General features: G+C 35.6%; 2 protein-coding genes and 1 pseudogene across 2 annotated transcripts in view; all 3 read right to left on the bottom strand.

Moving 5' to 3' along the window:
* Positions 1-7,533: 7,533 nt before the first annotated feature.
* LOC118056773 (glutamate receptor 2.9) lies at positions 7,534-26,816 on the bottom strand. Its single transcript, XM_035069118.2, has 6 exons — positions 26,537-26,816; positions 24,242-25,485; positions 23,687-23,993; positions 23,206-23,603; positions 22,820-23,042; positions 7,534-7,667 (listed from the first exon to the last, which is right to left on the bottom strand). Exons 1-6 carry the CDS (start codon positions 26,814-26,816, stop codon positions 7,534-7,536), a joined length of 2,586 nt encoding a protein of 861 aa, XP_034925009.2.
* Positions 26,817-50,050: 23,234 nt separating this feature from the next.
* On the bottom strand, positions 50,051-55,050 carry LOC118056924 (glutamate receptor 2.7-like; annotated as a pseudogene).
* Positions 55,051-69,051: 14,001 nt separating this feature from the next.
* LOC118056914 (glutamate receptor 2.7) overlaps positions 69,052-72,089 on the bottom strand; it is a 3,557-nt gene continuing 519 nt past the window's right edge. The window contains exons 2-5 of the mRNA XM_035069346.2: positions 71,003-72,089; positions 70,556-70,862; positions 70,037-70,434; positions 69,052-69,611 (exon numbers count right to left, since the gene is read on the bottom strand). The exon at positions 71,003-72,089 is cut by the window's right edge and continues 151 nt beyond it. Of these exons, the coding sequence (XP_034925237.1) occupies positions 69,237-69,611; positions 70,037-70,434; positions 70,556-70,862; positions 71,003-72,089 (2,167 nt within the window). The 3' untranslated portion in view covers positions 69,052-69,236. The remainder of the gene's footprint in view (positions 69,612-70,036; positions 70,435-70,555; positions 70,863-71,002) is intronic.

A 72,089-nucleotide genomic window follows, 5' to 3' on the forward strand; every position in this document is an offset into this window, starting at 1 on the left:
TTTGAAGATGGAGGGATTTGAACTTGAGGCAATTGTTTAACTTTACCATTGGCCTAAATTCTTCACCTCTTTTTTTTTTTTTAGAAACTAATTCCTTCATCACTTCATGTGATGAGCTTGTAATTCATTTCAGTACTGGTACCATGACACAAGTGAGAGGAGTCATACGTACTCTTGTATATACGAGAGAAGGAATGAGGTTTTAGATTTCAGTTTCATCTTTTAATTTAGTTTTAAAAGTGACCCGAATGACTGGTAAAAATATAATTTAATTTTTTTTTAAAAAATATTAAAATGTTATTTTTTTAAAATTTTAAAATAACGACATATTAGATTAATCTGGATTTCACTCTATAACTTGTCAAATATGCAACTTGAATCATGAACTCTTACAAAATTCACTTTTTAACCTGCCACTAAGTTTAACAACCTTTTGTTTTGTTTATTTAATGATATGATAATAAAAGTAAATTTTTATAAAATTGAGTATCAACCAAATATTATGATATTTATTTGATTTTGAGATAACTTCATAGAGAACAAACCGAAACAAATTATGAAGATTTATTCAAAATCAACCAAATATTAAAAGAAGAAATAAAAAAGAAAGAAGCAAAAAATAATTCAATCGAGAAAAAGAAAGAACGATTGAGTTTAAAAATAAAAGAACCATTTAACATTATTATTTAACGGGTCAACCTTAAAACCTCTAGACCAACTCTTTGTTTAACTTAAGTTTAAAATTAATATGCATGAGAGTTGACCTTACATGATCCAGTTGATTTTATGAGTCCAAATGCAATAGGACGACCACTAAAAATATAATTTGACTTAAAGAAAGAAAATATTTTTTTAATATCAAGATAATAATATATTGAATAGACATGAACTTCATGACTTAACTCATCAAACTAACAATCGATATCATAAACTCTAATGAGTTAAAGTTTTTTTTTAATTAATGATATAATAACAAAAATAGATGCTTGCAAAATTAAATACTAATAAAATGCAAAAATATTTGTTTGAGACGACAATAATTTCATATAAAGCAAATAGAAGCAAGTTATATTAACGAATTCAAAATCATTAAAATATTTAATAATGATTTTTTTTAAAAAAAAAGCATTCCATCAAAAGAATAAAAAATTTAAAGATAGAATTTAAAAAATAAAATAAAAAAGAAGCTACCTCCTTTACTTTTCTATTATAGCAATTAATGACATCTCTATTAATTCTCCTGAGCATGGGGACTCAGTCTCCTTCCAATGAATTGTTGTTCCTGTATAGGAAGGATAAAATAAAAGGACCAGATGAGATAATTAGCTCGAGTGGCTCAAGTTTTTTGTGGAATAAAAATCTTTTTGAATGTAAAAAAAATATAGACATTGTTATTTGGAAGTAAAATCTTGATTATGAACTTACGATTCAATCATATGAAGTAATTTTTTCAAGTACTAAAAGAATGACATAACATTTTAAATTAATTAATTATTAAAAGATTTAAATTAAAATTAAAAAAGAAAAAAACAAAACCAGGTCAGGTGCACAAACTTAGGTAGCTCAGCACACATGACCATCAGATAAGTTCAAGCACAGGTTCCTAGGTGATCTTTTTCTTTTTTAAAGAACAAAAGACACACCACCATCCACTTTAATTTTTTTCTGAACAACAGGCAATAGATCACTTGCTTCGACACACGGCCTGTTACTACTCAATTTTTTACTTATTTTTTTGATAAATTTTTTGAAAAATTCAAAAATAGCAAAAAACAAAGAAAAAAAAATGTTTTTAATATATTTGTATCATTTATAACATTTTTAGCATTGTCTCAAAATAATTTAATTTTTCAAATGACTTTTAAACGCGTTTGACTTTTCACATGTTATTTTTAAAAGTATTGATTTTTCTTTTAAACGCGTTTGACTTTTCACATGTTATTCTTAAAAGTATTGATTTTTCTCATTGAGTCGACATTGATATTGCTTATTTTTAAAAGGCCTAAGCAACATTTTACCTATAAATATAGGTCCACAACTCACACAAAAAGGGAGGGGGGGGCAATTTTGCATATATATTTTTTAAAAAATCTAACCCTAAAACTCCATCTTTTTTAAGCAGAGTCACTACCCCCCCTCCAAACTCTGCTCCTTCTTCCTTCTCCCTTTAGCCACGACCTCATCCTCCCTACACACAACCTCTTGACTAGCTCTTTCTCCTCTTAGCCATCCCCATCATCCCTCATTAACACTGTTGTGTTGATTTAGTATTAACCGTTACTGCTATTTAAGTTAATAATGTCCGGATCCTTTGGACTTCAGTTTTTAATTCGATTTTCTTGTAACCGTTTGACCACGTCTTTAGTGGTTCCGTTATTTCCATTATTCCTACTGTGTAAAGGCTGATATAAAGCCTTAATCTCTCATCTGAAATAATATAGTTTTCTTGCTTTTAACAATTGTTTGTATAATTAAGAGCTTAAGAAACTGTCATTTGGTATCAGAGCCTCAACACATAGAGAGTTTGGTTGAGTGTTCTGTTTGGAATTGCAATTCCTAAACACAAGAGTGAGTGATACGAGAGCAAGAGTCAATCATTTGGCAACTGGTGAGTGAAACACGAGAGCAAGAGTGAGTGAAACACGAGAGTGAGTGAAACACGAGAGCAAGAGTGGATCACTTTGTGAGAATTATTCTTTTGTGAGAACGAGAAGGCTGAGATGGCTACAGATAAATATGTTCAAGCAGCCATTCCTTAGTTTGATGGTCACTATGACCACTGGGCTATGCGTATGGAGAATCTTCTTCGTTCAAAGGAGTACTGGGATCTAATAGAAACAGGAGTTTCTTCAGCAGTAGAAGATGGAGCTGGAGTTGTGCCAACCGAGGCTCAAAAACAACTTCAAATCAAAGATTTAAAGGTAAAGAACTATCTGTTTCAGTCCATTGATTGCACTATCATGGAGACTATCCTTGATAAAAGAAGTGCTAAGAGCATATGGGATTCTATGAGGCAGAAATATCAGGGATCAACACGAGTCAAAAGGGCTCAACTGCAAGCTTTAAGAAGAGAATTTGAGGTGCTGCAGATGAAGGAAGGGGAGAAAGTGGATGAATATTTTGCTCGAACATTAACGATTGTGAATAAGATGAGGGTTCATGGTGAGACAATGGAGCAGGTGACCATCATTGAGAAAATTCTAAGATCAATGACTTTTCGATTTGACTATGTGGTATGTTCAGTAGAGGAGTCTAATGATTTAAGCCAACTTACTATAGATGAATTGCAAAGCAGTTTACTTGTTCATGAACAAAGATTGAATCGTCATTTTCAAAATGATGAACAAGCACTGAATGTTTCATATGAAGGAGGAAGGAGTCGCGGTGGTCGAAATGCGTTTCGGGGTCGTGGAAGAGGTAGAGGCAGACATGGATTTAACAAAGCACTTGTGGAGTGCTACAAGTGTCACAAGCTAGGACACTTTCAATATGAATGTCCTAGCTGGGAAAAGGGAGCTCATTATGCTGAAATAAATGAAGAAGAAATGTTGCTGATGGCTTACACAGCACATGATGGCTCAAATAGCACCTGGTGTCAAACAACGCCTACCAACTCAAAAGAAACAATGTGGTTTCTTGATTCGGGCTGCAACAATCATATGACAGGAGATAAGAAGTGGTTTAGTCATCTAGATGAAACCTTTTGGCAATTTGTGAAGCTTGGCAATGACACCAAAATGGCTGTGATGGGGAAAGGAAACATCAAGCTTCGGATTAATGGCACAAGTCAGCTGATTGGTGATGTATTTTACTTACCTGAGCTAAGAAATAATCTTCTTAGTATTGGTCAGCTTCAAGAACGCAACTTGGCTATTCTAATGGAACATGGTGAATGCAAAATTTATAATCATAAACGAGGGTTAATTATGAGTACTCAAATGTCTGCTAATCGGATGTTTATCCTTCTGGCTGAACGAGAAACATAGATGCAAACTCAAGTCCTCATTCCTACATGCTTCAAGACTACATCTGAAAGTCCAGCTGATCTATGGCACCGTAGATATGGGCATCTACATTTCAAAGGCTTGAGTATCTTGTCCCGTAAGCAAATGGTGAAAGGCCTGCCTCATCTCCATGAGTCCTCTACTGTCTGCACAGTATGTATGACAGGGAAGCAGCATCGAGAATTCATCCCCAGAAAGAGTATGTGGAGAGCTACACAAAAATTGCAACTCATTCATGCTGACATCTGTGGTCCCATTACACCCGAGTCCAGCAGTCATAAGAGGTATATACTCACATTTACAGATGATTATAGCAGAAAACTGTGGACTTATTTTCTGAATCTTAAATCCGAAGCACTTGCCATGTTCAAAAAGTTCAAGTGTCTAGTAGAAAAAGAATCTGCAAATGTTATATGCTGTCTTCGAACTGATCGGGGGGGGGGGAGTTTACTTCGTCTGATTTCAATGAATACTGCAGCTCTAATGGTATTGTTAGACAACTCACAGCAGCCTATACCCCTCAGCAAAATGGGGTTGCAGAGCGAAAAAACCGAACTATTATGAATATGGTGCGTTGTATATTAGCAGAAAAGCTGGTACCAAAAATATTTTGGCCAGAAGCTGTCAACTGGGCAGTTCATCTGCTCAACCGTTGTCCTACATTTGCAGTTAAAGACATGACACCAGAGGAAGCTTGGTCTGGGTTCAAGCCATCAGTAGAATACTTCAAAGTGTTCGGTTGCATTGGTCATGTTCATATTCATGATAAGCACCGGCAAAAACTTGATGATAAAAGCCATCGGTGTATCTTCTTGGGGTTGAGTCAGGAATCTAAAGCTTATAGAATGTATGATCCAGTGTCTGAAAAAATCATTGTGAGCAGAGATGTGGTGTTTGAAGAAGATAAGCAATGGGATTGGAGTACGGTAGAAACTGAAAATCAAACTCTTACGTGGGGTGACAATGCAGAAACAGAATGGCAGCATGCGGATCATCCAGCACGAGAACATGACAATGTAGAAGCAGAACAAATGGTTGACAACAATGATGAACTTAATGTGCAACCAACATTTGAAGGAGATGATAATGCAGAAGAAGAGCCACAGGGTGACAGCAATACTACTGGTGACAGTTCTGGAGTTGCTGATGCAAATTCTCCTGGAATTATTTCTTCATCCAGCGAAGACATTTCCAGTCTAGCTCAAGGGAGAGTTAGACGGATACCAGCTTACTTGCAAGATTATATAACTGGTGACGGCTCATCTGACTCAGATGAAGAAAGTAACTTCATGTTGCTCACAGCCTCCAATGATCCCATCTCTTTTGAAGAAGCTGCCAAGCACCCGAAGTGGAGAGAAGCAATGGATTTGGAAATTAATTCTATTGAGAAGAATAGAACGTGGGAGCTGACTACACTTCCATATGGAGCCAAACATATTGGAGTAAAATGGGTCTTCAAGACCAAGCTTAATGAGAATGGGAAAGTAGATAAATTCAAAGCAAGGCTTGTCGCAAAGGGTTTCTCACAGAAATTTGGAATTGACTACACTGAAGTCTTTGCACCGGTAGCTCGATGGGATACTATTCGAATGATACTAGCTCTTGCTGCTTGTAGAGGTTGGGATGTGTATCAGCTCGATGTGAAAAGTGCTTTCTTGCATGGAGAGCTCAACGAAGCCGTTTTTATTGAACAACCACAAGGCTATGAAGTAAAAGGAGCAGAATACAAGGTTTACAAACTCAAGAAAGCTCTATATGGACTCAAGCAAGCTCCTCGAGCTTGGTACAACAAACTAGAGTCCTATTTCATTAAAGAAGGTTTTGAAAGGTGTCCGAGTGAACATACCTTGTTTACAAAGAAAATGGAAGGGAAATGTCTTCTTGTAAGTGTTTACGTTGACGATCTTATTTTTACAGGAAATAATGTAGAAATGTTCGAAAGGTTCAAGAACTCTATGAAACAAGAGTTTGACATGTCTGATCTTGGGAGAATGAAATATTTTCTTGGCGTGGAAGTAGTACAACATAGAGGAGGGATCTTCATCAATCAAAGGAAATATGCTAATGAGGTGCTTGAAAGATTTGGCATGAGAAATTGCAATCCTGTCAAAAATCCAATTATACCGGGTTTCAAACTTGCAAAAAACGAAGGTGGGGTAAGTGTTGATGCCACAACATATAAGCAGATGGTGGGTAGCCTCATGTACTTGACTGCCACCAGACCAGACTTAGCATTTGTGGTAAGTTTGGTCAGCAGATTCATGGAACGACCAACTGAGTTACATCAACAAGCTGTAAAGAGAGTTCTTCGTTACATCAAAGGGACAACTGAACTGGGAATCTCTTATCAAAAAGGAGGAGAAGAGAAGTTGGCAGCCTATACGGACAACAACTATGCAGGAGATACTGAAGACCGGAAAAGCACATCAGGATATGCATTCTTACTCAGTTCAGGTGCTGTCGCATGGTCTTCAAAGAAACAACCAGTAGTTACTCTTTCCACTACTGAAGCCGAGTTCATAGCTGCTGCCGCTTGCACATGTCAAAGTATATGGATGCGAAAAATTCATGATGAACTTGGTTTTGAACGAAGCAAGTGCACTGATATATTCTGTGATAACAACTCTACTATCAAATTATCAAAAAATCCTGTTATGCACGGAAGAAGCAAGCACATTGATGTTAGATTCCATTTTCTTCGTGACTTAACAATGGATGGAATTGTTAAGTTAGAGTTTTGTGGTTCCAAAGATCAGTTGGCAAATATTATGACTAAGCCTTTGACGCTTGAAGTATTCACAAGACTGAGAGAACTACTTGGAGTTTGCACAACACCAATTTTAAACTGACAAAATTGCAAGTCAGTTTAAGGGAGAGTTTGTTGTGTTGATTTAGTATTAACCGTTACTGCTATTTAAGTTAATAATGTCCGGATCCTTTGGACTTCAGTTTTTAATTCGATTTTCTTGTAACCGTTTGACCACGTCTTTAGTGGTTCCGTTATTTCCATTATTCCTGCTGTGTAAAGGCTGATATAAAGCCTTAATCTCTCATCTGAAATAATATAGTTTTCTTGCTTTTAACAATTGTTTGTATAATTAAGAGCTTAAGAAACTGTCAAACACTCCCTCTATTCACTCCTCTTTCGACCATTTTCAGTACTTCTCCCTTTCCCCTCTATCAAAATAAACAAACCAAACAACTGCCCCCCCTGGTTTTGATTTTTCTCTCTAGCCGGCTGCAAGACAAGCCTTCTCTTCTCAACACCAGCCTCTCCATTCTCACACACGTTTTCCTTTTCCAAACGAGTTGCCTAATAACGCCATTTCCCCCATTTCTGCCCAACATCGTTTCCTTCTCCCAGCTAACCCAAGATACCCATCATCCCTCTCATCTCTCAGCCCCACAAACTAACCTCCCTTGCATCAAGACAACCACCATCTTCTTCTCCACTGGACCTTCCCTCCTCACTCTCCTCTCACAACCTTCCCATCTCCACCTGACAGACCTAACAACCCATTCTCCTAAACTAGCCACCAGCTCGTGAAGACTCGGCCATCCCCGTTCTCTTCTTCACCTCCCTGCAGATTGGCCTCCACAGAAGCCAGCCACCGCCTCTAATAGCACCACCTTTCTTGTTCATTCCTCTTCCTTGTCGGCGACCTGAAACAGAGAAGAAAGCAAAGGCCAAACAGATATGTGGGAAGCAGATCTAAAAAAAAAAAAAAACTGAGAAAGAAAGGGTCATTACTAGAAACTCGCTAAATACCAACGAAATCCCCGACGGAATAATTCTGTCAGTATTTTACGGTCAAAATTACCGACGGAATATTTCCGTCCGTAAGGCGGTCGGTACTTACCGACGGTTTGATTCCGACATTAGAATTAATGAAAAAAGGGCAGGTACCTAAGATGGAGGTTTTGGCGGGTGATTTTTCCGACAAAATCACCGACGGATTCAAAACCTGGGACCCGTACGGGAGACGTGATTGGTTTATCGTTAAAAATACCGACGAAATCACCGACGGATTTGAATGCCAGTTCCGTACAGGTGACGTGACAGGTACACCGTCTAAAAATACCGACGGAATTGAAAAGCAGGTCTGTGCGGTGATGTGTCGATTCCCCGTCACAATTAGCTACGGATTCACCGACGTATTCACCGACGATGTTTTTTCGTCGGTGAGTCCATTGGAAAAAGTGAATATATGGCCGCTTTGCCGACACTCTCCTCCCCTATTTCTCCTTCTTCTTCCTAATCCTAAGTCTCCCCATCTGCAAATAACCAGCCCCTCCTCGCCCCCATACAAAAATCTTTCTCATCTCAACAGTTGTATTTCTTGAAGTTTTGTGGTCACAACATCCGTGTTATGATTTACCGACGGATTTTATCAATTTTTGTAAGTAATTCTATCTGTTTAAATTTTAACATTTAAATGTCAATTTTATTGTTTTTGTAGTATATGTATTTTTATTAGTAGATGTACATGTTTTATTGTTTTTTCTCAAACAAACTTGTAGTTTATGAATGTATAATTTTATACCTGTTATAGTTTGTTTTAGATTTTGTAAGATTGTATTTGTTTGTAAACTGTTAAAACTTTGTGGAATTACCGAATTATATGTTATGTTTTGAAATAATTAATAGCTTGCTTAAGTTTTATCAATGGTATTGCAGAGTGGTAATTTCTATTAATATAATATATATATATATATATATATATATATTAATTTGTATGGACGTTGATAAATGATAATGAATATTTAATATTTATAAGAAGTTGTGATTGGTTTGTTGGATAATCTCGAGGTAAAGTAATATATTTACAAGTTTATTTACCTAACTTAGTTAATTAATATGTACATGATGTCATCATAATTTTATAGAGGTTAGATAGAAGTCATGGATGTATCTAGATTCACCCCAAGGATTGCGGAGGATGGATTATTGTAACGGGGTTCAGGGTTTTATTAATTTCACAACATCTATTCCCAGAAATTTTACTGGAGGCGGTATTAGGTGTCCATGCAGGAAGTGTCAAAATAAAAAGTATCTGCATCCAGATGTTGTAATGATGCATCTTCTACAGAAAAGGTTTGTGGAGGATTACCAGTGTTGGTATGCACATTGAGAGGTATTTGTTAGTAATAGGAGAATGAGAGAAACGGTGGTTGGGTCAACTTCTAGTGCTAGCAATGTGCATGAAGCAGCAAATGACAACACTAATCCTTATAGAAACATGGTTATGGATGCAATGAGAATGAATCAAGGTAATGTCAGTCAATGTCCAATCGTATAAGAAGAACCTAATGCGTAGGCAGCTAGGTTTTTTGATTTGTTGAAAGATTCTGACGAACCATTATGAGATGACTACACAAACCACAGTAAATTGTCGGCCGTGGCACAAGTGTTCACCATCAAGTCAGATCACGGGCTGAGTGAGGCCGGGTATGACAAAATTATTGATTGGGCAAGAAACATTTTACCTGAAGGGAACAAGCTGAAAGAGAACTTCTATGCTGCGAAGTCCATGATGAAACCCCTCGGTTTAGGATACCAGAAAATTGACATGTGCCCTAACTTCTGCATGTTATACTACCTTGAAAATGCTGAGATGACCGAGGGCATGACATGCGGGCATTCTCGTTACAAACCCAGAACTGGCAGGGGAAAGACTCTAGTGGCGTATAAAAAACTTAGATATTTCCCGATCACACCTAGACTGCAGAGGTTATTCATGTCACGAAGGACTGCTGAGCACATGACATGGCACCAAACACATGATGCGGTTGATGGTGTGATGTTGCATCCTTCTGATGGCGAAGCGTGGAAACGCTTTAACAGTGTGCATCCTGACTTTTCAGCTGAATCAAGGAATGTCCGTCTTGGGTTGTGTACAGACTGATTCAACCCATTTGGGTCATTTGCTGCTTCCTATTCTTGTTGGCCGGTCATACTCACAGTTTATAACTTGCCGCCGGGAATGTGTATGAGGTCGGAGTTCATGTTTTTATCTACTGTCATACCCGGTCCAAGCAGCCCGGGGCGGAATATAGATGTTTGTCTTCGACCGTTGATTGATGAGCTGGCGCAGTTGTGGTCCTCCGGAGCTCTGACTTATGATATAACGAGGAAACAAAATTTCCTTATGAGGGCGGCTTTGATGTGGACTATCAATGATTTTCCAGCTTATGGAATGCTTTCTGGTTGGAGCACACATGGGAAACTCGCATGTCCATACTGCATTGAAAACAACAAGGCATTCACGCTATCAAACGGAGGTAAAGCTTCTTTTTTTTACTGTCACCGTCGCTTTTTGCCACTTAATCACAGGTTCAGAAAGAACAGAAAAGATTTCTTTATTGGCAGAGTTGAAAAAGATGTTACATCCTCGCGTCTTTCTGGTGAAGAATTGTATCATGTTGTATAAGAGTACAGTGACATTGTGTTTGGCCTTCAATCAGGTAAGCAAAAGTTTCATGGTTTTGGTTTGACCCATAATTGGGTAAAGCGAAGTATCTTTTGGGAGCTTTCTTATTGGAAGACCAATCTTCTCCGCCATAACCTTGACGTCATGCACATCGAAAAGAACGTGTTTGAGAATATTTTCAACACCGTCATGGATGTGAAGGGGAAGACAAAGGACAACATCAAGTCTAGATTGGATATAGCTTTATACTGTAACCGTAAAAATATGGAGTTGGTTTATGAGGAGTCAGGGGTCGCAAAACCAAGGGCAAGGTTCGTGTTAGAGAAAAACGCACAACTACTAGTCTACAAATGGCTTAAGAGTCTGTGTTTTCCGGATGGACATGCATCGAACATATCAAGACTTGTTAATATAGAGGACTGCAGATTGTATGGAATGAAGAGTCATGACTGCCACGTGTTTATGTAAACACTCATCCCATTAGCTTTTCGTGATTTATTGCCAAAGGGAATATGGGATGCACTGACGGAGATCAGTCATTTCTTTAGAGATATATGCTCCAGCAAGTTGAATGTTGAGCACATTGAGAGGCTTCAAATAAATATAATCGAGACACTATGCAAACTTGAGATGATATTCCCTCCTTCATTTTTTGACTCAATAGAGCATCTCCCTATACATCTACCGTTCGAGGCAAAAGCTGGAGGACCGGTCCAATATAGATGGATTTACCCATTCGAACGGTGAGATATTACAGTCGCAATGGAATTCATATCTAAAAGTTTTTTCTATGTTTTTCTTAATTGGAAATACTTGAATTGTAATTCAATGCAGGTACTTGTTTAATCTCAAGAAAAAGGTTAAGAACAAGGCATATGTTGAGGCTTCGATATGTGAGGCCTATATTGTTGAAGAGATATCAACATTTATCTCGTACTATTTCGAACCTCATATGAGAACAAGAATCAATTGCGTTCCACGGCATGACGATGGCGGTGAAGTGCCTTCCAGTGAGAACTTGTCAATATTCTCCAAAACTGGACGACCCACACCTAAAAATGTCGTACGAGGAAGATATTTGTCGGAAATAGAATTCAAACAAGCACACAACTATGTTCTATTTAACTGTGATGAGCTGAGACCATTTATTCAGTAAGTTTATATATGTGTAATACTAATTAAACTTTGTCTGTAAAATATTGGTAATTATATATTGTGAAATCATACACTCATTATCACTTGTAGGCAATATCGACAATATTTGCTCTCCAATAACTCGCAGCTGACCGACTTCTAGATCTTTCAGTTACAAGATGAACAATTTGCCACATGGTTCAGAACACATGTAAGCACTATCACAAACTCATTCTAACTTGCAAAATTACTGTATATATGCATGCCATTACAAGATTCTCGTTCATTTACCGTTTATTGATGTACATTACATGTATACAAGGTTTATCAAATGGGAAGAAGTGCGTCTAAGTCATTGTCTTCACTAAGCCTCGGGCCTGAAAGAAAAGTTAAGTGCTACAATGGGTATTTTGTCAATGGATATATTTTCCATACTGAAGAGTACGGGCAAGGAAGAAAGACATACAACTGCGGTGTTTGTGTTAAAGGATCCACAAATAGTGAGTTAGAAGTTGACTACTATGGTAGATTAGAAGAGGTTGTCGAACTACAATATCATAACGAGCAGAATACAATGTTTTTATTTAAATGCTATTGGTATGACACGACGGACAGAGGAATCAGAGTTGATACGTACCATGGTCTGGTCGAAATCAACTCAAAAGCTAGACTCCGCAACATAAACGATGTCTTTGTTTTCGCAAAGCAATGTCAACAAGTTTATTACACATACACCCCTTCATTTAGAAAGGATCGATCAAGAGTTGATTGGTTGTCCGTTTTAAAAACGAAACCACGGGGTCATGTCAAGGTTGTTCAGGATGAGAACGAAGAAACAAGTGTGCGGGATAAAGTCTTTCAAGTTAGTGAGTTGGTTGAACCATATCGAGTTGCTCCTTCGATTGAATTGGAAGAAAATTCAAATTTTCGTGTTTCCGATGATAGTCTTGTTGATGTTGACGTAGAGGAGTCGAACGTTGTTTTGAGCTCTAGTGGACAAGCAAATGTCGATGAAGAAGATGATATCCATATTGAAGATTGCGATGAAGGTGATGGCTATTCAATTGATGACGATGAAGAAGAAGAAGAAGAAGATAATTCTGACTAGTTCTGTGTAAAACCCTTTTCTTAATGTAATTTACATTATGGATGATATATTTTGAAACATGAAATATATATTTATCGTTTAAGCACTATTGCTATTGTTTTATGCGATGGATAGTTTGTCATTGAATTTTTTGCAGGAAGGTAAACAGAAAATACAAACACAACACCTAATGTACATTGAAAATCACCGACGTCCATACCGACGGACCACTGTCTGTCGGCATCTCACATAGAGTTAAAAAATAATTACACCTAAATGCCACCATCACCGACGTCCATACCGATGGACATTAGTCCGTCGGTATCTCACAGAGAGTTCGAAAATAATTACACCAAAATGCCACAATCACCGACGTACATACCAACGAATTTATCGACGTCTTCACCGATGGACAGTCGTTCGTCGGCATCTCACAGAGAGTTCAAAAATAATTACACCGAAATGCCACAATCACTGACGTCCATACTGACGGACTGAAGTCCGTCGACATCTCATAGAGAGTTCAAAAATAATTACACTGAAATGCGACAATCACCGACGCCCATACCGACGGACAGTCGTCCGTCGGCATGTCACAGAGAGTTCGAAAATAATTACACTGAAATGCCACAATCACCAACGTCCATACCGATGAATTTATCGACGTCCATACCGATGGAATTTGTCCGTCGGTAAGTTCTCGATGGAAAATTTTACCGACAAAAATACCAACGGAATGCGCAAATTCCAAAGGGTGTGAATTGAATGCACCTCTGACCGTGTCAGCTTACCGACGGACCGCGAATAATTTGGAGGGCAATTAAAAAATTCAGTGCGAAATTCAAACTTTACCGACGGATTGTTTAACTTTTACCGATGAATTTAAAAAATTAATAATATTTTTTTAATATCTGTCGGTAAATCTGCCATATAACATATAACTTCCGGCGCCCGCCGCTTCCTCTTATTTTTTCTTCTCCTCCGTTTTTCTTCTCCTCCGGACAAGCAAATTTTCAGTTTTTTGCTCTCAATCCTTCAAACCTTTCACCTTGAATCTCTTGCAAGATTTGAATAAAGGTATGTGGTTTTTTCTATTTTATTTTATTTTGTTTTATTTTAGTTGTAGTTGTTTTTATTTTTGTTATTTTGTTGTTTTGGTGTATTTTGTTGTAATGTAGATAAAGTTTTGAATTGGACATATTATTAAGGTATGTATATTTCGTTTCTTCTATTGATGTAGGTTTTTTTTTTTGAATTTTTTTAATATTTTTTTGAATTGTGTTGTTATAATTGGTATTAGTTAATTTATTGGATGTTTGATGTTAAAGTTGAATCTAACTTAGAATTAGTAATTGACTATGTTAGAATAATTAGTAATTTTACTCTATTATTGCATGATTTGTATTTAATTATTTCCATTGATTTTAATTGGTAGTTTATATATATTTTTTAATTTATTGAATATAATTTATTGTTGTATTGCCATATATAATTATTGATTAATTTGTTGAATTAATATTGTTAATGTTGAATTTACCTTAGAATAATTTTATTGTTGTATTGCCATAATGGATATTTAATAATTTGTTGAATTAATATTGTTAATGTTGAATTTATCTTAGATTTAGTAATTGAATATGTTGGAAGAATTATTAATTTTACTCTAACTTGATGATTTGTGTTTAATTGTTTCTATTTATTTTGAATTTATAGTTTTGTTGTATTGACATAATTATTGAATAATTTGTTGAATTGTTAATGTTGAATTTACCTTAGGATTAGTAATTGAATATATTGAAATAATTAGTATAGATTGGGTCAATTGGTTGTGGCTATTGTTAATATTTGCAGGTTTGTGGATTTTGGTAGTATCCAAGTATAGGGAAGCTGCTGCCAATTTTTTTTAACATTTTAATTGAATTATATATTTATTTATATAAAACTGGTTAGATGCACATAATAAAATCCAGAGCTTCACGTCCGGTCGCATCAAGTTTGTCTAGCAGTGACGAAGACATTTCCTTAGGTGCCTCTCAAGAAGAGGCACCTACACCACTTGCGCCGTTAGCTAATGCTGCCACTTCCAGCACTGTTTCACATCGCAGAAGCGGCGTGCCTTCACAGCGGAATCGATGGACCCGCAAGTACGAGGCACAATGGAAAGATAATCTTTCAATGTAAGTTTGTTAAGGTTTTAATTTTTTTTTTAAAAAACAAATTTAAAACAAATTTATGAAGTCACTATTTAATTAATTTCAATTCTTTTCAGGTTCAGAAACATTGAGGCCACCCGAGGAATATCATCGGCGTTTAAAGCGTCGATGGAGATTCCATTGTTTCAATGGAGTCAGATATCCAGGCATCCTGAATGGATGCCTCAAATCAATGCATGGTTTGCTAGATTTGAGGTTCATGTTAATATATAATTTCAGCTTATTTATGATAAATTCTTAATATAATTGTAAATAAATTATTAACATTTTTAAAAATTATTTTTTATACACAGAATCGATTCTGTTGGGACGAGGAACATAACAATGTTGTGAGGAGGGTATGGGAAAATCACGCGGCAACTAGGTAACATCGAAAACAATACAACTTTTTTTTACAAAAAAATTTTATGTTTTGAAATGTAAGTAGGTTGTGTGATTTTTGGTATGAAGACCAAAAAAAGGCAAAAAAAACTGCGAGGGATAGGGGGTTCCAAGGCTAGAACGATGTTGCGGTTTGGAGGGATTTCAAACCGATATACATCCCGGAGGATATATGGGCGCACTATCTTGAGCACGTGACGTCTGAGCGGTTCACACGATGCTTATAGTCCGGTGCTGGCAACCGGAATCGGCCCATTCATGGCTCGGTGACAACGCACACCGGCGGCTCCGTTCCGTTTGCTGCACATGCGAAACGGATGGTAAGATTAATTTAAATGAAATATATCGTTCAATTAATTTGTTGTTAATAAATTTTTTTCATTATAGGCTACGTCTCTTGGACGTGAGCCGAGCCCTATGGAGCTGTTTGTGGAGACGCACGTGCGGAGACAAGACCGCCAAAAGGGGGTGCAATAGTTTGTTGACAGTCGCACTCAACATTTTATGGTATGTTTATTCAACCATTTTATTTTGTAAGTTATTATTATATTTATTGAATTGAATATGATAATTACTTTTTTTATTTTCAAGAGACATATAATAATCGGTTGAGGGAGACATACGGGGACGATCCTTCGACCCATCCGGAATTTGATCCGGATTTATGGATGGAGGCTGGATCGTCAGGTGGACCCGATAAGAATTGGGTTTACGGGCTCTCCAACACTAGGGCTGACAACTTGCGGGCGACCCGTACTGCTTCAACCATCGGGAGCTCTCAATCAGTACCGAGCTTCCAATTTAAGGAGTTTGTGGCCTTACAGCAAAGGTGCGATCACCTATCAGAGGCGTACACACAACTCAAAGAACAATACATAACAGAATCTGCATAACAAAGAGCGGCCTATGAAGAGCTTCGTCAAATGGTCATCAACATGACACAAGGCGGAACATGTGCACCCAATCCAAGTTGGCCGCATAACAGCCAGCCTCCTCCTCCTCCTGATCCTCCTCAACCTCCTTTATATTAATTTTTGATAAACATTATTTACATTTAAAATTTCATTTAATGATTTTTGGAACAATTTCATTTTGTAATGAATATTATTTATCTTTCATTTTTTGTTTTTGATGCTTAATATAAATTTTATTTCCATAATTGGTTTTTATTACCATTAATTTATATCATTTTATATTATGTATTCTAAATAATTATATAAAAAAAACAATTACAAAGGGATTTACCGACAGACTAAATCCGTCGGCATTAGACAGTAGCCGCGACCATCACCGACAAATTTCTAGACAGATAAATTCGGTTAGTGTTTTCATGACTCACCAACGGATATACCGACAGCAATAATCCGTCGGTATTATAATTTACCGACGAACTTACAGACGGAATATTCTGTCGGTATTTCAACAATTTACCGATGGAAATTAACCATCGATGAATCTGATATCACCGACGGAATAACAATCCGTCGGTATTTGTGAAGCGGGAAAGTGTTTTTTTTGCACGCAAATTCCGTCTGTAAAACCGTCGGTAAATGGTTTTTTTGTTTTTCCGACCGATATAGCGACGGAATGTGGAATCACCGACGAAAGGTAAGCCGACGGACGTATTCCGTTGATACTTTAGTCGGTAAAAAATTTACCGACGTACAATCAATTACATACCGATGAAATATGTCCGTCGGTAAAACTATGAATTCTTGTTGTGGGTGTGAAGCTTGTTGTTACGTTTTGTTCTTTTTATAGGTGACAATGGTTGTCAACGTTGGTGCAGAAGGGGAAAGGAAGAGAAAGCGTCCTAGATCCGCCCATCTCTTGGGTTGTGCCAGCGGCGGCGCGTGAACCCACGTGCTGCCAGTGTCAATCGCACGTGGAACAACGCGCCGCCACTATTTTGGTGGTGCAGAAGGCCTTCCTTGCAATTCCAGATTGTTTTGGAGCTATTATTGTAATTTTAAATTGTTTAATGTAATTTTTGTATAGTTTTAAATTTTTTATAATTTGTAGTGTGGATCTAAAAAATAAAAAAAGAAAAAATATAGTGAAAGTGAATGTGTTTGTTTTTTTTTTAATGATAAAATTGCAAAGAATAAAGAAGAATTTAATATTTTGATTTGTTCACGGTTAATAATTATAAACTTACACGTAAGTTATATTTCTAATATCTGAGGAAAAAACAAAAAAATTATAACTTCTTTAACATGTCAAAGCCACGAAGTAGCTTACCTAAGGTAGGGTGCGTTAGGGGTTCTAATACCTTTCCTAACCACAACCAGTTCCTTACCCGTGAATCTCAAACAAGATCAGTACACCCGAGTTTTCTAGTAGCCCTCAATTAAGTACTAAGTGGAAACTCCTAAGAATAAATCAAGCAAACAAAAATTGCCAATCGACGCCACGCGGGTGACTTGCAACATGACCTATCACTTGATTGTCTCTTCTCTAATCACTTAAAGTGATCAGGAAATCAAGGTCCAAATTTTTAGAGAATGATATACAAATGAAAGGCTTTTTAAAGACTTTTTTTATTCATTTACTTGTTATTTTTTAGACAACTTTCTCTTCTCTCCCAAACCAAAGACCAAGATGAGAAGAAAATAAAGTTTTGGATAAAATACATGATTCCCAAACTAAAGGGACCATAAAAGAACTTTGACAAAACCTAAAGGCAAGACTTAGCCAAAAAACAGAGGGACTATTTTTTTTTTTTGTAATATGGCTACCTTTATTTACCTTCTTCAAATTTGGTCTCTTAACTTTTAATTTCATGCAAACAATACAATCAAATAAATTTATACTAAATCAAGTGCCCACCATATGATGAGATGATTTGTTAAGACTATGATAGTCTTATGGAATGCAAGGAGAAAAAAAAAATTACAAAGACAAAGTCCTAAAAAATACAATATTTAAGGAATAAATAAAAAAAACCAAATGAAAAGAAAAAATTTGAAGGACCAAAAGTAAAGAACATTCATCTAGTGAACATATGAGGGGTGCCACAAGGAAAACACTAGATGATGCAAGCAGAAGCTAAAGACAACAATAAAAAACATAGAACACATGAATTTAATAAAGGAAAGGGGTTGCAAGTGTGGACCTTGAATTTGCAGTTTTATTCTCTTTAAAAATAATACTCAAGAAATCTATCTTCTTAGGAGGTTTACGAAACCTTAAATAGGTTAGAAACTATACCTCAATAAGAAAATAAAAATAAAAATCCAAAAATAAATAGAAAATACCATAAAATCCGAAGCAATACATGAAATTAAAAATAACAAGGAAAATAACAAAACTATCAAAACCAAGGTCCTGAGCGACAATTTTTTTTTTTTTTTATATATCTAAAGATTTGAAGGTTTACATAACAATATATTTGGATACTATAAGTAAAACAACCTCCAAAAAATCTTGTAAAAATTTAAGCTCGATCTAACGATCGAATAAAAAATTATGCTCATTTTAAGCTATAATTCTAGTATGGTGTGACCAAACTTCCTCTTGAATCTAGACATGTTCCATTACTCCTTCCACATATTTAATTTGTCTGTGATTGATCATCATTTAGTCATGGAAAACCCATATTTGACTACTTATAATCACATGTTATCTCAAGCCAACGACATCATTCTTCCCGGATTGGAGTGAACTCATCATCAAGTTTTGTTACTCCTCTAGATAAGATGTCAAATATTGGACTTTGAAGACATCAAAGGTCTTTAGGTGATTAGGAAGATGAATCATGTACACATTATCATTTATATCCTGCAACATCTCGCAAGGGCCTATCTTCCATTCCTTCAACTTGTTATACTCAGTCGTTGAAATGCTATCACGTGTAAGGACTGCTTATACCAAATCACCAACATCAAACACCACTATTCTACAATGAGTATTAGCCATGACTTTATATTTGGTATTGTTTTTTTTTTTATTGTCTACTTGACCTGCTCATGAATGTCATGCAAGTAATATGTCATGTCTATGGTTTAGACACTTAGTCATCCGATGTAAGGAATATGAATTAATTCCAATGCTCTAGAAAGATTATGTCCACAGACTATCTCAAAGGACTTAGTTGGGTGGTTCAATCCCAAAACCTTTTATAAGTAAACTCTATTTGTAGTAATGCCATATCCCACGGTTTTGGCTTATCTCCAACTAAGTTTCGTTGTAAGTTGCCAAGGCTTCAATTAACTATCTTTGTCTTAGGATGATAAGCACTGCTAAATTTACAAATGAAAGGCCTTATAAAGCCTTTTGTTATTCATTTAATTGCTATGTTTTAGACAACTCTCTCTTCTCTATCAAACCATGGACCAAAATGACAAAAAAATAAAGTTTTGAATTAAAATACATGATTCCCAAACTAAAGGGACCATAACATAACTTTGATGAAACCCTAAGGCAAGACTTAGCCAAAAAATGGAGGGACTATTTTTTTTATAATACGACTGCCTTTATTTACCTTCTTCAAATTTGGTTCCTTAACTTTTAATTTAGTGCAAACAATCAAATATATTTATGTAAAATCAAGAGCCTACCATATGTAGGACGTTTTGTTAAGACTATGATAGTCTTATAGAATGTGAGGAGAAAAAAATTATGAAGACAAAGTCTGAAACAATGCAATGTTTAATTAAGGAATAAATAATAAAAAAACAAATGAAAAAAATAAAATTAAATTAAAGGAAAAAAAAAAGAGCATTCATTTAGTGAACATATGAGGGGAGCTACAAGGAAAACACCAATTGATGCAAGCGAAAGCTAAATACAACAATAAAAAAGAAAATAACTATAAAATCTAAAACAATGCATGAAATTAAAAAATAAAAGTAAAATAATAAAACTACCTAAACCCAAGGGTCTGAGTGAGATTTTTTTATATCTAAAGATTTGTATATCAATAAAGTTGGGTACTATAAGGAAAACAACCTCTGAAAAATCTTATAAAAATTTAAGCAGAATCCAACATTCAAATAAAAAATTATAGCCATTTTAAGCCATCATTTTGGTCTAGCATTATCAGACTTCTTCTTGAGTATAGACTTGTCTCACTAGTCCATCTATATAATCTATATGGGATAGATCATTATCTAGTCATGGCAAACCCATATTTGACTACTCATGATCACGACGACATCATTCATCCTCAAGTTTTTTTTCTCCTTTAACTAAGATGTCAAATGTCGGACATTGAAGACGTCAGAAGTCTTTAGGTGATTAGGTAGATAAATCATGTATACATTTTCATTTATTTCTTGTAACACCTCATATGAGCCCATCTTCTATTCATTTAACTTGTTATACTCACCTATTGGAAATTTATCACATGTAAGGACTGTTTATACCAAATTAACAACCTCAAACATCACTTTCCTACGATGAGTATTAGCCATGACTTTATACTTGACATTGTTTTTGTTGATTGTCTACTTGACTTGCTCATGAATGTTATGCAAGTAATCTATCATATCTGTAACTTGGACACTCAGTCGTCCGATGCAAGAAATATGAATTAATTCCAGTACTTTAGAAAACTTATCTCCATAGACTATCTTAAAAGGAAATATTAGAGGGCAAACAACATTCAGTTTTTTTTTTTTTTTTTTGAAATCACAAATGACTCATTGTCTATGTATTTTTTGTTAGTGTCTTTAGAATCTAACAACCACAAAGTCACTAGGAAATTAGGGCAAAGGTATTTTATGACTTGAAATTAATTTTTTTCAACTTATTTTTGACAAAAAATACATAGACAATGCTTGATTATTGTCTCGAGGCATAAGAGTTAAAGATAATAGAGACAAAAAAATAATTTGTAATTGGGACAACTTTGGGGTGAATTTTTGTATTTTCAAAACTAGATGTATAAAAGGGATGTCTCTAAAGATAGTATTTATTATATTTGATCCCTAAAGTATCCCTGTAAAAAACTCTTATTTCCAAACTTTTCTAACTATAACATATAAAGATAAAAATAATTATTATTTTAATTTTAAAACCTAACCCAGGTGTTGACCCAGGATAAGGCCCAAGATGGAGGTTAGGTATGTTAACTGGGGTTGACATGGGTCAATTATATATATATTTTTTCAAAAGGATCAAAATGATATAGTTTTGATCATTTGTTTTTTCAAAAAATTAATAGGTTTTTCACTTGGGTTTTGACCAAGTCATGGATTGACTTGAATTCTTGACCAAGTTAGGTTAGGTTAGGTGAATCTTTCCTATATTTCTCTTAAATCTAGAGCAGTCAAGACCTTGAGTTGTCAAGTCTCAGGGCAATTCGCTAGGCAAATCCGGGTCTATGACTAAGGTTATTATATTATTCTTAATTTCAACACGTAATGTCAACTAAAGTAAAAAAATTATAATTTTTTAATATGTAAGTTTGAATAGATTTTGTTTAATATAATTTTATTCGCAAGGATAAAATAGATTTTGTTTAATATTTTATTCTTATTTATCCATTATCAACCAAACACAATATGGTGATAGTCACTCTTTCTTGTACTTTATTATCAAATACAATTCTATCTCTGTCTCTTATTCTGTCTTTCCTCATATATTTGCATTGTTTTTGTCACGGGATTTTAACTAAACGATATCCTAGAAAACACTTTAGAGACCTTGATAAACATATTTATGGCCTTAAATGACCAAAAATTGGTTCAAAAACCCAAAATCAACATGAGTTTAAAAAACCTCCTTACCTCATATCTACCCTCTCAAGTAATGAAAAGGCCAAAAGTTATTCTAATGGAACTCTCTTCTCACCGAATATAATCCTTTAACATGAAAATCGATTTATTTCACGGCTAAAATCAGTGTCAATTGTACAATCAAAACTGATGACTTTTTCTTTCATCTCCTCAAATCAAGGACTAAAAAAAATAGTAAAATGAAGTTTTAGCCCACTTTAAAAAAAAAAAAACTAAAAGGATTACACAAAGGAACAGTGAATGCCAATAAGAATCAGCGTTAACCATCAACCTCTCCAGCACATTGCTGGAATACACATAATCCCGAGTCCCTATAATTCTGGCCTTCTCTTAATTCTTTACACTTCAAGTGAAAAATGTTTGATCACGGGCTTTATTTGAATGATTAGAATTCACCTTGTTTTATTTTGAATGGCATGAACAAAAAGAAATAGAGGGGAAAAAATCCTTACGAGAAAAAAACGTTGTACACGAAAGAAATTACAGTAAGTGCCTTCATTACAATGACAGCTAGCTCTCGTATGGGAAACGAAAAAACCAGGATTATTTACATGGTTATTAATAATTAATGATTTAGCTTTTGTACAAAATTGCAAAAAAAAAAGAGAAGTTACAGACAACATCATGATGTAAATGAAAAAAATGTAACCGATTTCCTGATCTTAAACTTGAGAGAGCTGGTTTGGTGCATGCTGTGGAGAAGAATTTCCAAGGCTTTCAACATTGCCCACTCTTCTGCTGAATCTCTTGCTTTGGTAGTACCAATGTTTGATGATAATGAACATAAGGCCCCTAATGGTTGTAAGTCCGGAAAAAGAACTAGCCATACAAAAAATGTAAATCACAAGAGCAATTGTTGATGTGACTCCAGTTATTATGAAGAGTGCCCGGAACCCATTGGGGCTAAGACTAAGATTTTCTTCTTCCTTGTCCTGGCATTTTTTAAGTACGCCAATATAGTTGTTCTCTAGTTGTACTAGCGTTCCATTTTCAGATACCTTCAGTAGAGCTTCATTAATACTTGCAAGCAATGGAGATCCCCGGGGAAATGCCTGCAGAGAACAAACCATGCAAATTTAAGCCTTTTTCGAATCAATCTAACTCAAGCTAGCTGGTTTGGTTTGGTCCCTTTCTTCTGAAACAACTGAAGTTGCAAAATTATTGCTTAAGAAAGCAAGGAAAAATGAGCTAGGAGGAGATAAATATACTACGTACAAATCCAAACCCTCCGATGTTGAATGTTGGCCCAGCTGCGATAAATTTCTTGCAAAATTTTGCAAGGAATATTTTGGCCAAAGGAGTTACAATAAAGGCAGCAGCAATTTCTTTCTTATTGAAGCCTTCAGCATATTCTTCTGCTGAGGCATAATGTTTAACGTTGTCGCGAGGAAAGCGTAAAACTTCTACCAGATATTTTTCCAAGTATGAACTTGAACAGTATCCAACAGCTGCATTGCTTTCCAGCAGCTCCTCAACACTGGTTACGGTGGGTTCAAGCCTCTGGACAGTCAACATGCTGGTGAGGTTGGCTGTATATGTCTGTATGACAACTAGAGCAACAAACAACCATACCACCACTGACATCCTTGACAAATTGCTGTGCAGTTTTCCACCTATACATATTCATCCCAATTGTATCCAATATAACAGTTCATGATCTAAAAGCGTACGGGAATTAAAGAAAAGAAGATTTTACCTTGCAAAGAGAAAAGAGTGTTGAAAGATAACCAAAGCATGATTCCTATTTGATGGAGCATGGAGCCTCCTAGTTCAGGATGAGCATGTCGCTCAATTAGCCAAACAACGAAACCATTGTATATGGTTATGACGGTTATTGAAGCCCACATGGATTTTGTAAAGGGTTTGATAAATGACCATTCTTTATTGCTTGATCGAGCAGGGACGACGAGCATCAATCCAGTTTCCGAGAAGGGATGTGAGAACTCCACGTGCGAGTATCTGCTAGCCACTATTGCCACATCACCGACCACGGCATCAAATTTCTGATGACATGGACCAAGAGTTAGTGTGCAGAGTAACGTTAAGTACAAGAAATGGTTGGTGATTTTGCTTCCATTACATTTTATTATAAAATAATTGACCATTTATGATGATTACAAATTTATTCTTCATTACGTTGACCAAAAGTAAGGACAATAGGCTATGCTTGTGAGGCTACTTATTAATCTTTTCTTGAGCTAAGCTATGATGTCAATGGTGCTAAGTGCTTTATGAAAGAGCAAATTCGTACCTTACCAATTTCGCCCACTAGATTATCGTAAGAGATGTTATTGAAGGCGACGAACTCGTATGGCAAATAGAATGGCAAGCGTCGTACCGTGGCATTGAAGATCTGAATTGCAAGGCCATCGAAAGAAGTTTCCTTCCGTGATTGATCGTATTCCACTTTCACGTACTCTTTGTAACCTGATTTTGCAGGCACGCCAACCAACAGTGGCTTCTCTCTTGTAAGCTCGGTCCATCCTCTAGGAGTATATCTAGGCCCCCCTGGCCAAAGCACTTGCTCCAAATCATTCATAAGAGGGCTGTATTTAGCATGTTTACCAATCGTCTCTGAGAAACCTAATCCACTTGACCAGAACCCGAGTTCCCTATAACTCTTTCCCACCACATTGATGATCTGAAACATCTGTGTTGGAGCCATTTTGTGATTGTTGAATTGAACTTTTCCTGACAGGCCATGAAAGTCAGTTTGCAAAACTTTTTCCAATAATTCTTGATTCCTCCTTTTACTTCCTTTCAATGCTCGAGCTATTGTCCAGATAGCATCATAGGCCTGCACTGCATAAATCCCAGGCTCACTGTTTTCCTCTTCAGGATTTTCTCTTCTAAACCTTTTACGAAATCTTGAGCTAAAATCCTGAAAACTTGTTCCTGTTTCCGAGAAGTAGCTCTTGACTCCTACAATTCCTTGCATCGATGAGATGATAGAGGCATTGATGGAGTGGACAATGCTTGTAATGTGATGTGTAGTGATCCAAACATAGTCTTTCTCCATCATTTTCAATTTCTTCGCCATCTCAAATAGACGCACGGCCAATGGTAATGACAGATGAACAACAAAGACTCTACACTGCTCGCTTTCAAGATTTTTAAGCTCTCTGGATAATAAATCGGAAGAAGCAAAAGACGAGAGGCCTACGAATTGGCTAACTTCTACACCTCTTTCTCCTAAGGAATCATGGAGATATGGTATGACTCCATTCGTCCAAGAACCTACATCTTCGTGTATTACAGTGACCCGATGCCAATTCCAAGACTTTACAATAGCAGCTATGGCTTTCATTTGTGCAAAATTGTCGTGTGAAGCTCCAAGTAGAAAGGGCCACTTCTCTGTCGTCCATTCTGGAATTGTGTCCGCAAAAGAAAAAATGGGAATTTTGTTTTTGGTGCAGATATCAGCAATCAATGACACCTCTTCCCATGTTTGCGGTCCTAGAATAGCCTGTACTTGTGTGTTGATGAGATCCATACCTGTAAATGCATAGAGTTCAAATTCTTGACTTCTTAGGCATGCTGACTAAATTATTTTTACACAGGCATGATTTAATGTTTGTGTATCCGATACCTTTCCAGGAGAGATGGCTATTTCCAATGTGTAGCTCACAAGTCTCTCAATGAGATGAAAGGAAAGAAAGAAAGAAAAAAAAAAAACTTTTATTTTTCTTGCACAGGTAGCAAGCAATTCTTGTGGTCCTGGCCTATTCATCAACTCTAATATGTGTGCATGGATACTAAATGAAGATAAATTATGCAGTGATGGAATGGAATAGGCATTGATGGTGTGCTCATATAAGAAATGCAAATCTGACAAAATATACCCTTTTCCACCATACTGAAAAAATGATTTGTGCTGCGTTTCCGTTTTGATCAAATTTTCATCTAAAATCATAGTTTCATTCCAATTAAAGACTAATTTTAATTTAAGATCATATGCAAGACATTTTATTCCAACATACATACATATATATATTCTCTATTTCCTTAATATTCATCACCAATTGATTATAAAAAAAACCCCCAAAAAAAAAAGAAAACCTATTCGAAGCAAATTGATATTTGCTTAAGATTTTTTGAGTTAGAGTGAACAACTACTTTCTGATGTAAACATAGAGACGAAAAGGATTTCTGGCTTTGTTTTTAATGCATGATTGACTAAGTCTATAACTTCTGTTTTATTCTTTTGGACCCAAGTCACATTTTAATGTTTTCTACGATTTTTATTTTTTGAGAAAATGTTTACTATGACTCGAAGTCTGGGGGTTGATCAATGATGGTTACATGTTTATTTTTATTGGTGATAGTTACACATTCGAAGCAATTATATTGAAGAACATTAATCAGCCTGTAAGTAATGCATTCGACTATGGAGATTAGAAAAGAGATTGCTTACACTTTGATGAGAGTTGGTTGTGATTTGGACTTCCTGCTCCTTTTCACCCTTTAATTTATTCTCTTAATCAAGTTGTTTCTCAGGCTTAGTTTCTGTTTAAGATAAGGAGATACAATGACAGCACAAACGTACCTGCAAGTGCTGCTCTGATGGGTTTCCTTTGATCGGTGTCGTTTACATGCAGAATCAAAGTTTGATTGGAGTGACGATACAAATCCTCCCTTGCGATTTCCATCGCTACTCTTTCTTCTTTACCAACACGGGAGCTTGTGTCGACTATGGCACCAACAACGCCATTAACATGCTGCAGGTTGCCCTTTGTCCCACTGCTTCGATCAGCTGCTATACTACTACTTGGTGTTAGTAACAAAACTACGGCCATTAACGAGAGCTCAAAATGAACAGTAGCCATTTCATGTGTTGAGGTATATTGGCGAACTAGAACTGATGCTCTCTTACCTCTGTATATGCCAAGATTTTTATTTTATTTTATTTTTTTAATTATTCGGTCAACTGCAAGATTTTTCTACTCTTTTTTCTTGGATTGGAGTCTAAGAAAGTATATATATATATAATATTCCAATTTAGTGATCCGCTGCATCTTTGCATACCTGTAATATTTTTACTGCGTATTAAGGTGTATAATTTTCAGAGTTCCTGCTCGTCAAAGTCGTTCAATCAATAAGAAACTAGGCATGCATTCAAAAAATTGACTTTCGTATTCGAAGAAGTATTCCATCGAGATTACCAGAATTATACATGAAGCAGAAATTAATCATTAATTTAACAGGGTAATTAATGATTGACTTTGTCAAGAATTTGTAAGGTAGGAAACGGCATTAGAGTTTCCTCGCAGCTTGGATTCACTGTCCGAAGGGTGACTACGCTACAAAGACTTTGAAACCTTCATGGCGGCTTAAATTTTGATATCACCAAATACCTCAATTTCCAACCACATGATTTTCTTAAAAAAAATTTTTTTTTTTAACTAACCAGCCAGATCCCATTGTTTTGTTCTTTGTTTTTAATTATCACAAATTTAATTTTTGTTTTCTATATTAACTTCTTTTTTTTTTTTTTCATGTCAGAAGGAAAATATATATCTTGTCCTGACCGTTCGTAGTCTATACGCGTCAATCTGGAGCACATCAATGTACTGACCGGTTCTTGAAGTTGGAATCTAGACGTTAGAATCTTGACTCAACCTAGATTTGTTGCTCTAATTAAAAGCTGGAATTCAGTATATGACCCGACAGCTTGTTATTCATCACAACTTGACCAATTCGTTGATGTAAAATTCTTGCTAGAACAAAACACATCTTCCTAGCTTAAAGTTGTGACTGAACTGTTTTTCTCTTTGAGCCTCGAACCTTGAGCCTTGACCCAAGCTTCTTTGTTGAATGTGCTTCGGTGCTAGTCAGTTTTTATACTGTCTGATTTAGGTGTTAATGGTTTGAAGCAGCGGTCTACGATTCATTCTTGTTAAGTCCTTTCCTTGTTAAGTCGGGTAGATGTGTAAACTAATGCTCTCATACTTTTGAGTTTGTCGATTCATTCCTATGTGTATATAAAAGTAACAAAAGATCACAGCTAATAAGTTTAATTCGACAAACGTTTTTCTATGACTAGTGCTGTAGGAGTTGCGTTTATTCCTTGGCTGTCATTTCTAGACTACTTATCTTATGAAAGACAACAATATTTTCGACTTAGAAAATAATTTAGTTAAAATATACCTATCTTAGATACAAACTAGCTTATGTTTCTACACTACGTTGTGCGTAAGTGTTAAACTATAATGTTATGTTAAATAGTTAAAAAAAATATTTTTTTCCCTGTTTAGAGGCTTTAAGTTTACAATAATATTTTATATTAATATAAAGAATAACTTATTGAGAAATTATGTTTATAGTATAAAAGTAAACAACTAAAAGAGGCTTTTTTTTGTAGCCAGTCGGTGAGTTAAATGTAACACTAACTTTGTTTATGCAAAAGCATATTTATTATTGATAAAGATTTTTTTTTTAATCTTTAATATTCATTTATGTTTGATTAATGAATCTAGAGTAAGGATAAAGTACTTGAGATAAAAATACTTTGCAAGAAAAATTATAAAGATATTATAATTATATGATTCATATTGCTTCAAAACGTTGTTTCTAAATGTTCATGGTTAATGCTATATTAAGACTGTACATTAATTACAATTATATATTGAGACTAATACATATTATATTATTTTTTTTTATGGAAAGGAACAACTATTCTCATAAGCTGAGGTGTGAAGAATATATGACACTAATATATATTTTCTTGTTGAATGACATGTGACTAAACTGACTTATATGAAAATTCAATATAAAAAGATCACATATGCCTTTGAAAAAGCTCACGTGACAATTATTTAAATGATCCTTAAACTTGAGATTACCAAGTTATCTTGTATAGAAAATGTTATGTTTTAATCCTGACTACATATTGTAATTTAGGATAACAAAAAGGTAGATATTAGGTATTACTTAAACTATATAAAAATATTTAAGTGATACAGAGAGAATTCACCATCCTAAGTGAATTAGAGAAATATTCCATTTATTATCAAATAGGATTAATTGTGAAATTCTTGTACACCGTGGAATGAGATTTGAAAAGAGTTTTTTAATAGATTCAATGACTACGATGTTGAGAACAAACATGATTTGACACAGCTAACACACTTTATCCAATATCTAAATCAGAATATTATTGATGAAGGGATAATAACTACATAGAAACTGATAATAAAATGTAAAGTCAAACAACGTATAATTTTTCTAATATTTAAGGGATCATGACACAATGTTAAACTTTGTACTTGATCTTCAAATATAAATTAATTTATTAAATTGATAATAAATTAAATTATTTAATTCTATTTTATTTACTATTGTGATTTATATTTGGGCTAACTCATTAGGAACCTAATTAATCACACATATTAAAAAACATTAGTCAGAAATTAAATTAGGATGAATAATCAAGTGTGACTTGATTGTAATTAATACATGGATTATAATTCTAGATATAAAAAAATCAAGTAGGGCCTTGATTGAACAACTTTTTAAAATCATCCTTAAATAAAATATGTGATTTTATTCTGGGGTAAATTGACATTTTACCATTTATAAGGTTATTAGCCTTTTCCTATAAATAGAATGCTATTCCTTATTTTTTAAGTGAAAGTGAGTTGTACAATGTATGTTATAGAACATAAAACACTTGAAAATATAAAAAGAAAAGGCTAGTATTCAAAGGAATAATGACCATCTCTTCTAAAAGAGGCTTAAAAGATTTCTTACTTGTGGTTTATGTAGATAATTGTTAGAGGAAAGATATTTAGATAGTTTTTGGTTTGTGATAACCTTTCCTTGAAGAAGTTAATCAAACCTCAGAAAAAAAGATTTGATCTTTAAGTAATCTTTTCTCAAACCCTAAACAACTTTAGATTGTTTATCTAGATCCTTGGAACTCTAAGAAATATTTTAAATTATCATTGATTTTCAAGAAACCCAACACTACTAATATAGCTCAATATCAAAACAAATAAAACAAAGAAAACATATATAATAAAAGGCAATAAAAAATATCATAAAAAATAAAAAATATCTCATCACCTATACCACACGTAACCTCACTTACACTACTAGAAAATCTATGAATACATATGAAAATATCGATGGATTTTTTCTATTGGTATTTTACGTTAATCTTTACCTACCAAATTTTTTCCATCGCTAAATCCGTCAGTATTTATGATGGAAATATGTCCTCAGTATATACCGAGGGAATCCCAATCTGAGTAGAAGGAATTAGAAAAAACCAAACAGTATGATGGCGTGTAAGTTTTTATGTATGCCGTTACCGATGAAATTATAGTTGGATTCAAACAAACTAGTTGTATAGTGATGTGTCATTTATGTCGCCCTGGACATCGCGACGACCTTAAAAATTTAGTATTTGGAAAAGAATGGATTTCTGGCATCCTATTCTTTGATAGAGAATGATCTTGTTTAAGGATTCGCCACCTAGTATTATGGTCACAAGGAACCCTGACTGGTTAGCATAGATTCTATGATATGGGACTGGTTACGTGAAATGGAAGATATTATCACCCTTTAAACGTCCTGCCTGACGCAGGCTGCATTGGTAATTTTTGTCATAAATTGCTAATGTTTTTGTTGGTTTATGCTACGATGGTTTGTGTGTGATATTCCTGACTCTAGCGCCAGTGAATATTCAACTACGGATACTTCTAACTCTAACATTGGTAAATATTACGTAGTTATAAAACGAAATAAATTTAAATCCATCCTTTTATTCCTGACTCTAGCGTCAGTGAAAAAAAATAAAAATAAAATTTATTTTTATGCATATACATATTTTTAATTTTTATGTAGCTAAAATAAAATAAAATAAATTTAAATCAATATTTTTATTCCTGACTCTAGCGTCATTGAATAAACCAATATATATATATTTTTTATTTATGCATACACACACATATTTTATTAATTTTTAATTTTTATTATTTTATTAATTTAGACTGGGCTAGGCTACATATATTTTATTTTTATTTTTTTGGGGCTGGGTTAGGCCCAACCATTGATCCAAACCAGTGGCCTGACTGGGCAAAAGAAGAAGAAGCACGCATGCAGTAAATTCACGCGTGCATGAATAGTGTGAAGGTAATTAAGTTACCTTCACGCTGCATTTGAAAGTTTTGAAGAGAATGGAAACTTACCTGTGCAGCGGAGGACGGCGTTGAAGAGGATGGCGCGGTGGCTGGTTCCTTTTGTTTCTCGGTGTGGCTCCAATATCTTTTGGGTAGTTCTTTTTTTGTAGGCACGAAATGGTTGCCCCTCCATTTTTCTTGCCTTTTGTGCTCTGTCTCTTTGCCTTTTTTTATTTGCTCTTTGTGTTCGGGAAGAAAGCTTTTGGTCTGTGCTTTCGAATTCCCCTGCTCTGGACAGATACTATGATGGTAAGGGTCCTGGAACCAGGGGTTGGCTGGACCCAAGCTTTCTTAGGTTCTTTGCTTTGCTCTGGTTCTGCCTCTGTTTCCGCTCTGGTTTTCCTCTGTTTTTCTGGGTTTTTTGTTCCTTGTTCTTGCTTGCGTTCGTCTCTTCCTGCGTCTCTTTTCTTCATTTTTCCTTTGGGTTTTTACTTGATTCCCCCCCAGTTTTTCATCCAATCTCCCCTTTGTTGCTGAGGCCTTTCTCCGGTTTCCCCTGCTCGTTCCTCTGCCCCCCTCGATTTGAGGCCTTTCTCTGGCTTTTATAAAGCCAGAGAAGGTCTGGTATCCCTGCCTCCAAAAATGGTGGGCATCGTGGAGGCGAGGGATCATGGCTATATTGTAGGTGTAGTGGTCGTGATCTGTTGGATTTTACCCTGTTGAACCGGTCTTCGACAAGCAAATGATGAACAAAAGGATCAAAACGGCATCATTTGGCATGAAACATGACAGATTATGAATTAATTCCAATGCTCCAGAAAGATTATGTCCATAGACTATCTCAAAAGGATTTAGTTGGGTGGTTCAATCCCAAAACCTTTTATAAGTAAACTCTATTTGTAGTAATGCCATATCCTAATGTTTCGGCTTATCTCCAACTAAGTTTCGTTGTAAGTTGCCAAGGCTTCAATTAACTATCTTTGTCTTAGGATGATAAGCATTGCTAAAATTACAAATGAAAGGCTTATAAAGCCTTTTTTTTATTCATTTAATTGCTATGCTTTAGACAACTCTCTCTTCTCTCTCAAACCATGGACCAAAATGACAACAAAATAAAGTTTTGAATTAAAATACATTATTCCCAAACTAAAGGGACCATAACATAACTTTGACGAAACCCTAAGGCAAGACTTAGCCAAAAAGTGGAGGGACTATTTTTTTTAATAATACGACTGCCTTTATTTATCTTCTTCAAATTTGGTTCCTTAACTTTTAATTTTGTGCAAACAATACAATCAAATATATTTAAGTAAAATCAAGAGCCTACCATATGATAGGACGTTTTGTTAAGACTATGATAGTCTTATAGGATGCAAGGAGAAAACAATTATGAAGACAAAGTCTGAAACAATGCAATGTTTAATTAAGGAATAAATAACAAAAAAAAATGAAAAAAATAAAATAAAATTAAAGGACAAAAATATAGAAGCATTCATCTAGTGAACATATGAGGGGAGCTACAAGGAAAACACCAATTGATGCAAGCGAAAGTTAAATACAACAATAAAAAAGAAAATAACCATAAAATCTAAAATAATGCATGAAATTAAAAAAAATAACAACTAAAATAATAAAATTGCCAAATCCTAGCGATCTGAGTGAGATTTTTTTATATATAAAGATTTGTATAGCAATAAAGTTGGGTGCTATAAGGAAAACAACCTTTGAAAAATCTTATAAAAATTTAAGCACAATCCAACATTCAAATAAAAAATTATGGCAATTTTAAGCCATTATTTTGGTCTAGCATTATCAGACTTCTTCTTGAGTATAGATTTGTCTCACTAGTCCATCTATATAATCTATATGGGATAGTTCATTATCTAGTCATGGCAAACCCATATTTGACTACTCATGATCACCTGTTATCTCAAGCCGACGACATCATTAATCCTCAAGTTTTGTTCCTCCTTTAACTAAGATGTCATGTAATCATCAAAGAAAAAAAAAACCCGACTTTAGATAAACCAAAACAAGGATAAGGATACATCTAAACCAACCCCCAAACAACCCATTTCTTTTGATGGGGAGTATAAATACAAGGAGAGGAGAGTGAATGATCCATCTTCTTCCCAAACCAGCAGCTGCATGTCATTCCTTCCTTCCCCTTTCACAACAGAAACATGAATAAAACCAGTAGAGATGACTTTGCGAACTTGTGAGGGAGAGATGAGACCTTGAGAGAGGAGTGGGCAACTGCATAGAGTAGAGGAAAAAGAGAGCTGGAAAACGTGAGAGGAGGAAGAATGAGGAGAACCAGCAGCTGAAGAGAAAAGAATAGTGTCACACCTTCCTCAAAATTAGTTAAATTCAGAAGGTATGGGTCATGAAACTCTCTTCCTCTCCCTCTTAAGATCAAAAAACGAAAATGAAGAAGAAAAACCCTAAGAAAAGAATTGATCTAAGACCTAAGCCAGCTGTGAAGGAAGCTGAAATTAAATAAGAGAACAAGAAAACAAAAGTGAAATAAAGCCAATTTCAGAACATCTAACAAATAAATAAAATGGAAATAACAAATTATGATAGAGGGCTGGCTCTAACTATGGGGTGGGCTAGCATGCATGTATATGTGTTCTGTTGGAATTTATTGAAAGATTTTATGCAGAAATTAATGTGTTCTGTTGTGATGTTGTTGTGCTGAAATTAACGTGTTCTGCTGTGATGTTGTTGTGTTGAAATAAATGTGTTCTGCTGTGATGTTGTTGTGCTGGAATTAATGTGTTCTGCTGGAATTAATGTGTTCTACTGGAATTAATCAGTCGAAAAAATAAAGCCTCCTTGGGAAGCATAACAGTGAGAAGGGAGCAGCAATTGGCAGAACTAAAAGAGTTTGGTGCAGTTTTGGGTATTAATGCAGGAGGTGGTTTGGTAGCCCAATTAGTGGTGCGACTAACATATCGAGAACAGATACTACATGCCCAATTCCATGACAAGGTGGGGTCCGAGATTAGGAAGAAGGTGGAAGCCGGGGTAGAAATGAAATTCCGAGTAGCAGATGATGGATCCTTGATGATGGGACAACGGTTGTACGTGCCTGATGACGAAACAGTCAAACGAATGGTTCTATAAGAAGCACATGAGTCCAAATTCTCCATACATCTTGGCAGCACTAAGATGTATCGAGACTTGAAACACCTCTATTGGTGGCCTAATATGAAAAGAGAAATAGCTGAATATGTGTCAAAGTGTGGGATATGTCAACAAGTCAAGGTTGAACACCAAAGGCCTGCGGGACCATTACAACCATTACAAATTCCAGAATGGAAGTGGGAGATGATCACCATGGATTTCGTGTCAGGATTTCCCAAAGGGAGGAAAGGAAATGATGTGATATGGGTTATTGTAGATCGGTTGATGAAATCCGCACTATTCTTGCCTATAAAGATGACCGACTCGGTGGACAAGCTTGCCAAGATCTACATAAATGAGGTGGTACGACTTCATGGGATTCCGGTGTCCATTGTATTGGATCGAGATCCGAGGTTCACCTCTCGACTTTGGCCCAGCATACAACATGCCTTGGGGACAAGATTGGACATGAGCACTGCGTTTCACCCTCAAACGGATGGCCAATCAGAAAGAGTCATCCAAGTCTTGGAAGACCTATTACGGGCTTGTGTGCTAGAATTTGGAGGAAACTGGGAGGAACACATGGCATTGGTGGAGTTCACGTATAACAATAGTCACCAAGCCATAATAGGGATGGCCCCATATAAAGCCTTGTATGGTAGGAGGTGCAGAACTCCTTTGTGTTGGGAGGAAATTGGGGACAGGAAGTTATATGGCGCAGAGTTGGTCCAAGTCACCACGGAGAAAGTGAGAACTATCAAGGATCGCATCAAAGCCGCACAGGATAGACAGAAGAAGTATGTCGATGTGAGGAGAAGACCTCTCGAGTTCAGTATGGGGGACCAGGTGTTCTTGAAGGTAGCCCCATGGAAGAACATGTTACGGTTTGGATTAAAAGGGAAGTTAACTCCCCGCTTCATCGGACCCTTCAAAATCTTACAACGAGTAGGACCAGTAGCCCCCACAGTTAGCCAAGGTCCATGATGTGTTCCATGTCTCCTTGTTAAGGAAGGCTGACGTGGACCCCGCCCGAGTTCTACCCCAGGTCCCAGTAGAAGTCAAGGAAGACTTAACACTGGAATTGAGGCCCATAAGGATACAAGATCAAGAAGTGAAGGAGCTACGGAGCAAAAAGATCCCCATCGTCAGAATCTTATGGCGAAATGCTCAAGTAGAAGAGGAAACTTGGGAGAGGGAGGCTGAGATGAGGAAAAAGTACCCCAATTTATTTGAACTACCAGGTATGGAGTGTGAAACTGCTTAAATTTCGAGGACGAAATTCATATTTAGGTGGGGAGAATGTAATCACCAAAGAAAAAAAAACCGGCTTTAGATAAACCAAAACAAGGATAAGGATACATCTAAACCAACCCCCAAACAACCCATTTCTTTTGATGGGGAGTATAAATACAAGGAGAGGAGAGTGAATGATCCATCTTCTTCCCAAACCAGCAGCTGCATGTCATTCCTTCCTTCCCCTTTCACAACAGAAACGTGAATCAAACCAGTAGAGATGACTTTGCGAACTTGTGAGGGAGAGATGAGACCTTGAGAGAGGAGTGGGCAACTGCATAGAGGAGAGGAAAAAGAGAGCTGGAAAACGTGAGAGGAGGAAGAATGAGGAGAACCAGCAGCTGAAGAGAAAAGAATAGTGTCACACCTTCCTCAAAATTAGTTAAATTCAGAAGGTATGGGTCATGAAACTCTCTTCCTCTCCCCCTTAAGATCAAAAAACAAAAATGAAGAAGAAAAACCCTAAGAAAAGAATTGATCTAAGACCTAAGCCAGCTGTGAAGGAAGCTGAAATTAAATAAGAGAACAAGCAAACAAAAGTGAAATAAAGCCAATTTCAGAACATCTAACAAATAAATAAAATGGAAATAACAAATCATGATTGAGGGCTGGCTCTAACTATGGGGTGGGCTAGCATGCATGTATGTGTGTTCTGTTGGAATTTATTGAAAGATTTTATGCAGAAATTAATGTGTTCTGCTGTGATGTTGTTGTGCTGGAATTAATGTGTTCTGCTGTGATGTTGTGTGCTGAAAGTAAGGAATTCTAAACCTGTTTTTATGAGTCTTTGCAAGTTGATTTTGAATTGATGACTGGATGTTAAATCATAGATTTTAGTTCTTAGACTTAAATTGAGGAAAAAGTATGAGTTACTAAATTAAAGAACTTCTTGTGATGTGTGTAAATAGAAAGGTTGATGAATCTGGACAGTTTCGTCTCTTGATTTTCAAGAGATTTCGGCTAGGAGGATGAAAGAATTAGGATCATATTCCTTATAGAAATTGTAGTTTTGAATGTTGGCTAATTAATGAAATTGGTCTTGCTCAATTTAGAGTTATAGAACTCCCATCATGGGTCACCAAATGAGACAGTGACAGTTCAAAAATGTCTAGATAGTAACAATTCAAAAATGAGACAGTGACAGTTCAAAAATGTCTAGATAGTAACAGTTCAAAAATGAGACAGTAACAGTTCAAGACAGTAACAGTTCAAAAAAATAAGACAGTAACAGTTCGAGACAGTAACAGTTCAAAAATGAGACAGTAACAGTTCAAAAACGAGACAGTAACAGTTCGGATTTTACGTAGAAATAGTTCAAATATATGTATATAGAAATGATGACTGAAAGAAAGACTTATGGGTTGTTGATATGTTTATAATAAAACATATTCGTGAGTGAGAGGAACTTATGGGATAAACCTGTGAATTTCAGGAGGGACCACAAGCATGGGGCAACAACAACAGCAGCAGCAGGGGAGTACAAATAGAGCTTCTATTTCAGGTAGGTGACTTGCACCTTCCCTTTTCATATGTTGAATATTGAAATATTTAACTTGAGTATTACCATATTGTTAGAACCGATATTAGATTGTCGAATGCTTAAATGTTGATTAGCTTCGACTAATGGCATCCGTATGGATGGCCGGGATAATGGACTGATTAGCTTCGGCTAATGGCATCCGAGTGGATGGCCGAGACAAATGAATGATTAGCTTCGGCTAATGACATCCGAACGGATGGGCGGAACAAAGAATGATTAGCTTCGGCTAATGGCATCCGTATGGATGGCCGGGATGATGGACTGATTAGCTTCGGCTAATGGCATCCGAGTGGATGGCCGGGACAAATGAATGATTAGCTTCGGCTAATGGCATCCGAAAGGATGGCCGGAACAAAGAATGATTAGCTTCGGCTAATGGCGTCCGAGTGGATGGTTGGGAGAAAAGAATGATTAGCTTCGGGTAGTTACAATTCGAAAACTTGTGCATCTAATTGTATTACTAGTTGTTATATCAACTACACGAATAAATTATAAATGTTAATACTTTATTTAATGGCCAAACCGTTAGTACCATTATTATTATTATTAAGTATTTTCATCCTCTTAAATGTTTTATACTACTGCAGGGACGTCACACCAATGAGATGTTTAGGAAACCCGATACACGGGAACCTACTTTTGCAAGGAATCATGTAGATGCATTCTATATCACAATGTATTTTGTATGGATCAATGTACTGAATGTATAACTTTTACTAGATCCTTTTTGTTTAAAAATGTGATGTCTATTAGTGGGATAGGAATGCAAAACTTATGACTATGTATAGATTCTGTTAATATGATCTTCAAATCATGCAACTTTGATATTATGTGTTTGTGTAAGATTCACTTTTAAATGAAATGTGGATTGTATGGATTGTAGTTTGATGATGTGAAGCTTCAAGTTCCCTAATTACCGACACCATGTGTTTTAAATATAAAAAAAAAAAAAAATTTACTGTTGATTTGGGCTTGGAAAGCCGGGTTGTTACATGTCAAATGTTGGACATTGAAGACATCAGAAGTCTTTAGGTGATTAGGTAGATGAATCATGTATAAATTTTCATTTATTTCCTGTAACACCTTATATGGGCCTATCTTCTATTCATTCAACTTGTTATATTCACCTGTTGGAAATTTATCACATGTAAGGATTCCTTATACCAAATTAATAACCTCAAGCATCACTTTCCTATGATGAGTATTAGCCATGACTTTATACTTGACATTGTTTTTGTTGATTGTCTACTTGACTTACTCATGAATCTTATGCAAGTAATTTTTTATATCTGTAGCTTGGACACTCAGTCGTTCGATGCAAGAAATATGAATTAATTCCTGTACTTTAGAAAAATTATGTCCATAGACTATCTTAAAAGGAAATATTAGAGGGCAAACAACATTTCAGTTGTTTTTTTTTTTTTTTTTTGAAATCACAAATGACTCATTGTTAGTGTCTCTAGAATCTAACAACCACAAAGTCATTAGAAAATTAGGACCAAGGTATTTTATGACTTGAAATTCATTTTTCAGCTTATTTTTGACAAAAAAAACATAGGCAATGCGTGATTATTGTCCTAAGGCATAAGAGTTAGAGATAATAGACACTACAAGATTTCACAGTTTTACCGACGGAAATATTCCGTCGGTGTGTGATAGAACGTTCGTTGGTAAAGTATTTACCGACTATATTACCGACGGAATACTCCCGTCGGAATACCTTTTGTCGGTGATTCCACATTCCGTCGCTATATCGGTCGGTAATACAAAAACAATTTACCGATGGACCGTGCGCGCCAAAAAAAAAAAAAAGTTTCCCGCTTGGAATATGCCGACGGAATATTTTCCGTCGGTTTTATGTAAATACCGACAGAATACATCCGTCGGCAAAAGTGTCGGTGATATTTCATACCGACCGAATAAATCCGTCTGTAAATTCGTCGGTATTTTTATACTGACGGATTATTTTCGTCGGTGATGGGATGGAATACCGCAGACACTGTCCAATGCCGACGGATTATTTTCGTCGGTGAATATGTCGGTGATGGGTGTCCAATGCCGACGGATTTTTTCCGTCGGTAAATCCCTGTGTAATTTTTTTTTTAATTATTTAGAAAAAATAATATAAATTAATAGTAATACAAACCAATTATGCAAATAAAATTTATATTAAGCAACAAAAACTCAAAGTTAAATAATATTCATTACAAAATGAATGTGTTTAAAAAAAAACAATTAATATAAAGGTGGAGGAGGAGGAGGAGGAGGAGGAGGGTGGGGGTTAGGCGGCCAAAAAGGATTAGGCGCACATGTTCCACCTTGTGTCATGTTCATGACCATTTGACGAAGCTCTTCATAGGCCGCTCTTTGTTGTTCAGACTCTGCTCTGCGTTGTTCGTCCGCCAATCTGTGTTGTTCGTTTGCCAATCTTTGCTCTTCTTTGAGTTGTGTGTACGCCTCTGATAGGTGGTCGCACCTTTGCTGCAAGGCCACAAACTCCTTAGATTGGGAGCTCGATACAGATTGGGAGCTCCCACCAATTGAAGCAGTACTGGTCGACCGCAACTTGGCAGCGGTAGTGTTGGAGAGCCCGTAAACCCGATTTTTATCGGGTCCACCTGACGATCCAGCCTCCATCCACAAATCCGGATCGAATTCCGGATGGGTCGAAGGATCATCCCCGTATCTCTCCCTCAATCGATTATTATAGGTCTCCTGAAAAAAAAAATAATCATATTCAATTCAATAAACATGATAATAACTTATAAAATAAAATGGTTGAACAAACACACCACAAACTGTTGAGCACGGTTGTCAACGAACTGTTGCGTCCCCTTTTGGCGGTCATGACTCCGCATGTGCGTCTCCACAAACAGCTCCATAGGGCTCGGCTCACGTCCAAGAGACGTAGCCTATATATAATGAAACAAATGTATTAACAACAAATTAATTGAACAATATATTTCATTTAAATTAATCTTACCATCCGTTTCGCATGTGCAGCAAACGGAACGGAGCCGCCGGTGTGCGTTGTAACCGAGCCATGAATTTGCCAATTCCGGTTGCCTGCACCGGACTGTGAGCGTCGAGTGAACCGCTCAGTCGTCACGTGCTGAAGATAGTGCGGCCATATATCTTCCGGGATGTATATTGGTTTGAAATCCCTCCAAACCGCAATATCGTTCCAGCCTTGTAACCCCTTATCCCTCGCTGTTTGTTTTGCTTTTTTCTGGGCATCATACCAAAAATCACGCAACCTAATTCACGCACGAAAAAATTACATTTCAAAACATAAATAATTATGTAAAAAAAAGTCGTATTGTTTTCGATGTTACCTAATTGCCGCGTGATTTTCCCACACCCTCCTCACAACACTGTAATGTTCATCGTCCCAACAGAATCGATGCTGTATATAAAAAAATAATCTTTTAAAATGTTAATAAATTATTTACAATTATAACTTGAATTTATTAGAAATAAGCTGAAAATTATATATTAACACGAACCTCAAATCTACGAAACCATGCATTGATTTGAGGCATCCATTCAGGATGTCTGGATATTTGACTCCATTGAAACAATGGAATCTCCATCGACGCTTTAAACGCCGATGATATTAATCGAGCGGCCTCAATGTTTGTGAACCTGAAAAGAAATGAAATTAATTTGTGATTACTTCATAAATTATGTTTTAAATTTATTTTTTTTATATAAAAAAAAAACTAAAACATTAACAAACTTACATTGAAAGATCGTCCTTCCACTGTGCCTCGAACTGGCGGGTAAATTGATTCCGCTTTGAAGGCATGCCGCGTCTGCGATGTGAAACATCGCTGGAAGAGGCAGCATCGGTTGACGGCGCAGGTGATGTAAGTGCCTCTTCTTGAGAGGCACCTAAGGAAACATCATCATCGCTGCTAGACGAACTTGATTCGACTAGACGACCAGCTCTGGTTTTCATTTTGCGCATCTAAACAATTTTATATTAATAATTGTATAATAAAATCCAAAAGTTAAAAAAAAATCGGCAGCACCTCCCCTATACTGGATACTACCCAAATCCACAAACCTGCAAATATTAACAATAGCCACAACCAATCGAACCAATCTATACTAATTATTCCAACATATTCAACTATTAATCCTTACAATTCAATAAATTTCAAAACAATAAAAAATATGACAAAAAATATATTCAATAAATTCAACAAATTATAATTCAACAAATTAATCATTACAATTCAACATTAACAATTATAATTCAAAAAATTCAAAAAATATTCAAATATTCAACTTTAACTAATTCTAAGTTAAATTAACTAATAACAATTCTAACAACACAACAACAAAAAATATTCAATAAATTCAACAATTAAATTCAAAAATATTCAACAAATTCAAAAATTATTCAAAAAATATTCAAATATTCAACTTTAACTAATTCTAAGTTAAATTAACTAATAACAATTCTAACAACACAACAACAAAAAATATTCAATAAATTCAACAATTAAATTCACAAATATTCAACAAATTCAAAAATTATTCAAAAAATATTCAAATATTCAACTTTAACTAATCTAAGTTAAATTAACAATTTCTAACAACACAACAACAAAAAATATTCAATAAATTCAACAATTAAATTCAATTATTCAACAATTAAATTTCACAAATATTCAAACAAATTCAAAAAATATTCAAATATTCAAACTTTAACTAATTCTAAGTTAAATTAACTAATAACAATTCTAAACAACACAACAACAAAAAATATTCAATAAATTCAACAATTAAATTCAATTATTCAACAATTAAATTCATAAATATTCAACAAATTCAAAAAATATTCAAAAAATTCAAAAAAAAAGAACGAAATATACATACCTTAATAATGTGTCAAATTCAAAATTTTATCTACATTGCAACAAAAACACCAACACAACAAAAATAAAAACAACTAAAAATAAAATAAAATAAAATAAATTAGAAAAAAAAACATACCTTTTAATATAATGAAGATTTACAACACCAAATCTTGCTAGAGATTAAAGGTGAAAGTGTTTAAGGATTGAGGTGAAAAAAATGAAAAAATCTAAGGTGAAAAATGGAGGAGAAGCGAAGCGGCGTGAGAGAGAAGAAAAAATGAGGCGAAGCGGCGGGGCTGGAAATTATAGGTCAATTTTACCGACGGAATCACCGACGGACTTCACCTCCGTTGGTAACAGGGCAAAATTCCGTCGGTAACAGGTAAAAATTCCGTCGGTATTTTTCGAATTTCGCTCCGAATTTTTAAAAGCCCTCCCAAATTTTTCGTAGTCCGTCGGTGATTCCGTCGGTAATCTGACATGTTCAGAGGCGCAATTAACGCACTTTGGAAAACGCGCGGTCCGTCGGTAATTCTGTCGATAATATGTGCAACCGAAAAATTACCGACGGACCTACTCCGTCGGTAATTAGGTGTTGGTGGCATTTCGCGTAATTATTTTCGAACTCTCTGTGAGGTACCGACGGATGATTATCCATCGGTATGGACGTCGGTGATTGTGGCATTTTGTTGTAAATATTTTCGAACTCTCTGTGAGATACCGACGGATGATTATCCGTCCGGTGATGACGTCGGTGATTGTGGCATTTGTTGTAAATATTTTTGAAACTCTTTGTGAGATACCGACGACTAGAATCCGTCGGTGTATGTGTCGGTGAAAGCCGTCGTAATGTCGTCGTGGTGGTGGTGGCATTTCGCGTAATTAATTTCGAAACTCTCTGTGAGATACCGACGATCACTATCCGTCGGTAAGATTTGCATGATGCAGGAAAGGTTGTCTTTGTATTGCCTGTTACCATTTCTGCATAAATTAACTGATACAACTGTCATCACATTAAACATCTTATATAACTCCCACGATTCGCTTAAACAGTAAAATATTTTGTTTTTACATAGGGCTTCATTTTCATAATTAGTCGGAATTTTCTTTCTTCTCCTCGTCAATTGAATTGTTCATCATCTTCATCGCAATCTTCAATATGGATATCATCTTCTTCATCGACATTTGCTTGTCCGCTAGAAGTTGAGAACAACATTCAACTCCTCTCCGTCAATATCAACAAGACTATCATCGAGAACTCGAAAATTTGAATTTCTTCCAATTCAATCGAAGGAGCAACTGATATTGGTTCAATGGGCAAACTCACGAACTGAAATGCACTACTTCAATCTCGCACACTATGTGTCTTCTTCTCATCCCTGAAACCCCCCACATCGACACGACCCCGTGGTTTCGTTTTTAAAACGAGACACCAAATCAACTCTTGAACGATCCTTTCTAAATTGAAGGGTGTGGTCATGGTGAGTAACTAAACTTGGAGTTGAACATTGTTCAGCTTTGCGAAAACAAAAAGAACATCGCTTTATGTTTGCTGGAGTCGTACCTTTGAGTTGATTTCGACCAGGACCATGAAGTGCGGATCAACTCTGATTCCTCTGTGCCGTTCGTTGTCATACCAAATAGCATTGAATAAAAACACTTTATTCTGCTCGCGCTATGATATTGCCTCAGTTCGACGACCTCTTCTAATCTACCATAGTAGTCAACTTCGTTAACTGGCTACGGTTGTGGATCCCCTTTAAACCAAACAACCGCAGGGTTGTAGTGTACTCTTTCTTGCCTTGCCCGTTATTCTATCAGGTATGCGGAAAACAATATGACCATTGACAAAATACCACGTTTTAGCACCTAACTTTTCTTTCCCGGCCGAGGCTATAGTCGGAAGACTCAATGACTTGGGCAGCTACTTCTTCTATTTGGATAAACCTTTGGTAAATATATGTAATTAATGTACATCATTCAATAACACGGTTAAGTTGAAACAGAGAATTCATCGTATTATGACATGCATACGTTAGAATGAGTTTGTGCATAGTGGCTTGTGTACATGTTGTCTAACGAGCTGTTGGCAAATTGTTCATCTTGTAATTGAAAGATCCTGGGCATAGTCGGTCGAGCTGCGAGTTATTGGGAGAGCATAAGTATTGTCGATGTTTTGCCTGCAGAAGTGATAATTGAGTGTATGATTATTACAATATATAATCAACAGTATATTACTACAAGATTTAATTTTACCTATTACGACATATATAGACTTACATGAATAAATGCGGTTCTCAGCTCATCACAGTTTAAAAATAGAAACATAAGTTGTGTGTGCTTGTGTTGAATTTCTTATTTTCTGACAAATATTCTTGGGCCTGCTTACGGCAGAATATTTAGACCTAGTGAGGATCGTCCAGTATTATGGGGAGGAATATTGAGACGCAGAGTTTCCGCACTGGAAGGCACGTCACCGCCATCGTCATTTGCGCGTGCGAACGGTGCGATTGATTCTTGTTCTCAGATGCAGCGTTCGAAATAGTACGAGATAAATGTTGATAGTCTTCTTCAACAATATAGGCCTCAGAGGGTATCGACAGCCTCAACATGCGCTCTTGGTTGGGCTTAACCTTATTTTTTTTTAGGATATACAACACCAGTACCTGCATTGACAAGATACAATTCAAGTAATTTTCAATAAGAAAAACATAGAGAAAATACTTTTAAAGATAATGAATCCCATTGCAACGTGTAATAATCTCACCGTGTTCGAATGATGGGTACATCGGCATTCTATACCTGGGCGGAACCGGTCCTCTGCAGCTTTTTGCCTCGAACGGTTAGACTGGTATAGGGAGATGCTCCATTGAGTCGAAAAAAATGAAGCGATGGCGAATATCATCTCAAGTTTGCATAGTGTCTCGATGATATTCGTTATGTAAGACATTTCTCTAACTGTGCACTGCAACATTCATCCCTCTTGCTGGAGACATATATCTCTGAAGAAAGTTAACTGAATCTCCCGTTAGTAGCACTCACTATATTCCCCAATTTTGGGCAACAAATCTACGAAAAGCTAATGGGATGAGCTGTTTGCATTAAATTGCATGTGGCAGTCATGGTCTCTTTCTTTGCCAGTACAATCCTGCAGTCTCGCTATGTTAGACAAGCAGCCTTGCATAATGTTTTGAATGCAATGTCCAATCCGGGGAAAGCGCAGACTCTTAAGCCATGTTGATAAGAGACACTGTACGCGAGTTGTGCGTTTTTTTTCTCTAACCGAAGCTTGCCCTTGGTTTTGCAACCCGTGACTCGTCATAAACCAACTCCATATTTTTACGGTTACAGTATAAAGCTATATCCAATCTAGCCTTCATGTTGTCCTTTGTCTTCCCCTTCACATCCATGACGGTGTTGAAAATATTCTCAAACACGTTCTTTTCGATGTGCATGACGTTCAAGGTTATGGCGGGAGAAGATTAGTCTTCCAATACGGAAGCTCCCAAAAGATACTTCGCTTTTACCCAATTATGGGTCAAACCAAAACCAGGAAACTTTTGCTTACCTGATTGAAGGCCAAACACAATGCACTGTACTCTTATACAACATGATACAATTCTTCACCAGAAAAGACGCGAGGATGTAAACATCTTTTTCAACTCTGCCAATAAAGAAATCTTTTCTGTTCTTTCTGAACCTGTGAATTAAGTGGCAAGAAGCGACGGTGACAGTAAAAAAAAAGAAGCTTTACCTCCGTTTGCTAGCGTGAATGCCTTGTTGTTTTCCATGCAGTATGGACATGCGAGTTTTCCATGCGTTGCTCTAACCAGAAAGCATTCCATAAGCTGAAAATCACTGATAGTCCACATTCAAAAGCCGCCCTCATAAGAAATTTTGTTTCCTCGATATATCAAAGTCAGAAGATCCGGAGGACCAAACTGCGCCAGCTCATCTATCAACGGTCGAAGACAAACATCTATATTTCGGCCCCGGGCTGCTTGGACCGGGTATGACGTAGATAGAAACATTGAACTCCGGCCTCATACACATTCCCGGTGGCAAGTTATAAACTGTGAGAATGACGGCAACAAGAATAGGGAGCAGCAAATGACCAAATGGTTGAACCCGTCTGTACACAACCCAAGTCGAACATTCCTTGATTTCAGCAGAAAAGTCCGGATGAACACTGTTAAAGCGTTTCCACGCTTCGCCGTCAGAAGGATGCACCATCACACCATCAACGGCATCGTGTGTTTTGCGTGCCATGTCATGTGCTCAGCAGTCCTTGGTGACATAAATAACCTCTGCAGTCTTGGTGTGATCGGGAAATATCTAAGTTTTTTTATATGCCACTAGAGTCTTCCCCTTGCCAGTTCTGGGTTTGTAACGGGAATGCCCGCATGTCATGCACTCGGTCATCACAACATTTTCAAGGTAGTATAACATGCAAGAAGTTAGGGCACATGTCAATTTTCTGGTATCCTAAACCGAGGGGTTTCATCATGGACTTCGCAGCATAGAAGTTCTCTTTGAGCCTGTTCCCTTCTGGTAAAATGCTTCTTTGCCCAATCAATAATTTTGTCATACCCGGCCTCACTTTAACCCGTGATCTGACTTGATGGTGAACACCTGTGCCACAGCCGATAATTTACTGTGGTTTGTGCAGGCCATCCCATAATGGTTCATCAGAATCTTTCAACAAATCAAAAAACCTAGCTGCCTCTGCATTAGGTTCTTCTTCTACGATGGACATTGATTGACATTATCTTGATTCATTCCCATTGCATCCATAACCATGTTTCTGTAAGGATTAGTGTTGTCATTTGCCGCTTCATGCACGTTGCTAGCACTAGAAGTTGACCCAACCACCGTTTCTCTCCCATTCTCCTATTACTAACAAGTACCTTTCCATGTGCATACCAACACTCGTAATCCTCCACAAACCCTTTGTGTAGAAGATGCATCATTACAACATTTGGATGCAGATACTTTTTTATTTTGACACTTTCTGCATGGACACCTAAACCCGCCTCCAGTAAAATTTCTGGGAATAGATGTTGCGAAATTAATAAAACCCTGAACCCGTTACAATAATCCATCCTCCGCAATCCTTGGGGTGAATCTAGATACATTCCATAAAACGATCATCCATGACTTCTATCGAACCTCTATAAAAAGGGAACCCAATTAATTAAGCAAGCTCTTAATTATTTGAAAACACAACATGTAATTCGGTAATTCTACAAATAAGTTTTTAACAATTTTCAAACAAATACAATCTTACAAAAATCTAAAACAAACCATAACAAGTATAAAATTATACATTCATATACTACAAGTTTGTTTGAGAAATAACAATAAAACATGTACATCTACTAAAAAAAATATATATATATATACTAAAAAAACAATAAAATTAACATTTAAATGTTAAAATTTTAAAAGATAGAATTACTTACAAAAAATGATAAAATCCGTCGGTAAATCAGAACACGGATGCTGTGACCACAAAAACAAATACAACTTGTTGTGCTGAGATGAGAAAGATTTTTGTTTTGGGGCGAGGGGGGGCTGGTTATTTTGCAGATGGGGAGGGTTAGGATTTAGGAAGAAGAAGGAGAAATGGGGGAGGAGAGTGTCGGCAGAGTGGCCATATATTCACTTTTGCCGACGGAATTACCGACGGTTTTGTATTCCGTCGGTTAATCCGTCGGCAAAACCGTCGGTAATTCTGACGGGCAATCGACACGTCACCGCACGGACCTGCTATTCAAAATCCCTCGGTGATTTCCGTCGGTATTTTTAACGGTGCGCCGGTCACGTCACCGGCACGAATCTGGCATTTCAAATCCGTCGGTGATTCCGTCGGTATTTTTGACGGTGAACAGGTCCTCATCACGCGTACGGGCCCTAGTTTTTAATTCTGTCGGTGATTCTGTCGAAAAAAATTCACCCGCCAAAACCCCCGCGCCACTGCCCGCCCTTTTTTTCATTAATTCTGAATTTTCGGTCGGTAATTACCGACGGCCTATTTCCGTCGGTAATTACCGAACCTAATTACCGACGAATATTTTTCGTCGGTGATTTCGGCCGAAAATTACCGACAAAAAAAATTCCGTCGGTATGTCCGTTGGTATTTAGCGAATTTCTGGTAGTGAGAGACAAAAAAATAATTTGTAATTGGGACAACTTTGAGGTGAATTTTTGTATTTTCAAAACTAGATGTATAAAAGGGATGTCTCTAAAGATAGTATTTATTATATTTTATCCCTAAAGTATCCCTGTAAAAAACTCTTATTTCCAAACTTTTCTAACTATGACATATAAAGATAAAAATAATTATTATTTTAATTTTTAAAACCTAACCCAGGTGTTTGACCCAGGATAAGGCCCAAGATGTAGGTTAGGTATGTTAACTCGGGTTGACATGGGTCAATTATATATATATATATATATATATATATATATATATATATTTAAAAGGATCAAAATGATATAGTTTTAATCATTGTTTCTTTCAAAAAATTATAGGTTTTTCACTCGAGTTTTTGACCAAGTCATGTATTGACTTGAATTCTTGACCAGGTTAGGTTAGGTTAGGTGAATCTTTCCTTTATTTATCTTAAATCTAGAGTAGTCAAGACCTTGAGTTGTCAAGTCTCAGGGCAATTCGCTAGGCAAATCAGGGTCTATGACTAAGGTTATTTATATTATTCTTAATTTCAACACGCAATTTCAACTAAAGTAAGAAAATATATAATTTTTTAATATATAAGTTTGAATAGATTTTGTTTAATATTTTATTCTCGTTTGTCCATTATCAACCAAACACAATATAGTGATAGTCACTCTTTCTTGTACTTTATTATCAAATACAATTCTGTCTCTGTCTCTTATTCTGTCTTTCCTCATATATTTGCATTGTTTTTGTCACGGGATATTAACTAAAACAATATCCTAGAAAACACTTTAAAAGACCTTGATAAATATATTTATGGCCTTAAATGACCCAAGATTGGTCGAAAAACCCAAAATCAACACATGAGTTTAAAAAACCTCCTTACCTCATATCTACCCTCTCAAGTAATGAAAAGGCCAAAAATTATTCTAATGGAACTCTTCTCACTCGAAATGTAATCCTTTAACATGAAAATCGATTTATTTTATGGCTGAAATCAGTGTCAAATCGTACAATCAAAAACTGATGACTTTCTCTTCATCTCCTTAAATCAAGGACTAAAAAAAAAGTAAAATGAAGTTTTAGACCACTTTTTTTTAAAACAAAACTAAAAGGATTGAAAATTTATCATTTCAAAAGTACGAGGACCAACATTAGCTCTTCTGCATCAATTTGAAACAACCACATATTTGTTTTTTTGTGTTTTTCATTTTGACTCTTTATCTTTTAATCTGGCTATTTGTTAAAGATTTAGAGGGTGTATGAGAAGTATATTTGCAATTGCTTTTCAAAATATTTTTTATTTATAAATACTTCAAAATAAAATTTTATTATTATTTTTAAAAATTTATTGTTGATATTAGTGTATCAAAATGATTTAAAAACACTAAAAAAATATTAATTTAAAGTAAAGAAAAAAAATTAACTCGTTAATTTCTTTTTAAAACTCAAAAACAGAAAAGACCTTAAAAGTAATTAGTCATCATTTGCCAAAAAAAACGATTGCTGCAGGCCAAGTATTTAGGTATGAAAAAAACAAAAAATTGCTTCAATTTACAATGAAACATGAAAGGGAGCACAATAATTAGAGCCACAGTATTTTCCTCACCCCTCACACGCTTTAGTTTCTTTTAATTGAAATTAATAATTAATAAACAGTCGAACTTCAGATTACACAAAGGAACAGTGAATGCCAATAAGAATCAGCGTTAACCAGCAACCTCTCCAGCACCTTGCTGGAATACACATAATCCCGAGTCCCTATAATTCTGGCCTTCTCTTAATTTCTTTACACTTCAAGTGAAAAATGTTTGATCACGGGCTTTATTTTGAATCACTAGAATTCACCTTGTTTTATTTTGAATGGCATGAACAAAAATAAATAGAGGGGAAAAAATCCTTACAAGAAAAAAACGTTGTACACGAAAGAAATTACAGTAAGTGCCTTCATTACATTGACAGCTAGCTCTCGTATGGGAAACGAAAAAACAAGGATTATTTACATGGTTATTAATAATTACTGATTTAGCTTTTGTACAAAATTCCAAAAAGATAAAAAAAAAAGAAGAGAAGTTACAGACAACATCATGATGTAAATGAAAAAATGTAACCGATTTCCTGATCTTAAACTTGAGAGAGCTGGTTTGGTGCATGTTGTGGAGAAGAATTTCCAAGGCTTTCAACATTGCTTACTCTTCTGCTGAATCTCTTGCTTTGGTAGCACCAATGTTTGATGATAATGAACATAAGGCCCCTAATGGTTGTAAGTCCGGAAAAAGAACTAGCTATACAAAAAATGTAAATTACAAGAGCAATTGTTGATGTGCCTCCAGTTATTATGAAGAGTGCCCGGAACCCATTGGGGCTAAGACTAGGATTTTCTTCTTCCTTGTCCTGGCATTTTTGAAGTACGCCAATATAGTTGTTCTCTAGTTGTGCTAGCGTTCCATTTTCCGATACCTTCAGTAGAGCTTCATTAATACTTGCAAGCAATGGAGATCCCCGAGGAAATGCCTGCAGAGAACAAACCATGCAAATTTAAGCCTTTTTCGCATCAATCTAACTCAAGCTAGCTGGTTTGGTTTGGTCCCTTTCTTCTGAAACAACTGAAGTTGCAAAATTATTGTTTAAGAAAGCAAGGAAAAATGAGCTAGGAGGAGATAAATATACTACGTACAAATCCAAACCCTCCGATGTTGAATGTTGGCCCAGCTGCGATAAATTTCTTGCAAAATTTTGCAAGGAATATTTTGGCCAAAGGAGTTCCAATAAAGGCAGCAGCAATTTCTTTCTTATTGAAGCCTTCAGCATAGTCTTCTGCTGAGGCATAATGTTTAACGTTGTCGCGAGGAAAGCGTAAAACTTCTACCAGATATTTTTCCAAGTATGAACCTGAACAGTATCCAACGGCTGCATTGCTTTCCAGCAGCTCCTCAACACTGGTTACAGTGGGTTCAAGCCTCTGGACAGTCAACATGCTGGTGAGGTTGGCTGTATATGTCTGAATGACAACTAGCGCAACAAACAACCATACCACTACTGACATCCTTGACAAATTGCTATGCAGTTTTCCACCTATACATATACATATATGCACAAATAAATTATTCTACATAGCTACTTTCATCCCAATTGTATCCAATATAACAGTTCATGATCTAAAAGCGTACGGGAATTAAAGAAAAGAAGATTTTACCTTGCAAAGAGAAAAGAGTGTTGAAAGATAACCAAAGCATGATTCCTATTTGATGGAGCATGGAGCCTCTTAGTTCAGGATGAGCATGTCGCTCAATTAGCCAAACAACGAAACCATTGTATATAGTTATGACGGTTATTGAAGCCCACATGGATTTTGTAAAGGGTTTGATAAATGACCATTCTTTATTGCTTGATCGAGCAGGGACGACGAGCATCAATCCAGTTTCCGAGAAGGGATGTGAGAACTCCACATGCGAGTATCTGCTAGCCACTATTGCCACATCACCGACAACGGCATCAAATTTCTGATGACACATGGACCAAGAGTTAGTGTGCAGGGTAACGTTAACTACAAGAAATGGTTTGGTGATTTTGCTTCCATTACATTTTATTATAAAATTTATTTCTTCATTACGTTGACCAAAAGTAAGGACAATAGGCTATGCTTGTGAGGCTACTTAATCTTTTCTTGAGCTAAGCTATGATGTCAATGGTGCGAAGTGCTTTATGTAAGAGCAAATTCGTACCTTACCAATCTGGTCCACTAGATTATCGTAAGAGATGTCATTGAAGGCGACGAAACTCGTATGGCAAATAGAATGGCAAGCGTCGTACTTGTGGCATTGAAGATCTGAATTGCAAAGGCCATCGAAAGAAGTTTCCTTCCGTGATTGATCGTTTTCCACTTTGACCGTACTCTTTGTAACCTGATTTTGCAGGGCACACCAACCAACAGTGGCTTCTTTCTTGTAAATTCGGTCCATCCTCTAGGAGTATATCTAGGCCCCCTGGCCAAAGCACTTGCTCCAAATCATTTCATAAGAAGGGCTGTAGGTAGCATGTTTACCAATAGTCTCTGAGAAACCTAATCCACTTGACCAAAACCCGAGTTCCCTATAACTCTTTCCCACCACATTGATGATCTGAAACATCTGTGTTGGAGCCATTTTGTGATTGTTGAATTGGAACTTTTCCTGGACAGGCCATGAAAGTCAGTTTGCAAAACTTTTCCAATAATTCTTGATTCCTCCTTTTACTTCCTTTCAATGCTCGAGCTATTGTCCAGATAGCATCATAGGCCTGCACTGCATAAATCCCAGGCTCACTGTTTTCCTCTTCAGGATTTTCTCTTCTAAACCTTTTACGAAATCTTGAACTAAAATCCTGAAAACGTGTTCCTGTTTCCGAGAAGTAGCTCTTGACTCCTACAATTCCTCGCATCGAGGAGATGATAGAGCATCGATGGAGTGGACAAGGCTTGTAATGTGATGTGTAGTGATCCAAAACATAGTCTTTCTCCATCATTTTCAATTTCTTCGCCATCTCAAAATAGACGCACGGCCAATGGTAACGACAGATGAAACAACAAAGACTCTACAACTGCTCGCTTTCAAGATTTTTAGCTCTCTGGATAATGAATCGGAAGAAGCAAAAGACGAGAGGCCTACGAATTGCCTAACTTCTGCACCTATTTCTCTTAAGGAATCATGGAGATATTGGCATGACTCCATTCGTCAAGAACCTACATCTTCGTGTATTACGGTGACCTGATGCCAATTCCAAGACTGCACAATAGCAGCTATGGCTTTCATTTTGTGGCAAAAATTGTCGTGTGAAGCTCCAAGTAGAAAGGGCCACTTCTCTGTCGTCCATTCTGGAATTGTGTCCGCAAAAGAAAAAATGGGAATTTGGTTTTTGGTGCAGATATCAGCAATCAATGACACCTCTTCCCATGTTTTGCGGTCTAGAATAGCCTGTACTTGTGTGTTGATGAGATCCATACCTGTAAATGCATAGAGTTCAAATTTCTTGACTTCTTAGGTATGCTGACTTAATTATTTTTACACAGGCATGATTTAATGTTTGTGTATCCGATAACTTTCCAGGAGAGATGGCTATTTTCCAATGTGTAGCTTCGAAGTCTCTCAATGAGATGGAAGGAAAGAAAAGAAAAGAAAAAACATACTTTTATTTTTCTTGCACATGTAGCAAGCAAATTCTTGTGGTCCTGGCCTATTAATCAACTCTAATATGTGTGCACGGATACTAAATGAAGATAATTTGTGCAGTGATGGAATGGAATAGGCATTGATGGTGTGATCATATAAGAAATGCAAATCTGACAAAATATACCCTTTTCCACCATACTGAAAAAATGATTTGTGCTGCGTTTCCGTTTTGATCAAATTTTCAACTAAATTAAAGACTAATTTTAATTTAAAGATCATATGCAAAGACATTTTATTCCAAACACACACACACACATATATATATTCTCTATTTCCTTAATATTCATCACCAATTTATTAAAACCCCGCCCCCAAAAAAAAAAAAAAAAAACCTATTCGTAGCAAATTCATATGTGCTTAAGATTTTTTTGAGTTAGAGTGAACAACTACTTTCTGAATGTAAACATAGAGACAAAAAGGATTTCTGGCTTTGTTTTAATGCATGATTGACTAAGTCTATAAATTCTGTGTTATTCTTTTGGATCCAAGTCAAATTTTTATGTTTTCTACGATTTTTATTTTTTTGAGAAGATGTTTACTATGACTCGAAGTCTGGGGGTTGATCAATGATGGTAACATGTTTATTTTTATTGGTGATAGTTACACATTCGAAGCAATTATTTTGAAGAACTTTTATACCACTTAGGAGGCAACACATGGAACGTTAATCAGCCTGTAAAGTGATGCATTCGAATATGGAGATTAGAAAAGAGATTGCTTACACTTTGATGAGAGTTGGTTGTGATTTGGACTTCCTGCTCCTTTCCACCCTTTAATTTATTCTCTTAATCAAGTTGTTTAGGAGGTTCAAGACAATGGATTGTATGGTAGGGAAATATTTGCCTTACGCTAATAATTGTATATCTATGATCCCATTAACCTGCGGTTCTAAGTCCTAAACCCTAATCAACTATAGCTAATTAAGAATGAAAATTTGACAAAAAAAGATTTTTTTTCTTGTCTATTGTTGTGATAAGGAGGCAGGCATAATTTATAATTTGCAAGCATAGATGCGTTTCGCAGGCTTAGTTTCTGTTTAAGATAAGGAGATACAATGACAGCACAAACGTACCTGCAAGTGCTGCTCTGATGGGTTTCCTTTGATCGGTGTCTTTGACGTGCAGGATCAAAGTTTGATTGGAGTAACGATACAAATCCTCCCTTGCGATTTCCATTGCTACTCTTTCTTCTTTACCAACACGGGAGCTTGTGTCGACTATGGCACCAACAACGCCATTAACATGCTGCAGGTTGCCCTTTGTCCCACTGCTTCGATCAGCTGCTGTACTACTACTTGGTGTTAGTAATAAAACTACGGCCATTAACGAGAGCTCAAAATGAATAGTAGCCATTTCATGTGTTGAGGAATATTGGCGAACTAGAACTGATGCTCTCTTACCTCTGTATATGCCAAGATTTTTATTTTATTTTTTTAATTTTCGGTCAACTGCAAGATTTTTCTACTCTTTTTTCTTGGATTGGAGTCTAAGAAAGTATATATATATACTATTCCAATTTAGTGATCCGCTGCATCTTTGCATACCTGTAATATTTTTACTCCGTATTAAGGTGTATAATTTTCAGAGTTCCTGCTCGTCAAAGTCGCTCAATCAATAAGAAACTATGCATGCATTCAAAAAATTGACTTTCGTATTCGAAGAAGTATTCCATCGACAATTAGTTAAGGACCAGAATTATACATGAAGCAGAAATTAATCATTAATTTTAACAGGGTAAATTAATGATTGACTTTTGTCAGGAATTTGTAAGGTAGGAAACGGCATTAGAGTTTCCTCGCAGCTTGGATTCACCGTCCGAAGGGTGACTACGCTACAAAGACTTTGAACCCTTCATGGCTGCTTAAATTTTGATATCACCAAGTACCTCAATTTCCTACCACATGATTTTCTTAATTTTTTTTTTTTTTTAACTAACCAGCCAGATCCCATTGTTTTGTTCTTTGTTTTTAATTATCACAAATTTAATTTTTTTTTTCTATATCAACTTCTTCTTCTTCTTTTTTTTTCTTTTTTTTTATGTCAGAAGGAAAATATATATCTTGTCCTGACCGTTCGTAGTCTATACGCGTCAATCTGGAGCACATCATTGTACTGACCGGTTCTTGAAGTTGGAATCTAGACGTTAGAATCTTGACTCAACCTAGATTTGTTGCTCTAATTAAAAGCTGGAATTCAGTATATGACCTGACAGCTTGTTATTCATCACAACTTGACCAATTCGTTGATGTAAAATTCTTGCTAGAACAAAACACATCTTCCTAGCTTAAAGTTGTGACTGAACTGTTTTTCTCTTTGAGCCTCGAACCTTGAGCCTTGACCCAAGCTTCTTTGTTGAATGTGCTTCGGTGCTAGTCAGTTTTTATACTGTCTGATTTAGGTGTTAATGGTTTGAAGCAGCGGTCTACGATTCATTCTTGTTAAGTCCTTTCCTTGTTAAGTCGGGTAGATGTGTAAACTAATGCTCTCATACTTTTGAGTTTGTCGATTCATTTCCTATGTGTATATAAAAGTAACAAAAAGATCACAGCTAATAAGTTTAATTCGACAAACGTTTTTCTATGACTAATGCTGTAGGAGTTGCGTTTATTCCTTGGCTGTCATTTCTAGTCTGCTTATCTTATGAAAGACAACAATATTTTAGACTTAGAAAATAATTTAGTTAAAAATATACCTATCTTAGATACAAACTAGCTTATGTTTCTACACTACGTTGTGCGTAAGTGTTAAACTATAATGGTATGTTAAATAGTTAAAAAAAAATATTTTTTTTCCCTGTTTAGAGGCTTTAAGTTTACAATAATATTTTATATTAATATAAAGAATAACTTATTGCGAAATTATGTTTATAGTATAAAAAGTAAACAACTAAAAGAGGCTTTTTTTTTTTTAGCCAGTCGGTGAGTTAAATGTAACACTAACTTTGTTTATGCAAAAGCATATTTATTATTGATAAAGATTTTTTTTAATATTTAATATTCATTTATGTTTGATTAATGAATCTAGAGTAAAGATAAAGTATTTGAGATAAAAAATACTTTGCAAGAAAAATTATAAAGATATTATAATTATATGATTCATATTGCTTCAAAACATTGTTTGTAAATTTTCATGGTCAATGCTCTATTAAGACTGTACATTAATTACAACTATATATTGAGACTAATACATATTATATTATTTTCTTTATGAAAAGAAAACAACTATTCTCATTAGTTGAGGTGTGAAGAATATAAGACACTAATATATATTTTCTTGTTGAATGATATGTATACTGAATTGACTCACATGGAAATTCAATATAAAAAGATCACATATATCTTTGAAAAAGCTCACGTGATAATTATGTAAATGATTCTTAAACTTGAGATTACCAAGTTATCTTGTATAGAAAATGTTATGTTTTAATCTTGACTACATATTGTAATCAAGGATAACAAAAAGGTAGATATTAAGTATTACATAAATTATATAAAGGTATTTAAGTGATTACAGAGATAATTCATCACCCTAAGTGAATTAGAGAAATATTCCATTTGTTATCAAATAGTATTAATTATGAAATTCTTGTACAACGTGGAATGAGATTTTAAAAAGAGTTTTTTAACAGATTTAATGACTACGATGTTGAGAACAACCATGATTTGACACAGCTAACACATTTTATCCAATATTTAAATTAGAATATTATTGATGAAGGGATAATAACTACATAGAAACTGATAATAAAATATAAAGTCAAACCACGTATAATTTTTCTAATATTTAAGGGATCATGACACAATGTTAAACTTTGTACTTGATCTTCAAATATAAATTAATTTATTAAATTGATAATAAATTAAATTATTTAATTCTATTTTATTTAGTATTGTGATTTATATTTAAGCTAACTTATTAGGAACCTAATTGATCATACATATTAAGAAACATTGGTCAAAAATTAAATTAGGATGAATAATCAAGTGTGACTTGATTGTAATTAATACAAGGATTATAATTCTAGGTATAAAAAAAATCAAGTAGGGCCTTGATTGAACAACTTTTTAAAATCATCCTTAAATAAAATATGTGATATTATTCTGGGGTAAATTGACATTTTGCCATTTATAAGGTTATTAGGCTTTTCCTATAAATATAATGCTATGCCTCATTTTTTGAGTGAAAGTGAGTTGTACAACGTATGTTATAGAACATAAAACACTTGAAAATATAAAAAGAAAAGGCTAGTATTCAAAGGAATAATGACCATGTCTTCTAAAAGAGTCTTAGAAGATTTCTTACTTGTGGTTTATGTAGATAATTGTTAGAGGATAAATATTTAGATAGTTTGTGGTTTGTGATAACCCTGCCTTGAAGAAGTTAATCAAACCTCAAATAAAAAAAAAAAAAAAAAAAGATTTGATCTTTAAATAATCTTTTTCTCAAACCCTAAACAACTTTAGATTGTTTATCAAGATCCTTGGAATTCTAAGAAATATTTTAAATTATCATGGATTTTCAAGAAACCCAACACTACTAATATAGCTCAATATCAAAACAAATAAAGCAAAGAAAACATATATAATAAAAGGCAATAAAAAATTTCATAAAAAATAAAAAAATAACTCATCACATATACCACACATAACCTCACTTACACTACCAGAAAATCTATGAATACAGATGAAAATATCGATGGATTTTTTCAATTGGTATTTTACGTTAATCTTTACTAACCAAATTTTTTCCATCGCTAAATCTGTCAGTATTTATGATGGAAATATATTGTTAGTATATACTGAGGGAATCCCAATTCGAGTAGAAGGAATTAAAAAAACCAAACAGTATGATAACGTGTAAGTTTTTATGTATGCCGTTACCAATGAAATTATAGTTGGATTCAAAGCTAGTTGTATAGTGATGTGTCACTTATGTCGCACCTAGACATCACGACGACCTTAAAAATTTAGTATTTGGAAAAGAATGAATTTCTAGCATCATATTCTTTGATATGGAATGATTTTGTTTAAGGAGTCGCCACCTAGTATTATGGTCATAAAGAACCCTGACTGGTTAACATAGATTCTATGGTACGGGACTGGTTACGTGAAAGGAAAGATATTATCACCCCTTAAACATTCTGTCTGACGCAAGCTGCATTGGTAATTTTTGTCATAAATTGCTAATGTTTTTGTTGGTTTATGCTACGATGGTTTGCGTGTGATATTCCTGACTCTGGCGCTAGTGAATATTCAACTATGGATACTTTCAATTCTGAAGTTGGTAAATATTACGTAGTTATAAAACAAAATAAATTTAAATCCATATTTTTATTCCTGACTCTAGCGTTAGTGAATAAAAATAAAAAAATAAAGTTTATTTTTATGCATATACATATTTTTAATTTTTATGTAGCTAAAATAAAATGAAATAAATTTAAATTAGTATTTTTATTTCTGACACTGGCATTAATGAATAAACCAATAAATCTATATATATATTTTTATTTATGCATATACATATATTTTTTTAATTTTTAATTTTTTAATATTTTAGACTGGGTTGGGCCTAGCATATATTTTATTTTTTCCAGTCCAGCACAGCTATTAGCCTAAACCAGTGGCCCTACTAGGCAAAAGAAGAAGAAGCATGCGTGAAGTAAATTCACGCGTGTATGAATAGGGTGAAGGTAATTAAATTACCTTCACGCTGCATTTGAAAGTTTTGCAGAGAATGGAAACTTACCTGTGCAGTGGATGACGGCGCCGAAGAGGATGGCGCGGTGGCTGGTTCCTTTTGTTTCTCGGTGTGGCTCCACTGTCTTTTGGATTGTTCTTTTTCTACAGGCACGAAATGGTTGCCCCTCCGTTTATCTTGCCTTCTCTGCTTTGTCTCTTTGCCTTTTTTTTATTTGGTCTTTGTGTTCGGGAAGAAAGCTTTTGGTCTGTGCTTTCAAATTCCCTTGCTCTGGACAGTTACTATGAAGAAAGCTTTTGGTCTGTGCTTTCAAATTCCCTTGCTCTGGACAGTTACTGGAACCGGGGGTTGGCTGGACCCAAGCTTTCTCGGGTTATTTGCTTTGTTTTTTGCTCTGGTTTTGCCTCTGTTTCTGCTCTGGTTTTCCTCTATTTTTCTGGGTTTTTTGTTCCTTGTTCTTGCTTGCGTTCCTCTTTTCCTGCCTCTCTTTTCTTCGTTTTTCCTCTGGGTTTTTACTTGATTTGACCCCCTGGTAATCCAATCCCTCCTTTGTTGCTGAGGCCTTTCTCTGGTTTCCCCTACTCGTTCCTCTGACCCCTCGGTTTGAGGCCTTTCTCTGGCTTTTATAAAGCCAGAGAAGGTCTGGTAACCCTGCCTCCAGAAATGGTGGGCATCGTGGAGGCGAGGGATCATGGCTGTATCATAGGTGTAGTGGCCGTGATCCGCTGGATTTTACCCTGTTGAACCGGTCTTCGACAAGCAGATGATGAATAGAAGGATCAAAACAGCGTCATTTGGCATGAAAAATGACAGATTATGGATTAGTCCCTGATGTTTTGAAATGTATCAATTGGGTCCCTTAATCAATAAATTTTAATTTTACCCCTTGAATGAATTTCAATTAAATCCTTGAATTTATTTAATTTATTAAATCAAATTTTAATTAAGTCCACAAAACTTATTAATTCTCCAATTAAACTCTTGATTTTATTGATTAAACTAATCAAAATTTTAATTAAGTCTGCAAACTTATTAATTCTTCAATTAAGCTCTTGATTTCATTGATTAAACTAATCAAAATTTTAATTAAATTCTCAAACTTATTAATTTTTCAATTTCTGACCAATTGACTCTCAAATTTGATAATCTCATCCACGAACTTTGAATTTGTGTTGTTTTAACCCATTCTCAAATATATTTATTTTTTTAATATTTATTCAAAAATTGGGTTATGATAGTTGTCCCCTCTTTATAATATTTACGATGCAAAGTTATTGAAAAATTTCATTTTCTTTAGCTTTGTGTAGTAAATTTATAAAGAAAAGTGATACAAAAAGAGATTTCTTTTTTTAGTCTTGAAACCTTAACAGTAAATTGACATATGACTTTACAGAGACAACAAGTCATTTGGAAGACATCCCACTTTTTTTTTTTTTTTTTTTTTTTTGGAATGGATCAAATTGTTTTGGGCAACCTGCCCGATGATAAAAGAACGCGAAGAATTTCACGAGTGGTCTAATTATTTCAAGCAACCTGCCCGATGAAGAATAAACACGAAAAGGGTTTCGCGAGTGGTCTAATTGTTTCAGACGACCTGCCTGATGATTAAAAAATACGAGGATTTTTCAAGATAGTCACATTGTAATGGGTTACCTGCCTAGATGGAAAAATACAAGGATTTTTCAAGATGATACATTGTAATGGGTTACCTGCCCAGTGAAAAAATACGAGGGTTTTTTGAAAGATGACATGATGGGGCTCGAAGGCGCACTTTTCAAGAGATGGAAGGTCAAAGAAAATGAGGACTCAAAGGCGCGCTCGAAAGGAAATGAGGGCTCGAGAGCGCACTCAAAAGGAGGTAGAGTTAGCATTACCTTTAATGGTCAAGGACTCAAAGGCGCACTAAAAAAGAAATGAGGTGGGGGCTCGAAGGTGTTCTTAAAAGGAGGTAGGGTAGGAAACACACTACCTTTGATGGTCGGGGGTTCGAAGGCACACTTGAAAAGAAATGAGGTGAGGGCTTGAAGGTGCACTTGAAAAGAAATGAGGTAGGAAACGCACTATCTTTAATGGTCGAGGGCTCGAAGGCGCATGTTGCTACCTAATTTGTGACCCTTGTTTTGAAAAATTTTTCAAAAATAAAAATATATAAAAAAATAAAAATAAAGGTTTACATGTGGCGATAACCTAGTGCATCAGAGCTAATATTAAGGAAGCAATATGTCAAGGAGATAATTACTAAATCATATATAATTATTGTAATATAAAATGCCATAGATATATGATTTGATTCGTGCTGGTTATGGAAAATAATCACTGCAATATAAAATGCCATATATATATGATTTGATTCATGCTGGTTATGGAAAATAATCACTGCAATATAAAATATCATAGATATAGGATTTGTTGGTGTTGGTTATAGAAGACAATCTTTACAATAATTATTGTAACATTTGCTTAAATAACACATGTAGATATCTTCTATTTAAGTGAACTTTCAAGCATATGCATAGGGGGAGGAGAAAATTTACAAGGAAGTAATTTTGAAGACAAAAATTAGGGTAACTACAAAACCCTAAACCCATTTATATTAAGCCAGTCGGCTACCCACCATCCTTGAATAAAAAAAAAGAGCCACCGCCCAAGGTCCCCCATCTTCTTCTCCTAACTCAGCTACCAGCAAGCCCCTCCATTTCTCCATCTCAGCCATTGCACCCTCATATCACCAACACTCCCTTCTCCCCGATTCCTGCCTTTTCCCTTCGGTTTCTTTTTCCCCTTAGCTGACCAAAGAGCACACTAGACCCTCTGCCTTTCCATCTTTTCTTCATCCCCACACACGTCTGGCCGCCACCCTCACTCTCAACTTTCCCACAGACCACCCGAACTAGCCATCTTCAGCGGAGCTTCCCCCCATTTTCCACATATTCTTCTTCTCCCTAACCTGATTGAAAGGCAATAGCCTCGATCTTTTCCTTCATCTCCTCCTCCCAGCAGCGGTGTCTCCGCCTAAACCCAAATAGCACCACCCTCCACATGCCTCACGGACGACAGCAGTAAGCCCAACCGCTGTTGCTAGCAACAAGGTTGAAAACCATCAATGCCTTGACCACCACTACAGCTCCCTCTACAACCGCCAAATCAACCACTGGAAGAGGAAAGAACAACAAACCAGAGCAGAAAAACAGACCCGAGAATAGATCTGAAAAGGAGAAAAGAAAATTAAAATTGACTGCTTGTTGTGTTTCTTCTTTTGTAGGTATTGATGGCTATCACCGTTGGTGAGGACAGTGAAGAGGGGAGGAAGCCGTTGCAGATCTCCCCTGTCATTTTTTTTCTAGTGGCGCGTGGAACCCACTCGCCACCTCTGTTCCTACATTCCCAAAAGTCTTCTTCTGCAAATCCTGGATGTTTTGGGGTCTATTTTGCAGCCTCTAAATTATATATTATGTCATTAGATTTGTTGTTAATTTATGGTATTTTGTGTATCATGTAAAAATAATGTGTCAGAAAAACATAATAAAAAAGATGTATGTGTGTTTTTTTATGTATGTTATTGAATTATAAAATCAAAAAAAAAAAAAAATTAATTTAATGTTTTAATTTGTATATGGTCAAGTATCTGAAGGACAAATAAAATCATGTTGTATTTCCCGTGAAAATATAAGAACATGCTTCTACATAATTTTTTGGGATTTAATAACTGATTTATTAAAGCCTTAAGAATTTGATTAATATGTGGTTTGTTGATTTTAATTACGATTAAAGGTGATGTTTGTGCTTTTAACAAAGAAAATATAAAAAATATGTTTTTGTATGTTGCATATGGCCAATACTCTAACATGTTTTGAATGTTTTTTTTTATATAAAAACTATTGGAAGTTTTAAAAATGTGTTTTCGAATGAATTTCTTAAACACAAAAATTATTTTCTTGCATTTCTGGATTTTACAACATGTTTGCAAAACTCCAAAGGGTGTTGGCCAATATTCCAAAAAATATAAAAATCTTATTTTGGGGATAAATCATCTATTATTCACTATTAATGTTTGGATAAAAAAATCCCAAAGGGATGAATATCCAAAATATTATTGGGAATAACTTGTTATTCTTCGCTGTTAATATTTGGATAAAGAAGCCCTCAGTGGTAAATATCCAAAATAATTTTCTAGGAATAATAAGTCACCACACATTCTTGAAAGAAGCCTTGATTATAATCGAGGACACTTCAATTCTTTTTTTACTTCACGATTTACAAGTCGTGAGAGTATGAAACATCGAGGCAAAAATAGGCTTTTAAAGCGCCCTGAATTTCTTTAGGTTTCTAAATTTTTGTCCCTCTTTATTGCGATTTGCGAGTTGCAAACTCTTGAAATACCAAGGGAAAAATGAGCTTTTAAAACACATGGAATCTCCTTGGATTTCTATCTTAATAAATTTAGTTTGAATCAAACCTAGAAAAAAACTGATGGGATTAGAAAATATCAACATCGTAGCAATTATAAAGCAAACCAAACACCAAGCAGTTTACCTTAGTTAGGGCGTACTAGGGGTGCTAATACCTTCCCTTTACGTAACTAGTCCCTTACCTTAGAATCTCTGAAAGACCAGTTAGGGTTCTTAATGACCAAAATACTAGGTGGCGACTCCAAAGAACCAATCAAACAAAAACAAACAAAAAAATCACCATCGGACGCTGAGCGGGTGACGTGCGACAGTGCACTCGAAAATAAATGAGATGAGGGCTTAAAGGTGCACTCAAAAGGAGTTAGGGTAGGAAACACATTACCTTTAATGGTTGAGGGCTCGAAGGCGCACTCGAAAAGAAATGAGGTGAGGGCTTGAAGATGCACTCAAGAGGAGGTAGGGCAGGAAACGCACTACCTTTAATGGTCGAGGGCTCGAAGGCGCACTCGAAAATAAATGAGGTGAGGGCTCAAAGGCGCACTCAAAGGGAGATGGAAAATACAAAGATTTTTCAAGTGGCCTAATTCTCAGGGGCGGCCTGCGCAGGTCTAAAGTGAAAAATTTTCAAAAGCAATTTCAATCTTGGCCATTTCAAGTTTGCCTTCACTTGATGGATTCCATCAGAATTTTCTCTTATGAAATTTGCAAAACTCATTGTCCAGTGTCTCAAAGTTTAGATGATATGCATGCATCTTTACTTGATTTGAAATACAGGCCCCCCATTTCTTCTTAGTCTTCTTGTTGCTTGGTTGGTGAGATCTTGCTATCTGGTTTGAGTTCTTTTTTTCGTTTGGCTTTCTAGACCACTCGAGTTAGCGTTTGTAAGTCTATTTCTAGATTTGTTTGCACAACTCAGCCTTTATGGTGCCCATCGTGACCCACTTGCTTGCTAAAGATTTTCTGACTTGTCAAGTAATTGAAGAGGATCATTCGTTACTCCTCATCTCATTGCTAAAAACATTCGGTGTCACTAGTTGAAAGGATCAAGCTGTCTTTTGTAAACCAAAATGCCCACTTGTCTTGTTGAAGGAAATTACCATCTTTTCTAAACACAATGTTGCCCCCTTGTATTAGTCATTGCCTTTAAGTGTGCTCTGTCAGTGACTTAGACAAATAATAATTTTAAAAGGCCATTCTCTCATTTCTCTCCTTTTCAGTTTGATGAAGGAATATGGGTCTAGAACGAAGCTTGAAATCTTGATCTTACATTTTGAAAACAAAAATTGTTTCGATGGGAGCCTAAAACAATTTGCTTTTGAAATCTTGCAACTTCTTGGTTATTTTCTTGGAAAAGAGATTATTTGCTCTTGTGTTTGGCAATGAGGTCTTCGGTGAAAATACGTCATGAGATGACCTTTTGTTTTTATAGGTTTTCAAAAAGCTCGATGTTTTGTATGAGAAAAATTTATCTCTTTTTGAATACTTATTTTTATTAACATGAATAATAATGAGTAGTTTGTTCTTGAAGTCATGAATTTTATGAAAAAATATTCTTTGCATTTTGAGAGCATTGTTTATTGTTTTAGGTTGCTTGCTTGCTTGATTGAAAAGGACTTCTACAGGCACGTAATGTAGGCTGTGGTTTTTGGCTATGAAAGAAAATGATTCATAAGGCTCAAAGAGTGTTTTAGGGTTTCAAAGACTAAGGATCATTATCAACAGTTTAACTCTTGACGTCATTCATATTTTCTTTTGTCGCTCTTCTTTGATTTGCTACTTCTTATTTTTTTTTATTGCTTTGCTAGGACATTCTCATTTTATCTTGGATGTCACTTTTTGTAGTGATTTGAGCATGCCCCCTAACATTTGAGTTTCTTGGGCTCTTTTGCCTTTTTTGCTTTCTCATGGCTTTATCATCTTTCTTGATCATTGAAATTTCACTTGCCCCTAGTGTGAGGTGTGATCCTAGTCATGAATATTTTTCATGAAAGAAAAATTATTCAGGCTAAAAACGAAATCACAAGGGATGTACTTATTTTAGAATGTGAAAGGAATAACAAAAATGGCTTTTCTTTATTTCAAGCGCAAGCAGCTATGATCAATAAACTTTGACCTTATCTAGTGTGATGGTTTAGTCTTTGCAAAGATGCATTTCATGAGTTATGAGTAACAAGTTCACTACATACCATTATTCATACATTTTAAAACACATGATTCAAGAGTCATAGGGTAAGGATATTTATTCATTTTGCCCCTTTTCTTTGTAGAGTTTGGTCACCTCTATAAAGAAGTTGCTTGATTCACTTGTCATTCTACAAGTAGAATGTCAAAAATATCATTTTTGAATAAACATCAAATTATTTTTGAAATCAAAGTGCCAGATCAATTTTTCAAAACTCCAATAGGGAAACTGATTTTGGTAAAAGAGATGAATTGCATATATGAGATCATGTGAGGCTTCTAAAATGTATTTGTGAGTTCTTATAAGAAAACTCTCTCAAGAAAATGAATAATGCTTGGTCGTAAACATGATTGAATGACAAACTCATTATTTCATTAAAACTTTGGAAAAGAAGTTTAACAACAAAGAACTTATGCCAACATCTTGGGCTATAAACATTGACATGATAACAGATAAAGGGACTAAACATTTAACGATCATTGATTGAAATTTCTAGAATCTTTCAATTCATTCTCCTCGACAAGGGCATCTTTTCAACAATCAATTGAAATCATATGTGGATCATTCTTGACCTAATATCACCATAGCTTTATCTTTAAGATAGTTGATTTCCAGGAGTCGATGTGAAGCAATTAGTTATAGAAATGATAAGTGTCTTGACAACCACATTTAGTGTCCTTTCTTTTTTCAGTGAAACCATTCTTCTCAATCAGGTTAGCAATCTTACCTAACCCAATGGCTTGTTCAATCCTCTCAGCTGTAACAACCAGGTCAGTGAAATGTTGTGTAAAGCTTCTAACCAAGTATTCAAAGTACAAAGCTTTAAAGCTGTTGGAAAATAAACTGATCATCTCTTTTTTCAACATAAGAGGGTTAACTTGTGTAGCTACCTCACTCCATCTTCGGGCGTATTCCCTTATGGACTCTTTGTTATCATTCTCCATAACTTGCAAGGTTAAACGATTAGGGCCCACGTCTATATTGAACTTGTATTGCCTCGTGAAGGCATCAACTAAATCCTTCCATTTTTAACCTTGGTATTGTCCAACTGCATGCACCAAGTGAGGGCAACATTGTCTTGAAAGAAATGAATCAACAGTTTCTCATTATCAACCACCTCAGCCATTTTGTGGCAGTATGCTTTGAGATGAGTTATTGGGTATTGATTTGCCATATATTTGATAAATTCTGGCACTCTAAACTTTTTGGGAATGACAACGTGAGGCACCAAACACATCTCAGCAGCCTTTATAAGATCATATAGGCGAATTCCCTTAAATGTCCTCATCCTTTGTTCTAGGGCCATGAATTTATTCAGATCATCTTCTTTTATCATTTTGCCCTTTTGAGATTCCTTCTCTATAGAATCAATGGTTAACGGCGTTCTCATTTCGCCGCAATGTCCGAGTGCGACAACTTATACTGACAGAATTGCTGATGGATTGACAAACAAAATAATTTTATCGGTAAATCCATTGATAATATTTGATAAATGATCGAGCCCTTGACCCTCCTCTCCCCCTCCCTTATTTCTCATTCTTCCTTAAAAAACCTCCATCACTACGAGCACCTAGTCTAAGGAGATCATGGCCTTTAAACAACAATATTAGTAACTCTTGGTAGATTATGAACAACTCCACCAGCTTGTCATGGACATGAGATCACAAATAGGTGATATGTGTTCGCATTTGTTTTGGCCGTATGGTCTTGGAAACGACCAACCTCCTCCTCCTCTAACTCCGCCATTGTTCTAGTTCAATTTTTTTTTGAAACACTTCAAAATTTATAATGAATATTTGGATGTATATTGTTTAACTTTATTTTTATATTTTAAATGTTTTATAGAATTTTATTTGCTTAATTGGTTTCTTACTATTATTCTATATAATTCTATATTATTTATTCTATTCAATTTTGTTTTTAAAAATATTTTTTAAATTATGTTTCTACGGAATTATTCCGTCAATATTTTACAGAGAGTTGCAAAATATTTACTACATATACCACAATCATCAACATCTCTACAGATAGAATGAGTCCGTCAGTATTTTACAAAGAGTTGCAAAATATTTACTACATATGCCATAACCACTGATGTCGTTATTCAATCGGTAATTTTACCGATGGAACGACAGACGAAATGAATTCATCGTTATATTTTGAGCGGAAATATATTTTTTTTTTTGCGCGCATTTTCTGTAGTAAAACCATCGGTTTTTTTTTTTTACCAACAAAATTAGCGACAAAACATGGAATTACCAACAAACGTTATGCCAACAGATGTAGTCCATCAGTGATTTAGTCGGTAAAATTTTTATCGACGGACTGGTAATCTTACACTGATGGATAATATCTATCGGTAAAACTTTTAAATGTTGTAGTGATGTGGTATATACCAACGAATTATTTTTGTTGATATATACCTACGAAGTTAGTGGTGGAAAAATTTATGTCGATAAATTTCACTGTAAAATACCAACAAAAAAAACCCGTCAGTAATTCTATTTGTATTTGTTGAATTTCTAGTAGTGATTAGCCTAAAACCTTAGACAAAATAAAAAATAAATTTGTATGTGAAAATTACCAAAGATCAAAGATTTGATAGAAATAACAAGTGACATATTAAAGTTGTGGAATTATTGTAAATAAAAGGAAAATCTTCCCTCTCTTTTTATAAGTGGCAGCCAACAGTTTCAAAAGGGAAGAAAGCTCGACTTTTGTTCTTCCTCTCCATCCCCTCTTTCATTTCTCTCAAATTGGATAGAATGAAGAGAGTTTGAACTACATAATTTCTACCAAAGAAACTAAATCAAACTAATAAACCTCAGAGATAGAGAGATGTTGGGAGTTTAGGGGATAGAGAGAGAAATGTGACAAATTAATTGGAAGAGAAATAAGGAATTTTTGGATTTTAGTACAAAAGACTCGTTAATTTGGGTCAATTCGTTGTGGTAAGATATTTTGTTTCAATTAAATGCACTTGTATTCTTGATTATTGATGGGGGGTTGAAAATATCCAATTTTGAATAGAAATTCCAAATTATATAATTCATAGTTATTTAGGGTTGCGAAGACATGAATAAAGAAGAAATTAAAAACCAAGTATAGAAATTATAACATGAAAGTGGCTACCCATGGTAGTGATGATGTTCTTTGGGCTAACTAGCATATGCACAATATGAAAAACGCAATATTATAATATTATTTTGACTTTTAGCATGATAGTGATTGGGTTTGAGTTGTATGCACAATTTGATGAAATCTCAATTGTGAAAGTTTTAGGTTTTTTTTTTTATATAAAAATATTATAATAATATTTTGATGACAAAGCTGTAATATTTATATAAATATTTTATAGTTATTAATTAAAATATAATGGTAATTCTGTAAATAATCTAAATTTGTTTTTCTGTTTTTTTTTACACGATGTAAAATAGAAGCAAAGAGGATTGAATAGAAAATGGAGGGAAAGTGAAAATCACATAATTACACGATAATTATGTAATTTGTCTAATTTGTATTCTATTCACATGCAACGTGTACAGTAATGTATAAATCTGCATAGCTTCATCAATTTTGTTAGATTTCTCCTCGCAACAACGGCTTTCTATGGCTAAATTCAAGCCAGCGGGACTGGAGTCTCTGGAAAACCATTTGTAGGAATTTCTGCGTTGGCTACTCTTCTAGTGAAGTGCCTACTCAGAGAGAACCAACGTTTCAGTACTACAGCTGAGATAATTCCCCGTATGTTTTTATGCCTCACCAAATTAGAGCGACAAACGTATATGACGAAGGCAATTGTTGTTGTGCCTCCAGTTATGAAGAAAAGTACTCGGAAGCCACTGGGACCAAGGCTGGAACTTTCACTCTGCATCTCCGGGCATTTTTGTGGCGTAATCCATGTCTTCTCTAGTTCTTGTAGCGTTCCATTTTCTGATATTTTCAGTAGAGCCTCATTCACGCTAGCAAGTAATGGAGATCCACGCGGAAACGCCTGGTAAACAAATTAACCATGTACAAATGTGACCACTACATAGGATCATGTTTAATTCATATATATATATATATATATTTGGACGTGTTTAGTATATAAGCCTGAGATGAGGCATGTATCTTTTACCAGAACCTACTAATTTATTCAATTTCTATTTAATGATTCATTGAACCTATCTAAGTGATCTCTCTCCTGCTAATTTAGTTCAAAATCAAAGATTTCATTGTTAGTTTCCTTTGGTCAAACTAAACAGCTTGTAACTTGGGGTCCAACCTACCTCCAAAGTCAACAAAAAGCCTCCAATTTTGAACTAATCCTATATGCATATTTTTGTTTGGCCCGTAAGAATGTAAATTAGCAATAGTAACTTCAGGAAAATTATTAATGAATGGAAAAGGTTAATAAATATGAGCGAGAGATCTTACAAATCCAAACCCTCCAATTTTGTACGTTGGTCCAATTTGGATGAAGCTATTGCAGTATTTTGCAAGGAATATCTTAGCATAGGGAGTTCCAAGAAAGGCAGCAGAAATGTTCTTGTCCCTGAAGCCTTCAGCATAACTTTCTGCTGACCGAAAATACCGCATGTTTTCGCTCTTGAATTTTAAAACTTCCGGCAAATATCTTTCCATATAGGAACCTGTACAATATCCAACCTTTGCATTGCTATTTAATAGTTCTTCAACGCTTGGTATAGTAGGTTCAAGCCTCTGTACAGTTAGCATGCTTGTGAGGTTGGCTGTGTACGTCTGGATGATGATTAGAGCCACAAACAGCCACACCACCCCTGACATCCTTGATAGATTGCTATGAAGCTTTGGCCCTAAATCAAATTGTTGTCAGCAAGATATTGTTAATTAATTGCTCGTTAAAGGATTGGTTATATATTTTCAAAAGTTCAAATCAAAGAAGGGAACTGATTGGAACTAAAAACTTTAATTTACCATTCAAGGAGAAAAGAGTGTTGAAGGATAACCAAATCATGATCCCAATTTGAGTTGTGATGGAGCCTTGTAGTTCCTCACAATGCTTTCGCTCTATCCACCAAACAACAAAACCATTGTAGACTGTAATCACTGAGATTAAAACCCACATGGTTGTGGTGAATGGTTTAATAAACGACCATGCTTTACTGCTCGAACGAGCCGGGACGATCAACACCAATCCTGTTTCAGTATATGGATTGGTGAATTCGGCATATTGGTATCTGCTTGAAACTATTTCCACATCACCAACTACTGCGTCAAATTTCTGGTGTTGTGGGCAAAAAATCCAAGTACAACAAGGTATGATTAGTCTAAAATGTTTTTTTTTTTTCAGAATATGCGTGCATGCATGATCAATTAATGAAAATTTAATTAATCATTTTACTCTATCATGCTGCCTCTTACCTTTAGATGAATTTGCTCTACAAGTTCGTCGTAAGTTCCATTGAAGTCATGGAACTCGTATGGCGGAAAGATTGGCATGCTTGCTGCAGTTGTTTTGAAGACCTCGATTGAAAAACCAGAGAAATTCGTTCCTTCCACTTTCACATATTCTTTGTAGCCTGACGAGGAAGGCACTCCGATTCGCAATCGCTTAGCACTTGTCAGTGCAGTCCATCCTCTTGGAGTAGACCTAGGCCCCCCTGGCCAATACACTTGCCCCAAATCAATCATCGACAAGTCATAACTAGAATTTTCATGGATGTTCTCCGAGAATCCCAATCCATTGGACCAATACCCGATTTCATTGTAACCCGTTCCTATTACATTCACGATCTGAAATATTTCTGCTGCAGCAACATTCTGGTTTTTGAATTTAACTTTACCTGATAAACCATGAAAGTCTACGTCCAAAATGTTTTCCAACAACTCTTTCCCTCCCCTTTTACTTCCGGTCTTATCTAATCCAAGAGCTATTGTCCTCATAGCGTCATACGCTTGCACGGCGTAAATCCCAGGCTCTTTCTTTTCTTCTCGGGGATATTTTCTGCTAAAACGTGTACTAAATCTTTGATTAAAAGTCTCGAAATCCTGTCCCATTTTAGGGAAGTAACTCCGGACTCCTAGAATTCCTTGCATTGAGGATATTACAGAGGCATTGATGGAATGGACAAGGCTTGTAATGGGATCTGTTGTGATCCATACATAGTCCTTTTGCATCATTTCCATTTTCTTTGCCATTTCAAATAACCGCACAGCCAATTTGAAGGACAAATGAACAACAAAGACTCTACAGTACTGCTTGCTTTTGATATTCTCAAGCTCTTTGGACATTGAATCAGAAGAAGCAGAAGGAGAGAAGGCTACAAATTGGCTTACTTGTGAATTAACTTCTCTAAGGGCATCATGTAGATGTGGTATGACTCCCCTTGCTGAAGAATCTGTATCTTCATATATCACAATGACCTGATGCCAGTTCCACGATTGCACAATAGCAGCTACAGCTTTCATTTGAGCACGCTTATCAGGTGAAGCTTGAAGTAGAGAAGGC

This window comes from Populus alba, chromosome 1 (assembly GCF_005239225.2).
Source record: "Populus alba chromosome 1, ASM523922v2, whole genome shotgun sequence".
Taxonomy (NCBI): Eukaryota; Viridiplantae; Streptophyta; class Magnoliopsida; order Malpighiales; family Salicaceae; genus Populus; species Populus alba.

What these genes read in the sequence shown, in the direction of transcription:
- LOC118056773 (XM_035069118.2), bottom strand. Translation starts at nt 26,816, where the DNA reads ATGGCTACTGTTCATTTTGAGCTCTCGTTAATGGCCGTAGTTTTGTTA. An exon ending in CATCAGAGCAGCACTTGCAG is followed by an intron (nt 25,486 to 26,536) that starts GTACGTTTGTGC and finishes ATGCATTTACAG; the next exon opens with GTATGGATCTCATCAACACA. An exon ending in ACATCGGAGGGTTTGGATTT is followed by an intron (nt 23,043 to 23,205) that starts GTACGTAGTATA and finishes TGTTCTCTGCAG; the next exon opens with GCATTTCCCCGGGGATCTCC.